Genomic DNA, 72089 nt, shown 5'->3' on the forward strand with positions numbered 1-72089 from the left:
ATGTGAATGCTCTTTTTTCAAACCAACTTATTAAATTTGTATTGATGCAGCTGTACATCTCTTAGGAGACCAAAGGTCAAACTCACACAAGGGATTTTCTCATTTGGGAAGTCCAGAAATCTCCCCTGTCCTTATTTAGTCTTATGCATCTTTATCACTCATTCGTGCCGACCTCAGGGGTCAAACCTCCGGCCTACGCACTTTTACATCAACTACAGTACGTGCAACTTCATTTGAGATGGGCAAAACATTAGTGTTAAAGTGTGTGTGGGTGCATTATTCTGTGTGATTCACATGATTTGTACTGACTGCTGAAATGTGTGTAATTGTGGAAAAGCCTCATGGCTTAAAACCATCATCTTGAGGGTTTCCTGTCTGTTAATCCCAAGGGATGATTAATTTTGAACTGGAATTGGAATACTGTAATGCATACTGGATAAAATCATTTGTATTTTGTACACTGTGTGTACTGTATGAGAAATTACCATGATATATTGGGAACAGAACGGAAATCTTATTCAATTAACGCTTGTTTTTAGTTTACTTTATTTGTTAAAATTTGTCAGTTACCTCTAACACAACTGTTACCATCTGGTGGGGTTCATAGACACATGAAGCCAGATGCCAGATTTTTCACTCTGCTGCTCATGCTGCTGTATATCACAAGAGCAGCTGTATAATATTTTGTACATGGTTAACTGCCCTCTTCCACATACCCAAGCTGACTGACATCGACATTTGTTTAGCATTGCTCTAGCTCACAAAAGAAGAGAGTAATACAGCACCATCAAGCCAGATGTGTAGAGCCAGTTAAGCTCTTATATCCTGATGATAGGGTAAACATTTTTCAGCTGCACCTCTCAGGAGTCCCTTAAATCTCACTTATAATACAAGCTTAAGGGCATTTGTTTGGGACATTAATAAATATTTCTAAAAGACATTTTTGTTAAAATGCTTTTATTAATTGTAAATCTGTATTTGTTTTCTCACTTTCTAAGACCTTTATTGACAGTGTAATGGTTCTACTTTTGAATAATGTAGTTAAAAGAGTTAAAAGTTGCTTTATTGATCTTTTTTCTGTAGAGAAAATACATTGAAATCATTGTTCATGACAGAGATTGTAGATATTATTGAGTCGAGAAAATCTCTCTCAATCTGATGTACACTGAAAATGCTTAAAAGCAGGAAAGTGTGAAGTTTACAGGGTAAAATTGCTTTAGTGTGTCAATCAATGAACCATTCCACTCAAATGCTAAACCATAAGACATGCACTCTGTCTGCCGTCCGCTGAAAACAGAACCCATGCATTATCTGAGAAAGCTCCCTGGGGCTCTATAGCGAGCTTGTATTGAATGTCACATTAATAATGCTTAATATATAGCGTGACTTTAACAAAGGCCCCTTTGACTAGAGGAGAGTCCATGTGGGAGTCCTAAATGGTACATTAATATGTTGGATTTGAGGGAGCATCCAGAAGCTAATTTGTCACATCAGCATGCTGACCTTTTGCTCAATGCACACCAAGGGGGATATGAAACAGGGTGCACTAAAAGAAATGGAAAGCATGAATGATAATATTTTGCAAGGCACTGTCTTCATCCTGTTATAATATGCAGTTGAGTTCTTCTGATGTGGTGTGGTTTTGAGATAAGCTCAATTATATCTATTACATTGCATGTGGCTTCCTGTGCAGGATATAGGGGTAGTGTGCAAATGTTTCCTTTAGCTGCTGCCCTCAGAAGTCCCCTCCTCCACCATAATACATTCAACACTGGGACTGGGGAACTCTGCTGGCTTTAGGGAGCATGCTCAGTTGGCCTTAAACCAGCTAAAGGTGTTTAGGCATTTCCTAATTAGCTGTAAACGTATATGATAATAAGCACATGAAGCAGCAATCTTGGCAAAAGATAGCCTGCTGGTTCATGGATAGTAAATCATATTTAAAGGTTTCTTTGATCAGAAAACTCTGTTGCTCGTCTAGGCTGGAAAGCCAATTTTATGATTTTCTACTGTTTAGAAATCCATTACATACTACAAAACCATAAAAAAAACTGTTGTCAGTATCCTTTTATAAAAACAGCATATAAACCTGTTTAAATGGATCCTTTCTCAACTTCAAGGTTAACTTTTTTAGGCTAGTAGTAATTAGACTGAGATTAGACTGTAAATCAGCTGGGTTTGTTTATACCTACAGGAATTGCTCAAGCAGATAAAGTGGGGCAGGAAATCCCTGTGGCCTTTGATGAAGCAGATTCTCCCTCCAGAGTTTTCTCACTGTTCTCGAGCACTACAGAGGCAGCCATGGCAGCAACTTTGTCTATGTGGTGGTGAATGTGGATGTGCCGAAAATGGCTAGCAGGCCCCAGGGGTTGGGAATCAGACAGGGTTTCCTGTTCTTATCACCAACCACGGAAAAGATATGCATGTAAGAACAAGAAGGATTCTACTGAATCACCATTAAGACATTAAGACCATGGCATGCAAGTCTAAAAGACTGCAGTGGGCTCACTCAGTTCAGCTGAACTCAAACACAGAGCTGATACATGGCTAAATATATGACATACAGTTGTGCTCAAAAGTTTGCATACCCTGAAAGAAATGGTTAACCTTTGCTATATATTTGGAAAATATGACTGAAAATGCAAAATAATTTTAAGGATAGTGGTCAAGTGAAGAAAATGAAAAAAAAAAAAAAAGGAAAGGAAAAAGAAAATTTGACATAATTTCACACAAAACTCCAAAAATGGGCCAGACAAAATTATTGGCACAATTGTGGATAAATAAGTTTGTTTCAAGCATGTGATGTTCCTTTAAAATCACCTGTGGCAAGTAACAGGAGTGGGCAATATAAAAATCACACCTGAAAGCAGATAAAAAGGAGAGAAGTCTACTCAGTCTTTGCATGGAGAACAGAAAGAGTAGAAGAAAACTGTCTGAGGACTTGAGAACCAAATTTGTGAAAATATATCAACAATCTCAAGGTTACAATCCATCTCCAGGATTCTAGATGTTCCTTTGTCCACAGTGCGCAACATGATTAAGAAGGTTGCAACCCATGGAACTGTAGATATCTCCCTGGACATGGACGGAAGAGAAAAAGTGATGAAAGGTAGCAACGCAGGATAGTACTTGAAAGGCCCGCCTTCAGTATGGCAGACAGCACTGAAACAAGCCTCATAGCTTTTTCAACAATGTCTATGGTGAAAAGTACACCATCCAAAATTTAAAGCATGGTGGTGGACCTTTTATGTTTTGAGACTGTGTGAGCTCCAGTTGCACAGGAAAGTTAGTAAAAACTGATGGCAAGATGTTATCAGAAAATCCTGGCAGATAATTTGTATTCTACAGCATGAAAGCTGTGCATGAGATGCTCTTGGATGTTCCAGCATTACAATGATTCAAAGCACAAGGCACAAGGCAAGATTGACACTCCAGTGACTACAGCAGAAAAAGGTGAAGGTTCTGGAGGCCATCACTGTCTCCTGACCTCAATATCATTGAGCCAATTTAAGGACATCTCAAACGTGCAGTTTGTGCAAGACAACCAAAAGATTTACAGTATCTGGAGGTATTTTGCCAAGAAGAATGGGTAGCTATGCCACCTGAGAGAATTAAGGACCTCGTGCACAATTATTATAAGACTTCATGCCATCATTGATGCTAAAGGGGGCAATACACCATATTAAAAGATAACAGTATGCAAACTTTGGAACAGGGATTATTTCCTTATTTTCTTTTTTGTCATGTCTTGTTTGATTCTGCCATTATGTTATGTTTTACATATAACATTGAGTCCTATATGAAATAAAATACATTTGTTTTGGCTTCTCATTCATGCTTTCTTTAAAAAATGGTACACATCTTAAACATTCTCCAAAGGTAAACAAACTTTTGAGCACAACAGTATATGAATATATCCTGCAGGATGGGGCATAAATATTCAGATGTGTTAACATTTAATTCATGGACATACAGTTGATAAATGAAATGAAGATTAATACCACTAGATTTCCCTTTTAAAGCTACATCACTTACACAAACCTTATACCTTTCAACAAACATATTGTTTTAGATTGTAAATCTATAATTGCCTTTCACAGATCAACACAGTACCCAATCATACTCTTTTTCAGTTCAGTTCTAACCATTGGCCCGTCTTTATTGCTGGCATGGTTGTCCCCTTAGAGAAAAGAATCACTTAGAAATACAAAGTTGGAAAGACTTCCAGAATGGCGCAGGTTTCATTTGGATGAAAATGAAGCAAGGCCGTGGGTTTCACAGTAAAGGGATTTTAACCCAACCGAATACATATGGGAGAATTTACACTAATATGTGATACAGTGCTTTATGATGCCATCATCAAAATACTAACTTATGGAGAATCTGTTGGGAAAATGGTGTTTATCCCTTCACTGCATTTCCAGAGCTTTCTAGGATTAGTGCTATGGTTCAGCGAATCTTCTCTGTCAGCTTTGGGTGGCCCAAATGTTATGCTAATAAACAAAAAATGTTGCATAACCTTGCATGATGTTGCACAGTTTAAAGATTAGATAGATATGTTTTTAAAAAAAATTAAAAATAAATAAATAAATAAATTCAAGTCTTGCAAAGTCATGGCTGAATTATTGGGAAACTACACCATCTGGATTACTTGCCCAAGACCCGTTTATCCAAGCTTATCTTGGTGTTTCTCAACAAAGCTTTTTTTTTTAAATAAATGTTTTTTTTAAATAACCCCAACAGTTATACACACCCAATAACCATAATAAACACTTATGCCACATTCCATCACACTATACATGTGCACAAAGAACTGGTTACTTTAAGGTGTACATTATGTAAACTTTACAAACTGAATAAACACATAATTTCTCAATGCATTGCAGACTAAGGAATGATGAGATCCTATGAGTAAAAGACTGGTTTGGATTGTTTTATACAATTTATATTATCCACAGTTTATCATTAGTCTGGATTTATCTGATATATCTCCCCTGAATGTTTTAACATTTTGCTCAAGTAATGATTTAAACTATACAAAAGTGCCTTTTATTTCAGAGAATTTCATCTCTTTCAGTGAGATTCCTCTTCAACAATAGTACACATTGTCACAGAACTGTGTTGTATAAATGGAATGGCTGCTTTAATGTCTGGATTACAGTCCTTATTGGATTAGTGTGATGTGGCAGGAATGCAGAGACACAAAGTCTTCTTCAGCTTCTTCATCAAACCTGCTATATTCTCATACTTAACAATGTGATGGCATAATAGGAGGTTATTTGATATGTTATGGTTTATTCAAGGTACTATAATCATCCATTAAGTCATTTCAGTGCTCAGATTATAACAAATATTGGAAGAGTTGAACTTAAAGCCACGTGACACATGCATTTGACCAGTAAATGAACTGGCTTTTATAGGAACAAATGTAGTCTTATTCGAGATATTACTAGACATACAGGGGAAATACAGGGGTCAGGTAATAAACTTACACCACAGCTCTTTTGAATGCTTTGAATAATAATAGAAATTTAAACTGGTCACTTGGTTGTGTAGATGATGGATAGAGTGGATAAATTGGAGGACAGTTCTCTACCTTTATTAGTCATTATGTGAATAATAACACATGAAAGACTAGTGCTCCTTACCTCCTAAACGCCAATTTAACCCCCAACCGGGTTCCCTTTAATTGCGTGGTGATAAAAACACATACACTCCACATGGTGCAAGATTTAAAAAAAAGACCTGTTTTTGCTGACACCCAATAAAGGGTCCACATTAAAGAGGAATGTGATTTTAATAGGGCTTACCATGCAAGCACGTGTGTAGGAAAATTTTAGACAAGTTGGATCTGGTTCTGAAGCTTTCACACAAACATAGCGGAGGAAATCTGGCTAAATTCTTGTCTCTTTCCCCAGAATCATCTTGATTATAATGTAGCCACTGCCAAGTAACTCACTGACTATCCATTCACATAAAACTGAGCTCTGTGCACTTACATTCCACTTGTTTTTATAAATAAGCATTTGTCTTAGATTTTTCCAAACTAGTGAGATTCCTTTGAGCTTATACAAACCATAGAAGTACGTTATGTGGCATTATTTGTCATTTTCCTGACATCTTTTACACACTAATCCTTCTTAGAAGAGCTGGATTATATAAAATAGAATTACACAAACCAAAATAAATCCTTATAACCAAACTTCTGCCAGTTTTCTCAGTCTTTTCATTAGTCAGTACAAAAAAAATAGTCTGTCCATGTTGTACTGCTGAAGGGGGGTAGCAGTGATGGAAAAAAATGGAGCTGTGTGAATAGGGTGAGCAGGGTGGGAACACAAAAATGCATTTCCCTGTTTTCCTTTTTGCCTAGTCATGTTAGTGTGCACTGATGTGACTTTATAAGCCACAAACATTCTGGAAAAGATGTGTCCATCCTGGAATGGAGACAGTGACCAATGGTGTGGTTGTAAGAGTACATTTATTGTGTTCTTTTTAGCTGCTGTTTTGAGGTTGCTGGAGTGAAGAATGAATCAATGAGTATTTTCTCATACTTTATGCCCTTGGGTATTAGAGAGAAAATGAAGCAATATTGGATATTAATCAGAAAAAAGTTGGGTTGTGGATAAAAAAGACAAAAAGAAGTCTTTATTTGTTATATGATGACTTTCGATATCTCCTATTGATAATCTTCAAAAATGGCAAAGCATCAAAAGAAGATCTGTGGACATTTCCAATGAAAAATAATATATTCTAGCATTAAAAATATTCATTCATCACTCATGTTCAGCAACTGCTTTATTCTGGTCAGGGACATGGTTGATATGGAGCTTATACTGGGTCACCTTATTTGGTACACTAGTCCATCATAGGGCAGCATGCCTTTTCACACTAAGAACAAAAGAATTATGCTTTTAATTTGTCACACATACACTACAAAACAGTGAGTACAGTACACCGGGGGATTTTATATTGTCAGTCAACATCCCAGCATGTTTTTGGTTGTAAGGAAACTGAATAACTCGGAAGAAACCCATACAGACACAAGGAGAACATGAAAAATTCCATGCTATCAGTAACCTGAGATCATGATCAAACTGGGGACCATGGAGCTGTGAGGTGGAAATGCTACCCATTGCTCCACCGTACTGACCACAAGCAAAAACCTGTCTGAAATTTTATCTAAAAACTGAAAACTAAAACTAAGCTGAAAACTAACATGTTTAAAGTATAAAGCTAAAAGTATAATTATTTATCAGTGGTTATTTCTGTGTAACAAAATATATGATGCTTTCCAGGGTAAAGTAGCTTCTAGCTTTCTTCTCTAATTTGCTGTAATTTGGGAAGAAAATAAACTCTAAATATATGCATTTAAGTGTAGACACTTAAAATATATATACTTTTAATCTTCGGTTATTTGGATATACCATCAATCTGAATTCCTGTTAAAAAATAAAACCACTGCATACTACTTTGACATTAACACAAATCATCCATAGTGTATGTCTATGAAGGCCCAAATCAGCGCTGCACAGTGTGCTGAATATTTCTAAACCCCTGACATCCTCCACTAGTAATCTGATTCTCAGACTGCAAGATGTTCAAGTAAATTAAATGATCATCTCTGATCATTATATGACTTACACACTATATGCCAACCATCATACCCATATGTGCATGGCTATTAATAGAGAGTTGCTGGCAGCCCCTTTGGTGCTATAACTGCCTGTACTCTGCAAAGGCTTTCCACTACATTTTGGAACATAGCTAATTTGTATTTTTCGCGACACAAGAGAATTAATGAGTTTGAGCACTGATGAGAAGGCTTGGGGTACCATCAGCATTTAAATTCATCACCAAAGGTGTTCAGTTGTGGTCAGGGATGTTTTCAGACAACTCAAGTCCTTCCACTCCAATTTTGGCAAACCATGTTATCATGGGCCTTGTTTTGTGCTGGAACATGTTTGGTGTCTTAATTCCAGTGAAGGAAAGTCATAATTAAATAAGACTTCAAGAGAATTCTCCCTTGTTGCAAGGCCCACAAATGGGTGTGATGTCCAGGTTTTACATACTTTTAGCTTCCTAATGTATTTATAAGACTCTCAATATGATTTGATTTGTTACCTTGGCAGATATCTCCAGAAGTATGCTCGTTTGGAACAAAATGCGGATGAAGTCATTTTCCATGTCTCCCCATCCATGTTGTGATCTAAAAATAAATTAGGATCAGAAAAGTTTGACCATGCAGCTCTAGATCTGACATCATGCCGTGTTTAGAAACTGTTGCTTAGGAGCACATCTGATTGTTTATCAATTCTTGTGAATTTTATGTTTCTGAAGCAAAAAAGTCCCTTTCAACGTAGGAAAACTCCATATGGAAAAATGTGTGAGGATGTGTCTGTATCAGTTTTCCAAAAAAACATTTTACTAGCAGGATTCAATGACATTAGACAGTAATATAACAGTATTCATAATGCTGGAACTAGTGATTGGTGCTGTGTTTGTTTTTATGAGTGTGATGCATATACACTTCAATTTCATGAGACCATTGTTTGTGGTTTGTACATTTGTTCAGCGCAAACGTGTCTTAGTCATTCAGCCATTAAAGAGAAGGAATGAGCAGCATGTATTTAAAATGTCTAAGAAAAAGAAACTTTAAATTAAGAAAATCTCCAGAGAGAATGCCAGGAAACAAATAGACTTCTCGACTTCATGAAGCCACTTCACTTTATGAAGATGAGACAAACATGTACTTATTCTACTTTTAGAATTCTAAAGGCTATTGTAATTAAAGGCTATTAATTCTGAGTTATTCCACATTGGATACGGTATGGATACACGTAGATAATAATCCCTCTCCGGCTGTACAGGGCACAGATTTTTGTTTTATACACCAGAGTTATTTTGATCAGTCGCAGAAAAGACTGGGAGAAATGGAATGTAAAATGATTTTATAGTTAGATATCACATTACTCACAGAAATGATTTTACTACCTTTTTCCTCTTGGCTTCTTACTTTGAAAATGGTTATGGCAAAGATATCACCCTCGTACTTACAGAGACTGTTTGTACAATATCATAAATACAAAACTCCTTTTTAAGGAAACGAAATAAAAGAACGGATTAAATAAATTTGATTATGTCTGATAACCTCTGACTCATATTTAGTTACAGACAAGAAAAATCGCTGCTCTTACCATAATGGTATCAATGCCGTGTTAAGATGTATCCCGTTATATCATTTTCTAAGGACGTATTGGACTAATCTGAGGAATCTAATATAAGGAAAGAACTGACATCAGTCCAGTATCAAATGAATAGATCCAGATTAATATTAGTCTGAATTGTTCATTTTGCCAATGTGTTTTAAACATTATAAAAAAAACATCAACTATATTCTCCATGCTAGCTTTGAAAATGAGTTGTCTTTTAAAAAAACCTGCGTAATTGTATTTGTATTCATGCAGCCATTAAAAGACTTTATACTCAGGTCAAATAGGGTTTTGGTAAAAACCCTTAACTAATGGAAAAGAAAGAAAAGCCATCCGACTGAACATCTCTAAGGGGCGGATGTGGGGTGGGTGGGTGTTGGGGGCATTATCTAGATAGCGATCAGCAGTGAGAGCCCCTCTCTCCACAGTGATAATCGCTCCTCTTATCACCTCAGGAGGGGATCGGCTGGATTAACTTAGCTGCAGTTGCACTGTTTTTGTGCCTCCACCCAGTCCCTGTCCATAGCACACATTTCCACTGTTGCAACACACGTTTGTTCACACCACCCATAAATTGATGTTAGCAATACTGTGATGTCAGTTTTAAGAAATGCACATAACTTCATTACAGGCGTGGAAAGACCAAATGATTTTTCAGTATAGTTCATCCTTCACTGAATCAACCGTTTTCTTCCAAATGTAGACTGCCTCATTAGCCGTTCTATATATTAGACAGTAAGAGTACAGTACTGCAAACTGTCAAGTGGTTCCTGTGCAGTGTAGCATGTGCTTGGGAATGTATGTATGAAGGAAAATGCATGCTAGTCACTCGTGCAATCGATTTCTTGCACACAATTTCTCAACCACAAATGAAGAACTACTTTTGTGACTCAACACTTTCATACTGATTGCTGCATACTCACATCCCAGGAATTCTCTTCATGTGTTTTGGGGTAACTATGGATACAATCCTCCCCCATTCAAAGCAGTCATCACATGGAAATAGTAATTCTCAGGGATAATTTATAGCACTGCCAAAGGGAATGAAGGCAGAATGAATTACCATACTGATGAAGTTAGGAGCCCCAGTTAGCATGCTTTGACTTTTGAGCATGGAACTGGTGGTTTGTTCTTATTTGATATTAATAAGATTAATTCTGATTGACTTTTAATCCATTTTAACTGAGATTCTCTTTAACTGTATTTCTAATGTGTACACGTTCAAGGTTTTATCCTCTTCTGGATGTACTAGGAAAAAGATGTCTTTGGCTTCAGCTTCCTTGATAAGCTGCAGATCTTCTACAATGGTTTGTGCTTCCGCCACCTCCTGACCTCTCTCTCTCTCTCTCTCTCTCTCTCTCACACACACACACACAGACACACACACATACACACACAGACACACACAAAATCTGTCTCTCTCTCTCACACACAGGCTTCTAGTTATACATACAAATAAATAATGCCACGTCAGGGTGGATTTTTGGATGATTTGTTTATACAAACTCACTCCAAACACAAAAACTGACCTTGAGTAAACATTATTATAATCTCAATTTAAAAACTTATGGCTTTTTAGAGAAATAGAATACCAAAGGAAGTTGCACTAAATCTGAGAACATTGCATGACAGCAACATGACCCGCACATCCAAACACAACCATCTCTTTTAATAATGCATGTGCACTTATAACAATAACAGTAAACATTGTTGGTATGTAGGCTATAATAATGGTTCACAAACATTTCACAATGATAACACTCACTCACTCACTCACTCAATTTATCAACTGCTTTATCCAATTTAGGGTTCTGGTGTAGATCTTGGGATCTTGGGAACACTGGTCATGAGGTGGAAACTGAGAGGAAACCAGCATGAATTAAAGGCGAACACTACACAGTCAGTATCCCGGGTTGTGCCATCCAGTCAAATCAGTCAGACACTTAGAATCCTAGTGCTGCTGTTTTATTTCTCATATATTAAGCAAATCACACAGAATGCTATCACATAACACAGCTAAAAATGCAGTCATGGTATGTAACTTAACCAGCTTAGTGTTGAGTAGTTTTTCCCACACATATTCCATGGCTTTATTCATTAAAAGATAATTATCTTATTTTGTAAAAGTAAGACCAGTTCTTCATTTCTGGCTAATAACATTAACAGACTAGAATGCTACTGAGGATTTATTCCCACTTTCAACCCAAGACTAGGTTCCAAATCATCCACAACTCTACGAATCGGTTACTGAAGATAGAAAAATGAATGAATGAATGAATGAATGAATGAATGAAGGAAGGAAGGAAGGAAGGAAGGAAGGAAGTTTCCCCAATAATATAAAAGTTTAGAAGTTATTTTACAGTACAAAAATATATATATACTGACATGATTATATGTTCTTTTACCTTCAGATACACAAAGCTAATTTAGTGGGCATTGGAGAGAAGCGGTTATGGTGTGTGGACACTTGTCTAAGTTTGATTTCCAGGACAAAGGACTGCAGGATGATTTCGTGCTGAGTTTGATATTCTGTACAGTCTGGTCTAAAACTGATGGGGGTTGCAGCTGCACCCCTTCCCTCTCCTCTGGGATGATGATGTCATGGTCTGGAAGAGTGGAGAGATTATTACAAACTGTGGCCAGAAGTCACTCACTTCTTTGTGTTCATAAGATTTCACATATAAAATATTTTGTTCTTTCCAGGTTTGTTGTAGTTTTCTGTCAAGTTGAGCAGCAGAACTGATTAATTATGGTTCTTTGAACGTTCTACCTCAATCCTATATATCTTTTGCTACTCTTTATAATGTGTTAAGACTGTTGTACATAAAAAAAATAAATAAAGTTGATTTTATCTATCAGAGTGACTCATGGTGAGTTAGAGCACCAGACTCCATATGGAGCTCTTTGCCACAAAGCTCAGATTTTTTTTTTCCATTTCCAGGAAACACTCACAGCTTCGGCTTCTTCTCTGACTAAGTATACCATACTGAGAATGGTTATTCCATGTCTTTCCTTCTAGCACCAAATTTTCCCCTATGGGAAAAGTGGTAATGAGTGTAAAAGCCACCCACTTCCTTTGGTTATTTAGCCAAAAGTGCAATGACTGAGAAACAGATAGCTTAGCTCTTACCAAGTGCTTTAGATAAAGCACCCTGGTTTAAGAAAAACAAAACTGATTCATTAAAAGAACATAGACTGTGGCAGGAATAACATGCTGAAAAAACACTAAGATACACACGAATCATTACATCTTGAAAGGATAGCCATGAGGACAGAATGAGAGAATGGCTGAATTAATCACTGGGTTAATTATATTGTTTAGAAACAAGACCAAATGTTGGATTCATTCAAACTGCCATGGATTATATACATGGCTAAACTAAAAAAATATATCCTGAAGAACCAACACCAAGGCAATAAAACAGGACTTTTTGTGTATTAGCACCTAAATGCATTAACACAACACTTTAGAAAAGGTGAAGAAAAAGGGGGTGGGAGTGTGTGTGTTTATGTGGGGGGTGAGGGGGTGGGGAAGGCTCTGACTGAAATTCAACAGCTGGTCATGAGACAGTGGATTTCTGAATCATGTGTTGTAGAAAGATCAGTGTGATGTCATCATGTATACGGTGCCTAAGGACAGCGTGGGCTGTGATGTGTGTTTTCAATATGTCAGAATGTAAATGGTAAAACTTTCCATGTCATTTTAATCAAATACAAGGTGAATCACCTAGAGCACTCACACTCATTAAGAGACAGAGCGGCTCAGTTTTCAAATGAAAGGGTGCTGATAACAGGAGTGGCCTCTACTGGATGCCCTGGAGATAAACTCAGAGATAAGAGACAGACGCAGACACAGACGTACTCAACCAAGAAGCATCCAGCTGGGAGGCTCTGTAGGACATCAACTGTCTTTCACGCAATCTACTAGAGAACATTTTAAAGAAAGAACGACATTTCAAGTTTAAGTTTAACTGCACACGATATTCTTTACTTCTGCTGAATTTTCCACTTGGATAATACTTTTTCTGTGAAACTCTCTCTCTCTCTCTCTCTCTCTCTCTCTCTCTCTCTCTCTAATTATGACAGATTTACTTTATCTAGCCACTTCCAGATGCAATTCCAGGTCTTGCTTTACCTAATTAGTTTCAGATGAGTGTAAGAAAGAGAGGCCTCAACATCAGGGCACAGTCTATCTAACACAAGTCTACGTCCTCAATCTCTCATAAAGTGTGTTCTATTCAGAATAAGTCTTGCTTAAGGCTACAACATCTACAGTTTCAAGAATAAAAATCGGGAAGCTCTTCCAAGGAGCCACCTTTCAACCATTGCATAATAGATGACACTTATAATAACTGCAGTCCAACTGGCATGACGCAGGCTGATTATTTCCTATTTCAAGTTTCATATCAATGCTGCCTTAGGAGATGTAATGTACAAATGTTGCTGCTGTCAGCATTATGTCCTCAAAATTCCCCTCATAGCCTTTAGTCGGATTGCAGTCAAGATGTCTGATTTAAACTTGTACAAGTTTTTTTGCTTTAATTATTTTTTTGTAAGACTTGATAGATTGTATGCTGGAAAGGATACTGGATCCTAACATGTGTTAAGATACAACGAAGGATAATAAATTATGGACTGAGGCAGTTTTTTGGGACTGTAAGATATACAGTTCTCAAGAAAAGTTTTTCTTTCTTCTATTCTTTCTTTTCAAAGTAATTACCGTTGATGTAAAAAAAAATCCAATCTAAGACAAGGGTAGATTCCATAAACTTGCATAAACACTCATGTTAATCTTATCTTATCTAACCGTATCTTATTGCTTTTTGCCCGTTAGCAGTGTGCTGTTAGAACAATGCAGTAGACACCAGTCATAGCATGTCTAAATGCAGTATATTCACAATGGTTTAATTACCAAAAATCACAGATAAGTTCAACTTTACGTTACTTCACAATCGATGTCTTTATATTATTTTAATAATAAATCAGGTGAGATTATATGTACTTGCATGCCCAGAGACAGACCAGTGCCAAGCTCAATCCCTGAAATTTTGTCTTCCAAATTGCCACTCTGATCTCATATCACATTGAAACCACAGAAAGGTGAATTATTTCGAATAATTTAATCATATTTCAATTATTGTCATGTAATGTGATGTAGGTATTTTGACTATGCCTGTATTTTTGCCCTTGAGTGAATTTCAGTAGCCTTCTTTTATATGAACGTGATTCATCTCTTAGATTAATATGAACTGTTCTGCATGAATCATTGAAGCTGTTTATAAACCTACGTTTTATTTGGAAGGTGTAACTCAAAATCCTTGACTGCCTGAGAGAGAGAGAGAGAGAGAGAGAGAGAGAGAGAGAGAGAGAGAGAGAGAGAGAGAGAGAGAGAGAGAGAGAGCTGGCTCCTCCCGCGGAATGTGGAGCGCAAATAAATCCGCACTCAGCTGAAGGTTCGCCGCAGAGGTGCGCCAGCAGGAGGACAAGGATACTTGAATAGCATTTTGGAGTCAGCTGCCGATCTCCACCTCTCCAAAGTCTCATCCAAATAAGTTTTTTGCTAGTATTTGTGTCATCTATACGTGTGAATATGTCCGGTGGCTGTCTGGCCACGGTGCTGGTGGTGTTGTTGTTTTCCGGCGATGTGCTCTGCATGCCCAAAAGCGCACGGAAAAGCAGGAGGCAGGCGCACGAGCGCTCCGTATCATCTGTATCTCAAGGTGGGCATGTCCTTTTAATAGTTTCATGGCTAAAGTATGAAATCTCTGCTAAATAAGTGCTAGATTAATGTCAGACTCATTCTCTTTGATAAGACTTGTGCATGTATTTCGGTGTTGTGGTGGTGGTAGGGGGTGGGGTTTGTTCAGGTTATTCATTCGTCTGGAAAGGATGGGGGGGCAGTTTTACTAAATCTTAATGCTTCTGTATTACTTTCAGCATATACATGTTTTATTTTATTTAAACCTTCCTTTATATTTAAACCTCGTGGTTCTCATCTTTAAATAAATTAATTTCACATAAAAAAATATTTGCACTTCACTAAATATTGTTTGAGACTTTTGCTTATAGTCAATCACTTTAACTGTGTGTTCTTTAGAGAAAGTGACGCCTGACCATCTTGTGAATGGGTGCCAGGAGTGATAATTAAGACATCACTGTCTCACTGGCAACAAGCTGTAACAAGATCTTTTGATTAAGATTTAGTTTTTATGAGGCTTTGATGTCTCAAATTCCTTTTCTAAGTTACTATTAGGTACTGAGAGAGAGAGAGAGAGACAGAGAGAGAGAGAGAGAGAGAGAGAGAGAGAGAGAGAGAGAGAGAGAGAGAGAGAGAGAGTCAAACGTGAACTTGGCAGACTTTTGAAAAAAGTTTAAAAGGTAGTTTATATTCAGCAGCACTGTTAAAATCACACAGAAAAATTGATAGCACTAGGATTACCCTTAATTGTTACTCATAAACTAATTGGCAGAGGATCTGACATGATATGGAAGAGCAGGGCTTTGTTTCCGATGCACTTTATGTGTGTGTGTGTGTGTGTGTGTGTGTGTGTGTGTGTGTGTGTGTGTGTGTGTGTGTGTGTGTGTGTGTGTGTGTGTGTAACCTGGGGGTTAACAAAGGTTTTTTTTTGTTTTGTTTTGTTTTTTTGCTGGTTAATTTTTTGCCCACATTTTCCACCCAGATGGATGTGTAGAGTATGGAAAATATTATGGAGTTGGTGAGCAGTGGGAACGCACCTATCTGAGCACTGTGCTGCTCTGCACTTGCCATGGAGTGGCTGGTATTAAGTGTAAAACGAAGCCTGAGGGTAAGTTATTTTATATCGTGCAGTAGAATACAACGAATGTTTGTATGACAAGTCAGTGCCTATTAAATGATGCTGTGATTCATGTTTATTTTAGAAGAGGAGACTTGTTTTGACAAAGTAAATGCTCGCTCCTATCGGGTGGGAGAGACTTATGAACGACCAAAAGATGGAATGATCTGGGACTGCACATGCATTGGCTCTGGCCGAGGGAAAATCAGTTGCACTATTGCAAGTGAGCAGAACCTTTAATTTTCACCACATGAAATATCGAATTTTCTCAGTGCCTTATTTCCTGATGTCCTTTTTATGTACTTGTAGACCGCTGCCATGAAGGGGGACACTCATATAAGATTGGAGACACTTGGATGAGACCTCATGACACTGGAGATTACATGTTGGAATGTGTCTGTTTGGGCAATGGCAAAGGGGAATGGACCTGCAAACCTGTTTGTAAGATATCACAGAAACAAGACTTAAATGTTGATTGTAGTATGACAAATGTTAAATCAATCTCTTCCTTTCTTTCCTTGTTAGCTGAGCGCTGTTATGATAACACAGCTGGCACCTCTTACACAGTGGGGGAAATCTGGGAGAAACCCTACCAGGGCTGGATGATTATTGACTGCACCTGTTTAGGGGAGGGAAATGGACGCATCACTTGCACATCTAGAAGTAAGAAAACCTCTGTATTGCAAAAATCGGCCTTAAAATTGGTTTAACACTCTAAACCACACATACGTTTCTCTCAGTCTTACTGCATAATTAACTAATTAAATCCATTACAGTTAAACCCACTGGAGTTAGGGGTTAGCAACTTAATGATGCAGGAAAACAATAATCTTGATTTATGAGAAAAGGTTTTTTATTTTATTATTGAATTTTATGGTCTAAATGATGTGAAATCTCTTACTGTTTGTTTGGTATTCTTAGACCGCTGCAATGACCAGGACATACAAATGTCTTACCGTATTGGGGATACTTGGACTAAGACAGATGCCCATGGACACATCTTGCAGTGTTTGTGCACTGGTAATGGACGTGGAGAGTGGAAATGCGAGAGGCATGCTTCCTTGCACACTACTGGCCTCGGTAAGATCTTGGACTATTAGACTGTCTTCCTATTTTTTGACTATACAAAGCTATAAAATATTGAGCATACTGGAACAAATTAGTTCAAAAGTGTAATTTTTGCACTCATCCAAAACAGCAAGAAAAGATTGGCAACTCATGTTAATCAGATGTGTTTGGCTATTCCAGGCACTGGTTCTCGTGTGATCACCAATGTACAGCCAGCTGTGTTTCAACCAGTGCCCCTTCCCATAACCCCTATTGAGGGCACTTGTGTAACAGACTCAGGAGTGTCCTATGTTCAGGGAATGCGCTGGATCAAGACTCAAGGCAACAAGCAGATGTTGTGTACCTGCCTGGGAAATGGCATCAGCTGTACAGAGTGGGGTTAGTTTTATCACTTAATAGTTCACCTTATAATAGTTTCACTAGGTGATTTAGCATTGTATTGTTGAATTTGTTTTCATTCTGTGATAATATTTGTATTTTTATGCATAGAGGGGCATTCTCAAGTTTATGGTGGCAATTCAAATGGCCAGCCATGTGTTTTCCCATTTGTGTCAATGGGCAAGACTTTCTACTCATGCACCTCAGAGGGACGTGATGATGGACAGCTTTGGTGCAGTACCACTTCTGACTTTGAAAAAGATCATAACTACTCTTTCTGCACAGAAAAGAACGGTGGGTGAATATTCACAAGGAACCTCTAAAGTCATTAGTTAAATTTTGGCGTTTTAATTGCACTATCATCAAGTACTAATCTTGTGGTCTCTTGCTTGTTTTGCAGTTTTGGTCACAACTAGGGGAGGAAACTCTAATGGTGCCCTGTGCCACTTCCCTTTCCTCTATAACGGCCATAACTACACAGACTGCACAGCTGACGGACGCAGGGATGGCATGAAATGGTGTGGCACCACATATAATTTTGATGGAGAGAACAAGTTTGGCTTCTGCCCCATGGCTGGTGAGTGCAAATAAATATTACTTGAAGCTTCCATGGGAGACAATGTTAAGATGTTTTAGGGAGGTATATTAAGAATCTGGGTACTGTATTAAAGTCTCATATACCTTTTTAGTGTATAGTGTATAGATGTGCTGCTCAAAACTTATCTTTGTCTTTGGAAGAAGATCTACTTATTTTTTTAAGAGATTGGAGAGATAAGGTAAATTGCATAATGTTTTCTATCTGATAATGGAAAGCTTAATCTCTGCTGGGAGGAGGCCAAATAACAGATAAATGGGTCCCACCAGCAGGGAACAAAGGCTCAGTCAACACCTATCGAGCCACATTTACATACACACTCTGTTCTGACTGGGAGTTGGGACTTTGATGGGTGTCTACAGCTTCTAAGGGCTAATTAAGAGGAGCCAGGCAGGATCTCACAGACTTTTGCTAAAAGTTAGATTTATTGATAGGGTTTGGTGCTTTAGATCATTATGCATTTTGAAGTATCCAGGATAAAGCAGGCTTTTTTTCTTTATGAGGTACAGCACAGACTTTTGTCAACATTGTTTGCAAAACACTGAGAACTAAGTTGAACTAAGTTTTCTTTTTTCTTTTCTTGATACTGTGCTGTAGCTCTGTGCACCATATGAGAACAATTAAAATGAGTGGCAAGTTAACAAGCCACTCATGTCACTATTTAAGAGTGCAAAAGTCACTTTAAAAGTAATTAAGCCGGTGAGTAAATGAGAGCGACTCTCTGGCAGGAGTAGCTTAAGCATACGTCCAGGATAGTGGTGGCCGTGCAGATGCCCTTGTGTGCTGATGGACGGGGCCCGGCTGTCAGTGAAGCATTAAGAAGTTGGCTGAGCTCCAGGGCAGCTGGTTTCTAATTTGTAAACTCCTCCATGAACTCCCTTTCCATCTCAACCTTGGTGTTCTTATCCAACGCTCTCCCCATTTCATCTCCCTAACAGGTCAATCTGCTCTATTCTAACTCTCAACAATGATCTTATTTTGCAACACTGCATCAGGACATTTTTCAAAGCAACCGCAATCGTTTTTGGTGGTAGATTGTAGGTAGTTATCCAGTGGTATTTGATGCATTAAACAGTTTGATGTCCTGTGAACAAATGGCCAAAGACTGTATGTTTCACATTATGTCCTTTAAATGTGCCTAGGGTTAATGATTGTTTTTTCATGTCCTTAAATGTTAAGTCTCTGTATAGGTCATTATCTTGAGAAAGTAATCGCCCAAATAATCTCTTGCCCTTTTAGCCCATGAGGAGGTTTGCACTACCAGTGAGGGGGTAATGTACCGTGTGGGAGATCAGTGGGATAAACGCCATGATGTTTTGGGTCACATGATGCGCTGCACTTGTGTAGGCAATGGACGTGGGGAGTGGAGCTGCATCGCCTACTCACAGCTCAAAGGTGAGTTCTCCATTGGGAATTAAAAATAGAGGCAGTACTGAGTATTGAGCAAGTGATTTTTTCCATAAATCCATGTAAAGTATATCTAAAAAATGAAACACCAGTTTTAGAACATTAGTTTCTTTTGAGTAACAGAGTGCTATTTATGCTACTGTCTCTCTCAGACCAGTGCATTGTGGATAGTCTGACTTATGAGGTGAATCAAACCTTCACCAAACGTCATGAAGAGGGCTACATGATGAACTGCACCTGCTACGGACAGGGTCGTGGACGTTGGAAGTGTGACGCCATTGGTGAGTTTACATCAACACAATGATCTGGAGTTATTTTTACTCATTACCAGAGATAACACAGTTACCCAAAGTGAAAACAAAATGATGTAAATGTTGCTGGAAAAATCATAGGTTTGGATTGAATATCATAAAATCTAAGGGACAGTCACATTTCAATATGTGAATATTTTCTGTTATCTATTACATATTACATAGGAAAGGGCAGGCATGAGAAGGTTAGGGGAGATTCTGGATTTTTTTTTTGTGATGTTTAAATCTTCTCTGCTTGTTATATGTAGAACTATCTCATCAGGTAGGTTGTTGAGAAAAAAGGTCTAGTCCTTAAAACCTAAGTTGTTGATTTGTAAGAAGTCAACTGGGACAATTTATATCCCTTTTTATTTTTAATTTTTTAACTGTAGGACTCTCACTCTAGATTTACACAAACTTATCTAAGGCTTTCTAAGTACTTCTCTATGTATATCTGGTTAATAACCCAGTACCTATTTCCTCTTACAGACCAGTGCCAGGAGCCAGACACCAAAGTTTTTTATCAGATTGGAGAGTCATGGGACAAGGTCATCCACGGACTGCGCTACAAGTGTTACTGTAATGGTAATGGGCTTGGAGAGGTGAGCTGTGAGCCACAGCACTCTTTCCATGGTGAGTAAAGCAGATCTTGGTGAGGGATACTTAAAGCATGTGTATCTACTCACACAGACACGGGTCATGCTGAGCAGTACTGTGAGTGATCCTCTGAGGTTGGGTTGAGGGTGGGTTGGAAGTCAACGAGCTCCAGATGTTTACAGAGACAGAGGCACTGCTTCTTATTTCCTTTCTCAGGTGTTTGAGAGACTTTCTGCATGTGTTAGATGAAGCAATTGCACTGCTTTGAACAAATGCTTGTCCCCTTCAAAGGTGTTGTTTGAAACCAACACTTTGTGCTCTAGTTTGTTCATGGCTTTGAAGTTGGTAGATGGAGAAAGACTTTTCACATATTGTTCTTTTATTCTTTGTTTGCCTGGCAGTGGTACAGCCTTTAGAAATTCTTTGTCACGTTTTTGTCGAGAACGTGTCAGAACTAATTTACATTTGTCTGCCGGTTACACCACTACAGCATCTGTAAAGTCGTTCACTGGCTTATGTAATTTCCATTGATGACAGCTAACTTAAATTTCTGAAATTTTATAGCTAAAATAGCTGCAAAATGACAACTGTTATTTATGTCAACCCTAATCAATTCAGAGCCATTTTTATAGACTTGACATACATCTGTATCTCTAGTGTAAAGAGATATGGATATTAAACATTGAAAAAATATACAATGAAGGCTTGGCAACAAAAATGATGTTTAATTACGACAGGAATTTTCCCTCTCTGTGTGGCAAGCATGGGGTCAGTAGAGAGCTTTTAGTGCTAGGGACCTGAGAACAATAGCTCTGTATAATGACATACAGCTGTGAGAATGCTGGGAACACTACAGACCAGACTGCTGGTAGAACATAGCACAGACTGAAGGGGATTTAAATGCTGCTATATACACACAAGGTAGTTATTGGACTTTCATAGAAGTAATTGGGAGAAATGGAGACCAGGTTCCTCAAACTCCAATGAGGCAATGATGCCACGTAGACTATGTGTTTAATGCTTGTTAAGAGTGTTGGGATTAAACTGCATCAGGAAATTAACTTCAACAAAAGGAGCATGTTTTAGGTCATATAAGGAAAATTGCAACATATGCATAAAGGTAAATAATTATCTCTTTAAATAAAGAAGGCTGTGTATTTAGATTTATTCCTTCAGGTTGAGAAAATGTGAAATAGCTATTTGTTTCGTTGGGTTTGAAAACCTCAGAAAGAAATAGTAGCATTACACCAGCATCAACCATGTGTGAGTGCTGAAAACCTCAAGAAGAATTTTACAGAGCTGTGTCAAATTTCCCATTTCGGTTTCTCTTTAAAATCAGGTAGCAGAAGTGCACAGACATGCTTTGACCTGTGGTTCGTCTCCTTTAAAATAAACATTTCTGTGTTTTTGTTGCCAGTTTTTGCTGTGTGTTTTATACCATTCATTCCCTTGATATAGACTATATAAAGTAAATGACCTGATGACTGCTTCATTATTCCATAGCAGTTATAAATTAATAATTTTTTTTTACTCTGAAGTTGAATGTTTGTTCTGTGTGTCTTAAAAGTCATCTTAAAAACTGAAAGGAAAAACTGAAGGCTTGACTTCTTTTTTCTTTTTTCTCAGGTGGTACTCGTCCAGTACAGGTGATCATTACAGAAGCTGGCAACCAGCCCGATTCACACCCAATCCAGTGGAACGCTGCTCCTTCTGCTCATATCGTCCAGTATGTCCTGAAGTGGAGAGAGGTCAGTCTTTTATCAATTTAGAAATGTCTACAGCCCATTTCTAGAGGGTCAGCATGCTTATTATGATACGTCTACGCTATTAGGAGGTGTGCTAAAGTTTTCATATTTTTTTCAATAGAAAAACACTCGTTTTCCATGGAGGGAAGTTACCCTTCCAGGCCATCTCACTTCTTACACCATTGCTGGACTGAAGCCAGGCATCACCTATGAGGGTCAGCTCATCAGCATTTTAAGACTTGGTCGCAGAGAGGTCACTCGTTTTGACTTCACAACCAATTATGGCTCCTGTGAGTATCCTGTTTGTCAGTCAAACATAAAATTGCATTCCTTCATTCCTTAATCATAACATTTCCTCTGTGTCCCTTCTTTTCACAGTGACTCCAACTGAAGGAGACACGACTTCTCCACCTCACGTGGTGGACACCTCAGAGTCTGTGACAGAGATCACATCCAGTAGCTTTGTCATATCCTGGGTGTCGGCCTCTGACACTGTGTCTGGTTTCAGAGTGGAGTATGAGCTCTCTGAGGAAGGAGGACAGCAAGGGCAACCCGTGGTTTTGGGTCAGTTACAATTTCTCATCAGTGGATTCTAAATGTTAAAGCAATGATGTTAAATCTGCTCAAATACGACTAAATGTAAAGATGTCAGCAGGAAGAATTGGGATTTGTGGCATTTTGGAATTTTTCCTTAGGTATCTTGTTTGAGCAACAAATACATAATTTTGAGAAAAGCTTGATGTAGATCAAAGATTTACCTAGGATTAGTATGTCCAAGCTTAGTATTAGAAGGAAAGATGCTGCATATTGTGGACATAAATCTAGGCAGCAAAACAAGCAGAGCAAATTAAAAGGTGTTTTCTGATTTGAGGCCCCTGGGACTTTGTGCTGTATATTGTATAAAAAACAGTGTTTCAGATGTCATGGTAAGATTCTGTTTACAGATCTTCCACGTACGGCTACTTCTGTGAATCTCAGTGAGCTTTTGCCTGGCAGAAAGTACACCGTTACTGTGTATGAACTTACTGATGAGGGAGCCTCCAATGTGATCCTCACCACCTCCCAGACTACAGGTAAATACATAGAGAAAATACTTTTCCTGCGTAAACAAATGGTAAAAAATAATGCCCACTGTATTATGTCCAGGTTAATTTCATATCCCCTTCCTCCACAGCTCCTGATGCTCCTACAGGTCATGAAGTGGGGGATGTAGATGAGACGTCCATCACAGTCAGATGGTCTAAACCTCTGGCTCCTATCACAGGTCTGCTCTGTCTTTCTTTGATGTAAATCATGTTTAATATACTATATATGAAGGATGGAAATGTGCTGACCTTTCTATTCTATGCCCATAGGCTACCGTGTGGTTTACACTCCGTCTGTTGAAGGGAGCTCTGGAAGCACAGAGCTGACCCTGCCCAACACTGAGACCTCTGTAACTCTGAGTGACCTTCGACCTGGCCAGCTGTATAACATCAGCATCTATGCTGTTGAAGAAAATCTGGAGAGTGAGCCTGTGTTCGTTCAGGTCAACACTGCTGGAGAACCAGACATAGGTACACAGACACTAAAAAATAAGGAAAACATAAATTTTAATGAAGCAAAGGATGACTTGAATAACAGGGTAAAGAACATCTGCTTGTTGACTAGATTTGGATTCTGTTTTAAGCAGAAATTTTTATTTCTATAAAAATCCAGGGTGTCAATGCTTGTGAATTTATTCTATCATGCAATTATTTTGCAAAGTTTTTAGGATCTTTAACTTTTAACTGTTGCCTGTTCTTTAATTTAATACATCTATGTGGATGTAATAGAACAAGGCTGGCATTTTTTATTGAAAGCATTCTAATGTCAAATATCAGTTTTCAGTCTTAGTCTTGGTTAAAGTTACAGGCAAAATCAAAGTTTACTCAAGTGCTAATATATAAACTATAAGAGCCTCTCCTTTGGAATTGTCATATGGCAATGGAGGTCAGGTCAAACATTTAGCTGGACTAAAACAAACCATCTGTGGTCTCTCCATTGTTAGATCATTGTTAAACCTGTACGACAGTAGGTTGTCTGAATTCTTCTCTTCAGATGGAAGAGTTTTATACGATGGTAAATACAGCTTGCCACAGCTTGGAAATTACAGGTTGAAATGAGTTAAGACCTTGTTTGGATGAAGTGTAATGTAGGTTAAAATTGGTACATGGAAGAACATCCTGGAAGGGTCAAAGCAGTGTTTAAAAGATGAAGATTTGCTTTTGAAAATCCTCCTTTATAAGTTGTTTAAAAAGGAAAAGTCTTGTTTGGTTCTGTTTTGTAGCTGGAAAATTACCCGTTGCGGCATGATTACGTTGTCCTTTAGAGTTTTTAATCCAAAGTCACTGTATTTATCTGACAGACGAGATTCCATCCCCAACTGACCTGCAGTTCTTTGAGGTGTCAGACTCGAAGATCACTATCACTTGGGCCGCTTCTCCTGATGTCTCTGTGTACCGCGTGTCACTTGGACAAGTCGGTGCTGATGGACTGGTTGAGCAACAGACAACACTACCCATCATGCACAATACTTATGCAGAGGTCACCCCACTGGAGCCTGGAACCCTCTACCGCTTCTTTATCTTTGCCATCAAAGACAGAGAAGAAAGCGAACCACTGGTTGGAGAGCATGCCACTAGTAAGTACTGCAAAGTGCAAAGTAGTAGGCTAGCAAAGTGTATTCATTGCTGGTGTCAACCTTGTAGACAAAAAGCAAACACAGCGGAGGTTTTGACACTTCCAGGCAAAGATGTGTGAGGTCTGTTGTTAAAACTGATTTATAATTCGTCGCAGTAGTTGTAAAATGAAATGGTCCCACATACATAATGCATACATAATATATGCTTTTCACAACCTGAAGCGCATTTGTTATTAAGTTCACTTTAAAAAGTGACTCCTATTACATTGTAGGCAGTAATTATGCTGGTTGCATGTGGATATCCTGAAAGTTTTGCTTTTCCTCAAAACATTTTTTGCCCAAGACCTAACTATTATTCAGTAAACAATCTAGAACTGCTGCTGTAATTATGAAGACTGTCCTATACTCATTCCAGGACAAATATTCACAATATGCTCATATGGGGCAGTGTTAACTTCAGTAGTTAAGGCTCTGGCTTCTTTATTGGAAGGTCAGGGTTCAAGTCCCTGCACTGTCAATCTGCCAACGTTGGGCCTATGCCAAGGACCATACCCCACTATTTTACAGCACCCCTAGTTGGGGTCAGAGCACAGAAAAGGCTTCCAGTGTGCTGTAATGTATGAGTGGAAATAAAGGCTTCTTTTTCTTCTGAATATCCAACATGCAAAGATCTGTTAAGTCCATCTTTCAATGCACTTTACATTGTTCTTTTCTTTCTTGTTTTTTCTGAATAGAGCCAGATACCCCCACTAACCTCCACATGTCTAATGTGACTGAAGACAGTGCTGTTATTATCTGGTCAGCTCCCAGAGCTCAGATCAATGGTTACAGAATGTTCTTGACTGTAGAAGGCTCAAACCCTAAACAGCTGCGCCTTCCAAGCCGCCTCACACAGTACACACTTCTGAACCTTCAGCCAGACACGCCATACACAGCCACACTGCATTCTGAGAAGGGCAACGTACTCAGTGAGGGAGTCACAGTGACCTTTAGCACCTGTGAGTTTCAGCTTAAACACTTCTAATCTCTAGTAGTGATGCAGGGAGAATTTCATTTATACTGACTGATTTCTGCTCTTTGTCTTGTAGCCTCACCAATGAAAAATGCCCCTCGTTTCACAACTGATGTCACAGACACCTCTATTGTAATTTCCTGGAATCCTGTACCTAGAGTTGGATATAAGGTATAGACTGCCATATCTTTTACCTTACAGTGTGCATGCATATAGAGGATGTACATGCTAACCTGATAAATGCAAAAAATATATATATTTGCCAAAATTGCAGTTAAATGATGCAAAAAACTGGAAAATTACATGTTTTGGCAGGCTGTAGTAGAATTTACTCCATATGAATACATGACATTTGGAAGTTTATAGGGGGTTTGAAAAGCAGATGCAGATGTGCATGAGGAAAACATTCACTTTATGGTTAAATCATTTTTTGGACTCTTTTATGTTTGCAAATTTTACTCAAAGCCCCAGATGTAGTGTTTAATTAATCATGCATTTAATTATGTTTGTGAACATCTGTAAATGTCAAAACAAGGATTAAATAATGACGTATACCGCGAATGTATTATCATTAATCGGCTAAAATTCTGCTGATTCTGCTGATATCGTGATCGGTTCACACGCAATATATTTTAGTGTCTGTACATTCGAGTCAAGCAAACAGACATGCAGCCTTCCTCCCGTTCACACACCCTACTTCCTTTCATCAGCTAACTGTGAAGCCAAGCCAAGGTGGAGAAGCCCCCAGGGAAGTGACCTCTGAATCAGGAAGCGTTTACATCTCAGGCCTGAACCCTGGAGTGGAGTACACCTACAGTGTGCAGCCGGTCATCAACGGACAAGGGCAAGGCAACCCCATCACACGTCGTGTTATCACACGTAAGACAGCATAGACCTTGTTCTGCTTTTGTTCTCTGTGAAAGGGTCGTACAGCATATTGAAATCAGCTGAAGTGAAGCTATTTCCCAGGACTCCGATGCAGTCATATCTTAATAATTATCTCTGTCTTCAGCTCTGTCTCCACCCACTGATCTCAACTTGGAGACCAACCCAAACACTGGAGAGATAACTGTCCAATGGAATGAAGCCAGAACTCCAGGTCAGCATTTGGAACTTCTTATATCCTAATAAAAGCTTACAAATCATTGTTAAGAGAACACAAAAGGGAACAATTTCTCAGGAATGTCACAGATGGTCATGAAATTTAGGAACAAACATTATGCTGTCAAATTAACTTGCCAGCAAAAAAGGGTTTGTTTTATCTTGTTCATTTTACTACTGTAAATAAACTTAGCTATTAAAATTATTAATCATGCTTATATTCATGGTATCATTTTTTTCCCCCATCCTTTGTCTATAGATATCACAGGCTACAGAGTGACTTGCAGTCCCATTAATGGCCAGCAAGGTAACTCTGTGGAGGAGTTTGTGCGAGCAGGTCAAACCTCATGCACTCTGGATAAACTGAGCCCTGGAGTGGAGTACAACGTCAGCGTGTTTACGGTGAAGGACGAAATGGAAAGCGCACCTATCTCCAGCAGAATCACTCCGGGTGTGTATTACATCTGCCTTTGTACATAAAAGACGTCCTTTCCGAAGCTAATATGGCCAATTTCACATATTGTTGGATTGGTTGCTCCATCCCATAACTGTAATCTAACATTAATCACAATTTTATAAACAAAACTGCTTTGTTAGACATTGTCTAACTAAATTACATTCTTGGTACATAGTAAAGTGCACTAAGTAAATGGTACTTGGGTTATTCCCTTGAAAGAAGTTGACTTGCTTTTGAGGAAGTCACACCACTAGAGGTTGACTCCATTAACATAAATGCCTCATACTAAGTTTACTTTTTTACTCTGAAATAAGTGATATGATGTGACCACTATAATACATTTATACATACTGTTTGTGTATGAATGGCATTCCTTTAATGATCACTAGCACTGAATTATTAGTCTTGGTTTTAAAAAAAAGTCAAATCAGGGAAAAGAACTTGAGAATTATTTTTTGACTTGCATCAGATTTACATATTAATCACATCTTCATATCACTTAATATTCTATTGTACCATGGTTCACTGTTATTAAACACATACTGAACCATGAGGGCTGTGTATGTATTAACTCCGTACTCTCGCCTGCTCCTCCTCTAATTAATCTCATAGAGGTGCCCCAGCTAACAGACCTCCATTTTGTCAATATCACCGACTCCACCATTGGCCTCACATGGAGTCCGATTAACTCCACTGCTATAACTGGTTACCGCATCACTGTGGTGGCTGCGGGCGACAGTGTGCCCATCTTTGAGGACTTTGTTGAGTCTACCAGAGACACCTACACTGTATATGGTCTGGAGCCTGGCATCGACTACGACATCAGCCTCATCACAGTAACTGAGAATGGTGTGAGCGTGCCCACCACCATCACACAGCAAACAGGTAAGAGTTCAAAACTGCACTTCCAATCACACTTCTTTAAATATAACAAGCTGATCTGTTGACTGAATGTACTATATGGATAATAATATGACAATTCCTTACATGTTAAACATCTGTATTTTTGTGTTGGCTACATGTGGTTGCCACATTTTCTTAAGGGTCTGGAGAGAAGTGTGTTATTAAAGAGCAGGGAAGCATCTGTATTTTGACTGCAATTCTAGCTCTCTCATCCAATCTCAGTCTAAAGTTATTGAGACCCATGTGGCAGCAGTCTGTGTGAAGGTTTTCAGATCCTCAGTCACTCTCAAGCTGGTGCTCATTTTCTGACCCCTTTTTCCGTTAGTGGCTTGAGCTCCTTAACTTTTAAAAGATGTAATAGGTCTAGACAGACTGTCTGCTTTGTTCCAGTAACACAGAGCAATGTGTGTACGATACTCATTATTTGTTTTTGTTTTTTTAAATAATTACTATCCTCTCTTCTTTTCCTCAGCTGTGCCAGCCCCAACTGGCCTAAAGTTCAGTGATATCAGTGCTGACAACATGACCGTGATCTGGACAGCCCCCACTGTCCCCAATCCTAACAAGATTGACCGCTACATTATCCACTATCACCCAGTCGATGATGAAAATGACAACACTGAGCGGGTTGTGGATGGAAACATGCACAGGGTTGTTCTTCGCCGTACGTGAACCATTTCTTCCAGATTTAGCAGTGTTGTTTCACGGCTCTCTGGGATCACTAATTATGCTTTCTGTGTGTTCTCTATCTGTAGATCTTATACCCAACACTGAATACATGGTGAGTGTCTTCTGTGTTTATGAAGAGAGGCAGAGCTCACCTGTGATCAGTACTCAGAGAACCAGTAAGTTAAATCACCTCTCATTATATCAATAGCAGTGGAATTATTTTCTTTACATATTTCTTTATATTGGGTCACAAGGTGTGATTTTGGTGTCTTTTCTGCACTACAGTACTGGATTCCCCTGTTAAACTGGCTTTCTCTGATATCGGTACAAACTCCTTCACCATACACTGGCTGCCTCCTAAAGCCGCAATCTCTGGCTACCGTTTTCGCTATCAGATGACCAGTGGTGGACGCTCCAAGGAGGAGAGACTTCCACCTTCCAGGAGCCACTTCACACTGACAGGACTGACTCCTGAGACCGAGTACAGTGTCAGCATCTTTGCTGTGAGCGGCACACGCGAGAGTCAGCCTCTCACCGGAACTCAAGCCACCAGTAAGCTAGTTCAGTATTAATGACTAAGATAATTAATCTTAACAGCCTCTTGAGGTATTTGACTTAATATATTTCAGATATCACAGGGATCTTGCAAAGCCATATATAAAATTCTAGCAAATGTAAAAAAGTTTGTTCTGGATTCTTTTCACAAGAAACACAAGGAAAGGAAAAGAACACTGCATGACATTGCTCAGTTCAGACCCAGTGAATTAAACTGAATTATAATATGATGTGGTGATTATTCTTGTTGCTAGTCTCTGATGCTCCTACTGACCTGGAGGTCACTTCTTCAACACCGACCAGCATCATTGTTCGCTGGGACGCCCCCTCTGTCAGCGTGAGGTACTACCGGATCACACATGGAGAGTCAGGTAGATGAATGCGAATCCTAATGCCAATAAAAAGCCCTTTTTTAATCCATGTGCAGCAACTTTAATTATATTTTTATTATTGTGCTAATGTCTTACTATTGGTCTATAACATGCCAACAGACAAAAGGCTTAAATTTAATTGAAATAAATTGTTAGTGCCGTAGTGTAACAGCTGAATCTTGTACTTCCTCAGGTGGTCACAGCTCTCCTAAAGAGTTCACCGTTCCTGGCTCTCAGACCACTGCCACTATTGAGGGTCTGCGCCCAGGCACTGACTACACCATCACTGTGTATGCTGTGACAGGCAGAGGAGACAGTCCTGCCTCCAGCACACCTATCTATGTCACACACAAAACAGGTACACCTGCATACCTTAGTACCTAAGTATAATGTAGGGATTGTTCTGATATAATGGAAGCACATAATGATACTTAGATAGAGAGAGCGGAACTATTTTATGAACTACAGTGATATGGTAGAGAGCAAGAGAATGTGGAATGATAAAATGTTTCTGTAGATATTGAGTCACCAACTGAGATGGAAGTGACTGATGTAAAGGACAGCACCATTACTGTACGCTGGACACCAGCAGCCGGTCCTGTCTCTGGATATCGCATCACTGGAACCCCCCGAAATGGCAGCGGACCCTCGTTCTCTGAAGTGGTTGCTCCAGGTAACATGGAGTTTGAAACACTATTTTTCTATACATAGATAAAGTCAAAAAGCTTTATTTACATTGCTCTATAGATGTCTTATATCTCATCACCGACTATAATTTTGATTCATAATTGTGTTTATTCATTAAGTTGTTTTGTTATTTTGCAGACCAGACAGAGATGACATTCTCCGGACTGATGCCCACAGCTGAGTATACTGTCAGCGTCTATGCTTTGGGACAGGATGGAGAGAGCCCTCCTCTTGTAGAGACTGTAATTACTAGTAAGTCAATCCAGTGAAATATATACAAAATAAATATAACAAGTCTTAAGGTTTTACCTTGTGATGATTAAACCTAACATGGCAGTATATAGAAAAAAGTTTTGTATCTCACTATATTCATCTCTGATATTTCTTAGCTGTGGACAAACCGAAGGACTTGGGTTTCTCCGAAGTGGACTCAACTTCCTTGCGGATTTCCTGGGAGAGTCCTGATGGAGATGTGACCTCATACAGAGTGCTGTACTCCAGCTCAGAAGAGGGTGAGAGAGAACTGTTCCCTGCTCCCCATGGTGCAGATGAATCTGCAGTGCTGCATGGGCTCCGTCCTGGTACTGAGTACACTGTTAAAGTCATCGCCCTTCATGACCGCACTCCTAGTCCTCCATTAGTTGGCACCCAGTCCACAGGTACATATGTTTTATATTTCCGATGTAAAATATGAACGCATCACCGAACACATCTCCAATAAGCATGCCAAATATTCTAAATGGTCTGAATACATTTTTTTGTGCTTTATCTCTGCAGCTATTCCTGGCCCTACCAATCTCCAGTTCTCTCAGGTTGGCGCCACTTCCTTTACTGTGTCCTGGTATTCAGGACCTAATGTCCAACTGACTGGCTACCGTGTTGCCATCACTCCCAAGAACAAGAATGGGCCTACTAAAGAGGTTAACATTGCTCCTGACTCCACCCAGTACCACGCCACTGGACTCATGGTAACTATCTTGGCTTTTGGGTTGTAATCTATGAATGTCACATCTGTGATCTTTGGAAAGTCAATTATTGCTCAAATACTTAAGCATGTGTGTTGTATGTCAGAATATAGTGACATACAGCACAAAGATACCGATTTGTACATTAGCAGGTAGCAATTTTCTGCTAAAATCTGTTTTTGTAAGCATTGAGAATCTGTAGCATTGACCTGAAGTGTAATGAGAGCCTTAGTGCTTAAAGTGGTTGTGGCCTGCACTTGGTTTGAGACCAGTAATGTGCTCATCTAGTTAAACCACATACACACTGCTATCCATGCTATTTAAGCTTGTGGGTACATCAAAGACAGATGCCTAAGCCAGACTGCAGATTGTAGGGGTTAAGGAGGATTGTATGAGGAGTGTATGATTTCAAATCTGGTGTAAGAAAAATACAAAGTGAAAACATGCATCAGGGTGTGTGTGTGTGTGTGTGTGTGTGTGTGTGTGTGTGTGTGTGTGTGTGTGTGTGTGTGTGTGTGTGTGTGTGTGTGTGTGTGTGTGTGTGTGTGTGTGTGTGTGTGTGTGTGTGTGAATTTCTTAACTACAGTATAAGTCAAAAGGGTGTGTTTTTGGCAATCAACAAGTCTACCTTTGTGCTTTAATGTTGTCGAAAGAATTGAATTATTTTTCTGTCTTCTAGCCTGCCACAGAGTATGAAGTGGAGCTTTATGCTGTGAAGAATTCACTTACCAGCCGTCCAGTCAAAGGAGACATCACAACTCCAGACAGTAAGCTATAACCCTGTGACTCTTTTTCATTATACCTTTATTGTAAGAGTGGCAGATGTGCAGAGATCTAATACTCTTGTTTCTGCCTCCGTTTTGCAGACATCAGCCCCCCTCGTCGTGTTCGGATCTCCAACTTGAAGGATACTTCCATCACTCTGACCTGGCGCTCCAAGACTGATGCTATTTCTGGTTTCCTAGTAGAGCTCACACCCACTGTTGGTGGTCACAACCCCATCCTGAAGACCATTCCACCCGAATCCCGCACCTACACCATCACTGGTACTTAAATAAATCAAACTATGTTAATCTGTATTTATAAATTTTAGCCATCTGTTCATTAGGTCTGTCTGTTTAGCAAAAATTGTGTTTTTTTTAATTCAGTCATTAAAGCATTGATTTAATGTTTTAATTCCTGTTATGTATAGGTCTACAGCCAGGTACCTCCTACAAGATCAATATTTACACTCTTAATGGGAATGCCCGCAGTGAACCATTCACCATTGCTGCCACCACAGGTAAACATTCTGCAACAAAATGGTTCATTTAAAACTGCTATCTTCTTAAAGTATTTAAAATTATGCATTTACTTCAGGTCTTCAGTCACAAAGTTACAAAGTTTTTAATATGTTTGTTTATCCTTAGCTAAACCTGTGATCAGCCCTCCAGCAAATATCCGCTTTACCTCCTTGACCCCCAGCACCATCTCCTTCTCCTGGGAACCTCCCAAAAGCATCATCACAGGATATTACATCACCTATGAGGAAGCTGAAGGCATCCCAAGAGAGCTTGTCCCAAGACCCCTTGCTGGCAGAACATCTGCCACTATTTCCGGTATTTGTCTTCTGTGAACTTTTGCTAGTACTTACTGTCGAGTTGCTATTTTATTCTTATCTTTGTCAAGTTTGCATTTTTCTGTTTTGGCCATCCATCCATCCATCCATCCATCCATCCATCCATCCATCCATCCATCCATCTATCTATCTATCTATCTATCTATCTATCTATCTATCTATCTATCTATCTATCTGTCTGTATTTTTTATTTTGATTGTGATAGCAGTAATAGATTCATCTTTCACAGCTGTTTTCCATCACATCTAAACTAAAGGGCTGTATGTTTTTGCATACAGGTTTGAAGCCAAACACTGAATACATCATTAAAATTGTTGCTCTTAACAATGCACAAAGAAGCACTGCACTTGTGGGCAAAGCCAGAACCCGTAAGAATCTTATCTTTTTCATCAATTCTCAAATTGTTATAATGTAGATCTAAAAGACATTAGTGTATCTTTGATTCTAGCTTGATTTAAGGACACAATTATTTGTGCACTGTTATTACATGGCTACAACAAGGCTTATGGCTTGTATACTCTGATTTCTATACAGTTCAAATGTTTCACTTCAACAATAATTTAGTATTAGATTATGAGGCCCTCTGCAGTATATGACATGCTACAGCACCTCTGTTCTGACTTCTGTCTCTTCTCCTGCTAGAAGTGGAAGAGTTTTCCCCTCAGCTTCCAGTGTCTCACCGACCCAGACCTGGTATACTGGATGTTCCCAATGAAGAGAACTTGAACAGCAATCATGTGCACCTGGTTGGCCCAAACAGACATAACACACTTGGGCAGCAGGGTCAACACGTCTATACAGAATATCAAAGCCTGGGCCTGGCCAACCGTGGCCAGCATGAGCCCCTGGCTCCACACCATGGTGAGCCACTGGTTTATATTCCTCTGCCAGGGCCAGACGGTCACAGGGTGCCAGTGGTGAGGGTGAGTGAGGGCACATTGCCGGGGATCTCCTTTGAAAATCCTTTCAATGAGACCGAGCTACCCCAGGAAGCCCAGACACAGACCACCATCACATGGCAAGGAGTGCCACACAGTTCAGAGTATGTGGTGTCCTGCAGTCCCATTACAGAGATTGATGAGCAGAGCTTACAGGTGAGCATAAATAAATAAAACAATCTAAAAAAAATGTATATCCAACATGTAGGATTAAAATTGTAATTCATTTCTGTAACAAACAAAAATTCCACTTCAATTCACCACCTTAACCTTTGTAAGCCTTTTTGGATTTGATGTGGCCATAAATTGGCTCTATAAAAATGTGTGTGTCTCTTTCAGATGCATCTTCCTGGCACCTCTACTAGTGCTACATTGATTGGCCTTACTTCAGGAGCCTCCTATAAAATTGTTGTTGAATCTGTCAATGGAGAGAACAAGGAGAAAGTTCTGGAAGATGTTGTGACCGTTGGCAACACTGGTAAAGCCTGTTTTGTTAAACAACCTATTAAAAAGATCATGGCTCTATTTCTGAGTTTGTCTTAATCTAAATATGTCACATGTAGTTCCAGGAAAAGGACCAGGAGCTGGAGAAGTGCCTATAGGCAGGGATGTGTGCTATGACACATTCACTGCAACCTACCATGAGGTGGGCGCTGAGTGGGAGCGCATGTCCGAGACTGGCTTTAAGCTTTGGTGCAGGTGTCTGGGCCTTGGCAGTGGCCATTTCAGATGTGATTCATCCAGTGAGTGACTGAGCCAGTGCTACTACATTACAAACCCTACACCTCACACTAGCATGGGCAACTAAAATCCACTGGTTAAGCCATATCTATTGCTGTCCTTCAAAGCACATTAATGCAATGTATTTTTTGATAGAAAAATGTGACTTAACCATATACATCATATAAAGCATGAAAGATGTTTCACTTTGCCCATGCTAGGCCCTACTGTCATGTTTGTATCTATTCTTAAACATGATAGTCAATGAGGAGGTGAATTCTGTCTCAGGTTTGTATTGTCAACCTGTAACCAGATGATGCGAAACTCTGAGACCAGCTGCGCCAACAGCGTATGAATGCCGAGGTCATGTACTGATCGATCTAATGACTGTGTGTGATGGATGAATTCACTCTACAAGGAATCTAAAATCTAACTGAGCGTAAGGGATGTTTGAAAAGTGAAGCACAATTGTCTTTTCTTATGCCTGTTCTATCCATTAAACAGAGTGGTGTCATGATAATGGTCATAACTATCGGATTGGGGAGAAATGGGATCGTCAAGCAGAGAACGGCCACATGATGAGCTGCACCTGCCTGGGCAACGGGAAAGGAGAGTTCAAGTGCGAGCCACGTAAGTGGATTTACCTCGGGCAGTGGCTTCTCACCATCCTGCCAATACAATTTATTATGCAGCTGGATTGGGATGGTAGTGAGAAATCGGAGTGCCAGCTGTTCACTTCAGGACAGAACCTGTTGTTTTCTGTCCTTTCAGTCGTTCCCTTAGCAATGCAAAATACCAGGAACATGTAAATTGCTTTCCGTGGTGGTGTAATTAACAGATGTGTGTTTTGAATTTAGCTATAATTTGTTCAAAATGGTCTCAAAATTGTGTTTGTAGATGAAGCTACATGTTACGACGAAGGAAAGATGTACAAGGTTGGAGATGAGTGGCAGAAAGAGTACCTTGGCAGCATCTGTACTTGCATGTGCTACGGTGGACAGCAGGTGAGCTGTGCCTCCTATTACCATTTTCATATTAATGTGCTTATGAGATTCTAGAAAAAAAGTTCAGCTATTGCTATGAATGTAAAGTAGGATCGGCTCTTTCCTGGTACAGAGCAGCATCGATTGCCCTTTATTTACTGACTTAATAGTTTCATCTTAGAGCAGTAGAGTGTAGATTTTCTATGTAACTAAATTCTGTCTCCACAGGGCTGGCGTTGTGAGAACTGCCATCGGCCAGATGCAGAGGTCAACATTGACCTTGTGCAGCCTCCAGTCCACACAGATGTCTATGACCGCTACAGAGAGAATGCCCTACGCAAACTGGTAGGCCTTACTGAATCACCACTTGATAACCACTAATTATCCATAGTTCTTGCTCATCACAGCACTGTTTATGAACAGTGAAGCATTAAACCTTGATGCTGTGGATTTGTCTTACATTCTAATTCATCCCTTCTACACTTTGTTCCTGTTTTACAGAACATCCAGTGTCCCATCGAGTGCCTAAGACCTGACCTGCTAGCAGATGCCCAGAGCCATTCAAAATAATTTGCAGTGTTTAAGAGAAGCGCCCCCTAGAGACCGTCCTTATTGTATTATGCCTCAGTGCCTTATTTTTCTCCCCTGTCCTGCTGCCTCCACACTGCTCACTCAGTCCTGATACACCTCACTGTTCCCTCACTAACCAGGACGGGCCCTACTTATCCTCCTCCCATTCCCCACACAATTGAGATGCTTTAGCACCTCTTAGAGACTCCTTCAGTCTGGACAGATTCATTTTAGTCCTGGAGAGATATGGAGTTCTCAATTTCTTTTGTTTGTTTGTTTGTTTGTTTATATTCTTTTCAACCACTGAATCAGCCAAGACCAAAGACTGTATGCCTTTAACTTTTTTTTGCCATTGTTGCTATTTGTCAGTAAGACATTGAAAAATGGATGTAGGCCATAAACTTTGATGACAACATCAATATAAACTCGGTGGTTCTTTAAAAAATTTAGAGACCAATCATTAAAAAAATCAAGCACTGTCTTACAATGGAAGTCTCTGTGCCTTGTGGGCATTTAATTAATGTAGTATTGACCCTGTTTTTAATTGGTTGGTTTGAATCTGTGTCCTCTGCTTCCTTAAGGAAAGCACTGTATTCATGATGACATACACATTTTAATGTTTTTCATTTGTTATTTATCCCTTTTATCAATGCATTTTATAGAATGCAATTTTGGATGTACACTTTTTTATTTTTTGTGATTTAGGTGCCAGTCTTAACTACTGTGGACAAAATACCTTTTTAATAAACTTTTTATATAAATAAATGTTTGTTGTATATTTTATGCATGTGCTGTAACAGTGGTGCTGAGAAGTAGCTTTTTTTGTAAACTATTCTCATTTCCTTCATTATAAATTATTACAAAGTCTCCACTGTCTTCTCTACATTTTACATGAGTGTGGCATTGCATACAAACAAAGCAAGATAAAAGTTTTCTCTTCTACTTCTTCTTTTCATCATCCGTTTCCAGGCTCAAAGGAAATTGATCTTGTTAACATAAATCCCACCTTTATCTATATATTGAGCAACACTTTAAATTTGCTTCCCATGGACTGATTGTCTATTTGGTTTTACAATCAAAATGGCATCTACTGAGGACATCATAGAAATAAACTGATAACTATCTAATGACGGAGTAAATAGCATCCTGAAGCACCAAAGGGCCCATTGTGTCCTAATGAATAGTTGTTACAGAAATGTTCCATACAGGTCTGGGACTTGAGTTGGACATTGTACACAACATCAGGAAACCAATCCTGCCTTACAGGAGCCCATCCAAAAAAACAGGTGAGGTTAAGACAGAGGACATACTTGCTTTTTTAGTTTGGGCCCCCCACAGAGCACAATCAGTTTTGCTCTCTTGAACTCCTGGCCATGAATGGCTGTGGCATTGTCAGGAATAGTCAGAACTTTTCTGTTGCAGGAGTTTAGGAGTTGCAGAGCCCATAATTTTTATGCGCAAACCCAAACCTTTACTCTTGGGTCAGAGGGCCTACAGTGGTATTATAGACTTATTTCTGACATGTCTCAGGATACACTTGGTGCCAGAAACATTATTTTCCGAACATACCACAGACTTCAAACATGGCTGCTATGTACTAAAATCCCCAGCACAACATTCCAACGTTTACACCTGTTTTCAGTCACACACACAGTCTTTATAAACAGACGTTGAATACTTACTCAGTTGTGAAAGAAACCTCATTGTGCCTCTGCCTGAATTTACCAAACCTTGTATTCTCTGCCTTGATATCTGGTTTTTGATCTTGCCCTGCTAGCTGGTTTTTGGATTTGTTAGCAATCTTGTTTGCTGATTGCCTATTAACAAGGAAATTAGTTTGCAGAAGAAAAGATGCAGCCAGCATATCTTGATGATGATGTAGGACCATTACACATAATCACTTACATCCAACAGTGGTAAAAGTAAGTATACATCTATGGTTCCAGCGTTATTTTACAAGCATTGAACGCATTTATAATTAATGTTCTTATAGACTGAGAAATGTTAATAAAAATATAGAGTGAAAAAAACAAGAGAATGAATTCATGATAAGCTTTGTAAGCTCTGTTTGTGACCTATTTTCATGATTCAAAGAATCAAGAAGCTTTTAGGGTCATTTCAACCATATATAGCTGACAGGGTACATAGTGAAATGAGACGATGTTTCTCCAGGACCATGGTGCTACATAGAACCAAATCAGAGCTACATAGAACAACACAGAGCTAAGGACTTCAATTAAGTTAGTCCTAGCCACATAAAGTGCCTCTGCGCAAAGTAGAGCAAACAGTACGATATAAAAACAGTGCAAACAAACAATACAAAACACCACAAGACACTAAAAGTGCATGTAAGTGTACTGTACATTGTGCAAAAATATAGGAATCTGAAGAAGAAGGATTTATTTAAATATATCTACACAATGTAATATATTTGTCTAAGATTAATCAGTTCATTATTACTTCTGTTTCTTATTTAACTATAAAATTCTATTTCTGTCAGATTGCTTTTGAAAAAAAAAATAACGAAGCCAAAGTGATATGCAATATTTTATATAATTCTTGCCAATGTCTGTGGGGATATTTGGAGTCTGTATATCACAATTGAACAACAGGGGGCAGAATTGCCTTTCACTTGCTTTGCTTTTTTGTCAAAAACAATATTTATTCTAAAGTATTTACAGTATTTATGCTTGTCAAAATACAGTATTCACAGTATATACAGAATATATATACAATATGTTAGTTTGTAAATTGTAATTTAATAATGTAAATTGTCTAGTAAGACTACCACTAATAAAACACTGAACTTCAAGAGACATTAGAGAAAGAGACAAAGAGACAAAGAGTAAAATATGGCATTTTAATATTCATAAATGTATATTAATAAATCATGTACAATGTGATACATAGGCTTCTTCCATCATATGTCTTATACATGGTTTCGATCAACTGTTGCATTCTGTGGTTTCTAAATGAACAATATTGCTACTGCAGCTTTGACCCCTGAGCTTTTATCTCCTGGTACAATCTATTTCCTCATTGTTTTAGTCCTATGTGTCCTGAAATCTCTAACTTTTCTTATTACCTCTCTTTGCTTGTAGATTACAAGTACAACCTTCAGGTTCGCCTACCTGACCTCTGTTTACCAGGAAAGTCAGAATGTCATCATCAGTTGTTTCTCATTTTATTTCTCATCTTGTGCCCTTTCAAAACAACAGTACTTACTAGGGTGATATCCTCGAAGGGTATCTTTTACCTGCAACTATAGATACTGTGCCTTTAAAGCATGAGACCTGCTGAACATTTATTGCTAGTTTCACTGTATCAATTTCTTTTTTGAGTAGTAAGTGTTATTTCTTGATAGTTTATATAACAAAGAATAGAAATATGTGAGAATAACAGAATTCCAGAATTTTCAGTGCTATTCTGAATGAATTTATATACAAATGTTATTATTATTATTATTATTATTATTATTATTATTATTATTATTATTATGGGTGAATTTGTATTTTGTTTTAATCAGTCAGAAAAAAGTCAGAAAAAAATATTTTTAAATGTATCTTTATTATATTTTTTTAAGTTTATTTGAATGTAAACAGGGGGGGGGGGGGCACAGTGGCTTAGTGGTTAGCACGTTCGTCTCACACCTCCAGGGTTGGGGGTTCGATTCCCGCCTCCGCCTTGTGTGTGTGGAGTTTGCATGTTCTCCCCGTGCCTCGGGGGTTTCCTCCGGGTACTCCGGTTTCCTCCCCCGGTCCAAAGACATGCATGGTAGGTTGATTGGCATCTCTTGAAAATTGTCCATAGTGTGCGAGTGTGTGAGTGAATGAGAGTATGTGCGCTTTGTGATGGGTTGGCACTCCGTCCAGGGTGTATCCTGCCTTGATGCCCGATGACGCCGGAGCACAGGCTCCCCGTGACCCGAGAAGTTCGGATAAGCAGTAGAAGATGAATGAATGAATGTAAAGATGCAAATATGTACATTTTTATGCTGAAAATAGATTAATTTCAAAATACCAATGTCCTGGTTACAAATACAAAGTCCAGGAATTTTCTTTACTTTTCAGTCATAAGCAACACAACACTTACTACCCAGGAACATAAACTGTGACACAATGTAATTTACCTAAAAATTAAGCTTAATAATTTTAAGGACCTTAAGGTGTTAACTCAAAAATCCTTAAAATGCACAGAAAGAAAATAATGTGCATTTTTAACAAAAAATAGATTTTTTTAATGACGCCACCAGCCTCTTGGTCATGAACCCTTTCATTTATTTCTATGGAAATAATCAGCCGACTAACACTTGCATTCTGGTATTGTTTTTCTCACCTTGATAGCACATAATTGCCTCATTCAGAGAACATTTCAAATACACACTTCCCACTGTGCATGAGTGGAGCATTTCTTTTTGGAGAATTTCTTATAATTTCCTGTGCTTTTGCTGAGATTCAGGCATTGTAAAGAAAATATGGTGTATGTGAATGGCTTTGGGTCTGCTGTGTGTTAGCAGTCCTGGTCCAGTTTATCTATTTGGCTCAAATTTACCTTGGCTGCATGGGGTGGAATGAGCTGGAGCCTCAGTCTGGAAATAACAGGTCCCTTATACACATCTGAATGTAAATCACAGTAGGTAGAACACAAGAGTACTATAAAAAAAAAATGCTATTTCAAGTTAATTGGAGAAAGTTATTTCTTTGGCAAACCCTAATTTAAGTATATTCAATTTGTCCCTGGTAAAAATTCTCTGATTATAATTACAGAAATATTCTTGCTCACATTTGGTTATACTTTGATTTTAAGTTGAAAATGTGCTGTATGAAAATATATATGATTTAATAAAAAAAAAATCCTAATATAAAAGGCCAACATTGTGTCAGATTTTGGATTATCATCTAACTAAGGGATGACACAAAATCTAAGGGAGTGACACAAAGACTAAGGGACTTTTGAAAAGTTCTGCACTAGGGTCTTGTTTAAGACACACTTGATAAAACATGTAAAGCTTTACCATTTCTTTTCAGCACTAGAGTAATGCAGGCTACTGTTAATATATTAGTCAATACTACAATAACATAATATTTGTCATACTTTTACCAAAACAATTGTGCATTTCTCTTAGGTTACGATTTACCCTTTTGTTTTAGACCAACGTTAAACTGAGTCCTGCTCTCTGACAAAAGAGGTTTTTGCCCTGCAGTGTCTCAGTGTAAAGGAGTTCTAATAAATTACACATGGAGCAGTCTGGAGGTTGGCAGGTTCTCTCCCTTGGCTGGCGAATTACTGCCTTCTGCCTGTGTAAATCAATCTGTGTAGCATCAGCAGGACCACACTCTCCCCCACTGTGACACACACAGCTACTTACTGTCAAATGCTCGCTGATATATAGGAGACCAAATATTTAATTTGGAAAAGCATTCTAAAACCAGAAAAGAAGGGTTTTGTAAATAAACAAATAAATACAATGCAGAAGTAATCATCTACTGGGTCATGCTTTTGTTAAGTGATTTACAGTAGAATCTAATTGTACAATTTAACTAGTTAGAAGATAGAAATATAAAGTAGTATTATTTCAGTACATTAACACTTAGTTTTGGTTTGATATACTGAACCGAGAAACATTTTTTGCATATTATCATGTTTATTTGTTTGGTCTTGTATCACCACTAGATGGTAATGTTATCCAGAGAGAGAGGGAGAGAGAGAGAGAGAGAGAGAGAGAGAGAGAGAGAGAGAGAGAGAATACGTGAATGAGTGTGTGTGTGTGTGTGTGTGTGTGTGTGTGTGTGTGTGTGTGTGTGTGTGTGTGTGTGTGTGTGTGTGTGTGTTTTGTTTTGGCTGGGGAGTTACCAAATGTCTAGTATATGAATATAGGTAACACTTTGCAACAATATATGACTAATCAATGCACTAATACTTGATTTACTCAAATATGAACTACTGATGAGTTAAGACCTGTAATAATCATGAAAAAATGAAGAGCTCAGAATGAAAGAGCTACCATATGCATGTACAGTATAACAACCACCTTAACCCATGTTTATTAGTTAATATATGAATTAACATACAGGGGTAAACTAAATCACACATGCTAAAACAGAAACACCAGAAACTAATCTTATAGAACACTCGCTTCATATGTTAATAGATAATAATTGCTAAATAAACACATTTTACTGTATTCATTTCACTCTTGTGGGTTAAGAGTCCTGGTCCTGAGCCACCCAGAGCACAATAGTACTACATTGGGATTTGTAGAAAAATGGATGGAGAATGATTCAATACATGTTGAGATAAAATTACTGTTTCACTAATTAGTACATTCCTTAACTCATCATTAGTTCATATTTAAGTAAGTAACAATTCAGGGATTCATGAAGGATTATTCTTGTACTGTTATTGTCAGATGTCAGCAGTTTATTTGACAGTACCTTATGAAGACATTTGTTGGTCCCCATGAGAAAAATTGCTTTAGCTTTTATTTTTTCAATTTTCCATTTGGTTTCTGATGTTTAGGTTATGGTTAGAATTAATTAGCCACATTAATATTAAGACCAATGGATGATCCTCACAATAACATGACAAGATGACATACACTTTCACTGGTTGACACAACCATACCGTTTCAACACTATAAGTTATACATCAAGACAACTACAAACACATTCCAAGCTGTTTAAAACATAAGTATTGCATCAGTCCACTGATCTCTACTTACCCGTGATGTCATACGGTAAAAGACTGAAGCCCTGCGTGTTGTTTTTTAAAGTGGTTTTAATTGCTTTCATCCATCTTCTGTGCTGAGAGGAAAGGTTCAGAATGGACTCCATTTCACACCGTGTGCACTTCTTGTAATAAGCCAGAGCCAGCAGGTGTGAAATATTTCTGTTTGACCATGTTTTATTTTATGATTATTGCATTGTGCATTCATTCAACAATCTCTCCGTGCTGTTGATGAAACTTATAAGCGAATTCACTTGAACTCCTTTTTCTTTTAGAAGCCAAATGGACTTGTGTTAAGGCAGAATTATGTGACATTTCTTGCATCAAGTATTATATGAGATCATCTGGCTTATACAGAAGGTTAACAACTCAAATAAGCTCCGGTAGAAGATGGACTTTTTTTCTTTTATGAGAGCTGTGGAACAGAAAGGTTCCATTACATTACCCGGCTCATGCAGCGCTACCCATCTGCACAAGATTGTTCCACAGGAAAGTCTTATTTAATTTTAGATTTCTTTTTTTTTCTAGCCTAGCCATATACTGAGATTTATGCTGTAGAATATGGACTGCTAAAGTTTCATCTGGCACCGTGTGAATTTATTCAGTGCTCACTGCTATCTTTCTCACCATGCGCAATGCACAGACACGACTCATATAGTCATATAGCAAAGTAAGGAAGCCATTTTTTCCACAACATGAATGTGAAGTGTTTTGTGTGTGTGTGTGTGTGTGTGTGTGTGTGTGTGTGTGTGTCTGCAAGTTCTGGCCATCTGAGAAATGTGTCAGTTGGACTCTCTTGACTCTCTCTCCTATCTCCCCAGATTGCAGCACAGACTGTTAGACATTAACATATTCATGCAACGTTTCCATTCCTCTTCACAAAGTCATAATGAGACATAGTACTAAGCGATTATCTGAAGGAATCTCCCTTATAATGAAAAGAAGCACCATGAAAATGGGGTCTTTTTTCCTTTCTAACATTTTGGTTGGATCCATCTCTTTGTTGATTCTGCTTTTGTGTATTACAATGAGCGATGTGCTGATCTCATGGCTATAGCCCCTGTTTCAATCTCTCTTTAGCACGCAGACGGGATGACAGGAAATGAAGGAAGCGCTTCGACTCTCACACACTCAAACTCTTTCTGACCTCTGTTCAGATGGAACTCCGTATTTATTTTGCTGTGAGGAAGGGAGGTGGTGTATAAGTACAGACTGAGAAAACTCTCCTGCGCATTTAATAGGTTAATGTGTTGAAAGAGGAAAGCAAGCACAGACATCCTATGGACAAACATACACCCAAAACAGAGCTTCATCAATCACACTCCTTAGATAATCAGCACAGAAAGCTACAGCCTGAAGACTAAAATGAAATGGCTGTGCTTGTTGAGCTTTTAGTAAAACTATTGAAACATGAAAACTTTTTAACCTGCTAAATAAAACACCACATAGATTGAAGAACTATGTTCACGATGATCATAAAATAAATGTTTAAATAATATTGATGTGGACTTTAGGATCTGTGAATATGTAAATGAAAGATCCCTGCAAGAAACCTCTGTCAGAAATGCTATTAATATTAATCAACAATAGCTGACCAATCAGAATCAAGAATTCAACTATGTATAATTATACATAGAATTACATACAGATACCATGCTCACTCAGTTTATCAGTCTAATGCTAAAGAAGAAGAAGAAGAAGAAGAAGAAGAAGAAGACACATATGCAACCTTATTGTCCCACTATTCTAGAAAAGCTCTAGTTTTATATATATATATATCATAGGATTAGCATAACAATATTGTAAAACATGGGATGGCAGATATCCTACGCTGTCATGATTTGTTATGATGTTGTAGGTCCACTTGTACAGCAGTGTCGTTTTACTATTACCCGTAATTGTCATTCAAGCTGCTGTGATATTTCACATTGCCCATGACAGCTCAGTTTTGATAAGTGTGCTCTAGTTAACATTATTTATTATGTCCCATTTATTGCTTGAGGATTTATTACATCAGCGTTATTGTGCTGTGTGCCTCATGAGAAATACAAAATGTCATCATGAGTGACAAAATACGTATTATATTCTCTCTCACCTTATCAGTTACTTATTAGGTGATGTCTTTTATATAAAAAGTTAAATCTAAGGCAGTATCCTAAACAGTCGTCTTGCTCTTTTCTTCTCATATTCAATTAAAACATTTCCATACTGTTGCCTATAAATAGTTCCTTTCTTTGTAAATACATGTAATTTAGGCCCCTTATTTTCATCTTTTATGCTTGTTGTCATGGTTACTCTCCAAGTAGTCATGTTTCTGTCAGTCTTATGTTGCACAGTTCAAATAAAGTGTTGCCAAAAGCTCTACAGTGATATGGTCAGAGCCTAATAAAAATATAAATAAATAAATAAATAAATAAATAAATAAATAAATAAATAAACAAACAAACAAACAAATAAATAAATAAATAAATAAATAAAACAGGTTGTTAATATACATGAAGAATATCATATTTTATAAAAAAAAAAAAAAAAAAGGTTACATCTAAAAGGTTCTTTTGCTGTCACTCTCAGAAACCATTTTTTAAATGTTTTATGTTTATCTTTAGTGTTATCAAGCTAAAATCCTGTAAATATCCAACTATTCCCTAAAGAACCCATTAAGGTTTTTTTTCGCCCTAAATTCTGAACTCGACACAGTAGTGAACATGTTGTTCCTGTTGCATCTGAAAGTGGCTCATAAAAGTGACAGTAGACTCTATTCTGTGTTTCTGTTTCACATTTCCAGTGTCTTGTCCTTATTATGACAAAAGTGTCAAATAAATTCTTATAAATTACAGAAATATCCTATAATTTTATTACCAAAACATTCCGACCCTGACTATGAGAGTAATGAGCAAAATATTAGATTTTCTTATTTATATTAAAATCTAATCACACTTTCACCTTAGGGGGAAAAAACCCTGCTCTCCCTCCCAAATCTGTGCACTCTGACACTGAAAGAGCAGCTTGATCGCTCTTATACCATCAGACCCTTAAACTACTGATGAGCATTGAAGGTAAATTAGCATTTAGACAAACCAGTGGCCCCAGACAGAGCTGTCTCTCTCATTAACCTGCATCTAAATAGCTGTTTGGCTCATGTGTGGACTTGCTATAAAGCAGACTGTTGGCGTATAATTTGGTGTGGGGGACAGTGCAGCATCTTTAGCCCTTTCACTACTCTAACTTTTTCTCTCCATCTGACATTGATCTCCCTCCTGTGCCTGAATACAAATAGAGAAATCAGTCTACTTTATGGATGAAGGCTCTGACATTCCTAACACCACGCACAATCTTATTAAACAGCTTTCCTCCGTGCCGAGAAATGAGCCGGGTTAAACAAATGGTCACATTGTTGTTGTAGCTCCTCTGCCAAATTATTAATCCAAAGCCGCTGTGTAAGGCAGAACCTGGCTGTGATGCTAATGACGGGTACTAAGAATGATCTCTCACCATGTCACTCAGTATTACAGGGATAAATCATTATTACTATGTTTTACAGCCCCTTTCCCTTCACTCAGCCTACGCAACTAGAAGAGTGAGGAGCACACCGGCTGTCTGCTGTTAGGATAACATCTCGTTATGCATTTTTAATTTAGTTCTGCTCATTCATTAAAACCAGAGAAGAGCGAACAAAGACAGGCAATTAAAACCAGCATGGTGGATGTAGTCCTTATTCTGCTCATCTTTAATTCACCTGGAACAAAAATAATTAGAATGTGATATTAAAAATGAAAAGATAAATAACAATGTGCACACTGATAGGCAGGGAAGTTTGTTTTCCTCTCTCCAGGGAGAAAAAAAACTTTCACTGATACAGGTGTCAATGGCGCATCACAGGTGTCTGAAGAATTTGCTGTATTAGATAAACACAACCTAACTTATAGAAATGGCCATGACCCTCTCCCTGTTTCTTCTACTAAGGTTTCATTCAGTTTTCATTCATTTGGGACTTTTGTAGGACCAAGTGCAACAGTACTGTAAATAAATGGAAGAAAAACACAGAATGGTATGAGAAAGCAAGGTGAGGGCTGATTTCTTACTAGCCCAGACTGTACATTCATGCAGATTATCTTATTACACAGAGTAAAACACTCCCTAGCTTTGAGCTCCATTTGAGCAGATTTTTTTTCACTCACTTCATATCCAGGGCACATCTTTAGAACTGACTAAGAAGGTATTTGTGAATTACAATCCTGCATGTAATAAACATAAAGAAGCTTAATTGCTCTATCATGCTTTTTTCCCCTCAAAATGGCTTTTGAGGAGACACTAAAAGCTTTCCAATTTAATTGTCCAATCAAAATGCAGTTTGTTTGAATGAAAGGGTTCCAAGTAAACTTGAACATTAGCTTTTAAACAGTTTTTAAATTACACAATGAAAACAGTATGTCAACATTAGATCTGAATTTGTTATTGGCTGATACAAAGAGCTCTGTAGAGAGTGCTGCACTTAAGCTGAGCACATCCCAAAGTTGGTTCTTCCCTCTGTACATGACATCTACACCAGGCGATGCAGTACCACAGCTGCAAACATCATTAAGGACTCCACCCTTGCCGGTAGATGTCTGTTCAGATCAGGCAAATGCTTCTGTAGACTAATGGCTAAAACTGAGAGGCTAGGAAAAAGGTTCTTCCCTCCGGTCATGTCCACATATCCTTTAGTTCTCCATAAGTCTTTGGTCACTCCACTGATCATCAGAACACTACACCTTTTACTGTTATTACATGTAACCCATATCTACACTTTGTACATAACTTTTTCCCCTCCTGTATTGTGTGCACATTCTGTACTGTTACTACAGGTAACATGATTGCACATCAATATTTTATTTCTTTCATATTAATTCTGTTTCTTATTATTATACTTAGTGTATTCACTTTTAGTATTACTTTAGTTATTAGTTTATTTATATACACATTATAGGAGTGACCTGGTTTTCTTTGCACATAAAGTATACTGTGAAACTGTATATATGACAAACAAAATCTTGAATCTTGGCATCAGTATCATATCCAAAATAATGGACATATTACTGACTCACTAAAGTATTTTTTATTATTTACCACTAATATAAACATTATAAGTGGTCTAGCTAGGCTAGTGACCAAAAGGTGGACACAGTGGGATGGTTTGGTATAATCATCTCCCTTTGGGATTTGCTTGTTTTCCCCTGTTTATCTTTTCATCCTTCTCTCAGTGTAGTGATTTTATAGGTTGTGTGTGTGCTTTCTGTTCACTAGAGTAAAAGACTTCAGGTGGAGAATTAAAGGAAAGAGTGGATTCTTTATAAAGCCCACAGAAGCCCTCAACAGGTTTCTTCAGTCAAGCGGAGTTCTTCTCCCATAAGGCATGCACACTGTGTGGCAGTTCTCTCTCTCTCTCTCTTGCTGTCTCTCTTTCTCTGTGAAGACTGAAAACAAAATGAGGCTACCTTATTCTTCACTTTCTGCTCCTATATTCTCTGGCTTCCTCACTCACTACAGTAAGCTAGTTAAAAATCCATTTGAGCACAGCATTCTTGTGTGTGTGTGTGTGTGTGTGTGTGTGTGTGTGTGTGTGTGTGTGTGTGTGTGTGTGTGTGTGTGTGTGTGTGTGGTATGGGTCTTCACATCTGGAAGTGATTCTTTCTGCATTGCACAAAAAGACTATTTATCTGTTGCGCTCACCACAAAAAAACAGACCTAGAAATTTGTAGCCATTTTCTGTCCATTTTACCATTAACAATTTTTTACTCATCACAATGATGCCAGACAGATTTCTGCAACAGTACAGCTGAGTTTTTCATTGCCATGAATTTACTCTATGGACAGTCTTTGACAGTGTTAGTGTCAGAACCCATTCTAGCATGAGCAACATGTGGCAGGCTGTCTTTTAAAAAGAAATGCGACAACCGTCAACTGCACGCTTGTTGCTCAGTCCCATCTGTAGAGCACTAGCATATGTTACTCCCCTAGTTCTGGAGTCACTATTTTACTATGTGCCCTCAAACTGTCCCTCTATAGCACGCCTCAGTGGAGAGTGAGTATAGTGTTCAAGTGCTTCTAATGGAGCAAAGAAATGGACAAGATTTCCTCTTGAACTCTAGGCCAGGGTGGAAATACAGCAGGGTTTTGACATGTCTATGGAGGCCTGGCTGTGTGACGGGGCTGTGGAGGGGAAAAAAAATCACACAGTGGGCTTTCAGACCCTGCGGCCCAGCCTGTCACTCACACTGATGCCTCACAAAGCCAATAATTACTTTTTCAAGCCCACAGGGACACTGTCTTCCTGCCCCCCACACACACACACACACACACACACACACACACACACACACACACACACAATAAAATACACCCACCTTATTGGTGCACGTTGTAGGTATACAATTATTCACTGTATCCCATCTGTTGGAATGCACCATTTATGAGACCCCTCTATCCCATCCATCAATGAAAAGTGACCACTGACGGACTGCCAGATATTATTTGCTTGCAGGACCATTATCACATTATCAGTACAGCAGTAACCCTGACATTACAGTGTGTATGTTATGATATGAGTGTGTCTCTGTAATGAGTCTGTCTGTGTTTTCCTTTGTTTCTGTCTGCTGTCATTCCCTGCTGTTAATTGTTGGCCACGCCCACTTACTTGTTACCATGGACATTAATTGCACTCAATCTCTTCCCCAGGTGTTTTGTCCTAGTCTTTGATTGTCTCCGCCTTGTGATTGGTTCTTGTTCACTATATCTACTCTGTTTGTTCACTTCCCTGGTGTTAGTCGTTGTTTGGTGTAGTATGTTGTCTGTTCCTGTTCTGCTCAGTGTTCTGCCCTGTTTTGCCTGCCTGTCTCTTGTTTTGTTTGTTAAGTAGTTAAAAAAAAAAAATCTGTCACGATGAGACAAAGGCAAGTGAGGATACAAATGCAGTTTACTATTTAACAAGCAGAACAAGAACCAATCACAAGGCGGAGACAATCAAATACTAGGACAAAACACCTGGGGAAGAAATTGAGTGCAATTAATGTCCATGGTAACAAATAAGTGGGCGTGGCCAACAATTAACAGCAGGGAATGACAGCAGACAAACAAAGGAAAACACAGACAGACTCATTACAGTCGTGAGCAGTGGCATTACTGAGGATTTAAAAAATCTACTTACTGGTTAGGTTTCACTAACTGTTGCTATAGTCGGAAACTGACACCTGGGATGGGATAAAGAAGAAAGTACATAATACAATTATTAGCTATAGCATCTAACTTTACACCTTTATACATTGTGGACCAACATGATGTGGTCTGCCTTACACATTTATTCTGGCACCACATACAATCATGTAAGTGCCATTACTGTGCTCAAAAATAGTTCTACATCCAAATATGTGCTCAGTGCTGGTCCTGTGGCGCTCCCTTTCTCTTAACAGTTGCCCAAACCTACAGAGCATGGACTACAACCTAACGGATTCTTCATTTAAATTTATTTCTCACCTACATGCAGTACATGCTCTATTTCTGGCTTTCTTGCATGTGTGCATGCTCTATTACACCTTCACAGACAAATACAACCTCCTCTCTGTGGCTTTGTTGAAATCATAAATCCTTCACAATTCTAATTCAAACCACATTCGACATTTCAGCACATTTCCACATTATGCTGAAAACTCAAGAGGTGTTATTGGGTGTTATTTTTTTGTGAGCCTTTGAAGAGCTATAATGTTTTTGTTAATGTAATAATGCAATATATAGACTTACTGACCAGCTTCTGGGTAGCAATCCAATAAGATTTCAAGATTTTGCAGAATGGTTGTAGGGATTTGAGCTCCACGAGCATTAATAAGGTCAGACTCGATGTGAGATGAGGAGGCTTGGGGTGCAATCAGTGTTCCAGTTCATCCCAAAGGTGGTCAGTGGGCCTGATATCAAGGCTCTGTGCAGGACACTATGCAGGTCACTTAACTTTAATTTGGCAAACAATTTAAATGGACCTTACGTTTACTGGGGCACCGTCATGCTCTAACAGGTTTAGACCCTTTATTCCTAATACAGGGAAATCTTTGAAGCTACAGCATACAAAGAGATTTTCATAGGCATACGAGTGCCTCCGACTTTGTGGCAACAGTTTGGGTAAGGAACACATACGGGTGTAATGGGCAGGTGTCTACAAACATTTGGCCATAGAGTGTACATGTAATAAGTCTGTCTGTGTTTTTGCCCTGTTTCTGTCTGCTGTCTTGCCCTGCTGTTAATTGTTGGCCCCGCCCACTCATTTGTTACCATGGACACTAATTGCACTCAATCTCTTCCCCAGGTGTTTTGTCTTTGTCTCTGATTGTCTCCGCTTTGTGATTGGTTCCTGTTTACTAAATCTACTCTGTTTGTTCACTTCCTTGGTGTTAGTCGTTGTTGGTATGTGGTGTGTTCTGCCTTGTGTTGCCTGCCTGTTCATTTGTGTTTTGGATTAAAACTTTAAACTGCATTTGGATCCTTACTCGCCTTTGTCTCACCGTGCCTAACCGCGACAGTATGGAAAAAAATGATCACAGAGCTGGAAGCATGCATTTCCATTGTCTTCTTTCTCTTTTATTTTTGCACTGCACTTTTATTCTTTCCACACCTTTGTCGTTCTCTACACTGGTTGATTACATTTGGGTTTGAAATCAATCAATGAAAAGTTTTTACACAATTCAGACACATCAAACACAGCAGGGACTGATTTTGCAGAGATTAAGCATATACATTTAAGTTTAATGTCATCTGCCATTACTTACTGCCATTTCAATACTGATCTTAGTCTGTAATCTGCCTCCGTTACCCAGAAAACCAAAGTTCTCAGCGGAACATCTTTGAGCTTTTTGTCTCTGATGTATACTAGTTTCACTGCAAGCTCAGCAGCCACGTTAGCCTGAGATTGTATTAGTTAGCTGATGCTCATGTCAGCAATCTGACAGCTTTTGAGACCTGCAGTCCGATGACATAGCTCACACAGAAGAAGCCCTGCAGCTATGTGTGTCTTGCTCTATTAGTCCTGCTTTCCTCAAAGCCTATCCTTAAGCAAAGAATCTCATCTGTAGAATTCTTGAGTTCTGAATGCCTTTTTGGTTTGACACGCATGCCTTGTTCAAACTGCTTGTGAAATCTCAGCAAACACATTGATTTCTAGCAGTTGGCAACCTGGCCTATGAGAGTGAGATTAGGTTTGTGGTGTGTGTGTGTGTGTGTGTGTGTGTGTTTAAGCATGTGCATACCAGGGTTATAAAGGGGTAGCAGTGTGTGGTTTTTATACAGAGGGAGCCTATATTATTGTGTTAAGAAGATATATAGATTTTGTTGACCAGTATGACCAGTTTGTGTGTGTGTGTGTGTCTGTGTTGAATGAATGCTAAATTTGTGCTGCAGTGGTATTACAATAGAACATAGCCGTGTATGTGATTTAGTTTAACCTCACATGCTGCAGTAAGGCTATGGAAGAATACACTTTAGTGAAAATAAAACACAGCACACACATTCCTCCACACATATCTATCAAGTCAGACCCTCTTTTGTGCTTCTCTTACACTCTGCTTCTGCTTAAACTCATACACACAATCCATCAACAGCTGGAGAAAGACTTAGTCATAAAAAAAAGCCACACTGTTCCTCTGTTGTTTTAATGGAGGTTCACTGAGGAGGAAATGCTGTGAAGTAGGTGACTGCAGTATTCAATGACTATACCATTGTTACTGAATAAAGGAGAAAAGATCTCACCAAAGAATGACAGTGAATCAAAATCTGACCTTACCAGAGCTATGCCATTTCCACTGTCACAGAAAAAAGTCCTGAAAGCTAATGATAGGGGAACATTTTTACCTTTTTTGACAACCCTTACCGAGCATCAGGGATGTGCGATAAGCTACAAGGGAATGAGCCATATGTTTTGGATTTCTTTATTATGTCCCTGCTTATCTTTTTTAACTGATTTTGCTCAGTGTCTGAGTTCAACTAAAGGTATATTAAAACCTGAAGCACTTTAGAGTAAGCAAACTTAGCTCACGTCATGGATATAGCCATAGAAGGTAGTATGGCTTAGAAAAATTATGGTATTGAGGAAGGCTGAAAGGAAGGAAAAAAGGAAGGAAGGAAGGCTGGCTGGAAGGAAGGAAGGAAGGATGGATGGATGGAAGGATGGAAGAAAGGATGGAAGGATGGAAGAAAGGAAAGAGAGAAGGAAGAAAGAAAGGAAGGAAGGAAGGAAGGGTTTATAAAAGAGTTAAGAGCCTGTCCTTTAATTGAGCATGCTTTCTATATAGCACAGGTCTGCTACAAAGCTGCTGTAAAAGAAAAAGTTTTGTGTCACTGTCATTCATCTGAGGTGAATGAAGTCTTGGTTTTGAAAGTGCCTGAGATTTGATTCAGTTTAGTTGATTTGATTTAGGTTTTATAACAGTATGCATTGTCACAATGCAGCTTTGCCGTGGATGTACATCTCTGGATGTGGATGGAGTTCTCTGTTGAGTGGATTACATTTAGATTTAGCTCACTAACGAGCAAACCAGTGTCAATACAAAACTCTCTGAGACAACACATGCAGGAAACAAACAGAATAAAAAAGAAACCAATCCTCTTCTGTATGACCGGATAGTGAAATTATAAATTATTACTCTTATATAAATGTATATTCTACTTTAGATATTTTGTCCTGGACTCCTGGATCAAGATCAATGATTACAAAAGCTGTGGGACAAGTTTACAGTATCCACATGAGATTATCCACAAAATACAAAAGTACAAATCCTTTGTCAGCGATGCGGGGATAAAAACAGACCCAAATGCAGGATAATAATTTGATTTATTAATTAAAACAAACAAAACTAGAACACAGACACAACAAAAGACATGACAAGAGGCGAGGATTCCGCACTGCCATAGTCAGCGCAGCACGACTAAATACTAAAGACAATAAGACACATCAGGGACAGGTGTGCAGAGGCGGGAAGGAATAGACAAGGGTGGGGCAGGCACGTGTACACGAACGTAAACAAAAATGCACATGGCCAAAGTCTGGGCTAAATCCTGACATCCTTAGGGTATCTATGTGTATCAGTAGATAGTAGAAAAATAGTAGAAAATGTGTCAGAAGTAGAACATCAACAGGAATCAGGCACATTCAGAAGGTGAGAAAAGCCACACCAATAAAAGTGTGTCAGAATCTAATATAACTGTGCTTGCACACCAATGTTGTTGTCAGAAATGGGGTATCAAAGGTAGAAAATGACAATGATCATTAATGTAGCTCTCTTTTAAAGTATGGGCTCACTGCTGTGACTAATAACACTCTAACCCCAAAGATACCTCAGTCATCGACTTGTATCAGTCTTCCAGAGCTAGATCTAGATATTCATATCTTATAGCATAGGAAAGGTAGTTTGAGATTTCATCTCTTGGGCTATTTGATCCAGTGGACCTGAATGGATAGTTTCTGTCCTACCTTTTCTTATTCAGGAGCAGTTACTTTTTATTTTATTTGCACCAGATATACAAAGATGTTAGATATAAAGTAAGATCCATGAACCAACACAAACTCCATTTGCTGAATCCTCAGAGAAAACATGTACTAAAACCCAGTCACATGACCTGTCAGATGATCCTCTACCTTCTTCTTGTTCCTAGAATTTCTAAATAGAGCCACATGGTACCAGTAAGGACACTCCCCAAAAACAACCCAGACTTTGAGTGTAGCTTTGTAGTGTTACACTAGTGACATTTCTTTCTTAAACTTTTCTTATATAGTTCTATACATTTTGGCTAGAGGTAATTCATGACTGAATCGTCAGGCTATTACTCAAGATTCAGTAACGTCAGTTAAATTTCTCACTCCTCACTGACACATTTCATATACCAGTCCCATTTCTTACCCCCCCAACCTCCACCCCCCCCCCCTCTCTCTCCTCTGATCTAGCTCTCACAGCAAAAAGCCATTTCAGAGCATTGCCTTTTTGTCTTTGAGTGTATATTTCATGGCAAGCCTCCTCACATATGGAAGTGATTTTGAAGAACAGGAGGCAGGCCTTGATTACTTATGTTGATATTTTTGGAGCTCGCCTTTTTTATTTGAGAGATGCATGTTTATCAGACCCTGCAATTCCACTCTGTCATCTCAAAGAACAGACATCAATCTCATGGCTATGAAGGGACATTTTAACAGGGATCAAAGCAGACTAATGCTCAACTCTTGACTAGCCGCTCTTAAAGCAGCGTCCTCTTCTGTAAATTCTATAAATTCTGTGTTCCTAAAGCACTCAAAGTGCTGCACAAGATCACAGGTATAGCCACTTTTGAGCATTGATAACCTCCTTCCCTGTGCGCAATAGTCAAGCAAGTCAGACATCCTTGAAGATGAGTGGTAGCATGACCCATAAATCTTAACATCAGTCAAAGAAGCTTCTCAAGAGCTCTCTATTTATCACTAGATGACACCAAAACACTTGTGATGCCATTTGCATACTCCCTTACACATTGAATGTTGATGCCATGCTGCTACATTAAGAATACTATACGGATACAATTCTTAAGTTTAATACATAGTGATAAATTTTCTAAAGTTCACAATGTTAGGTTTTACATTTTGTTTTCACATCTTTTTTTTTAAGTAAAATGATTTAAAACATAAAATGCTAATTAATCCATTATACAGGATATGTGCTGCCTTACCCATGGGAGTGATTGTGTTCTAAAGGCTTCTTAGTACAAGGTGTGATTCGACTAGTAATATCCAGATTAATTCAAGTTCATTTGCATGGACTTCACCTCCCAGACAGGTGCCAAACCAGTTCTCAGGCTCATGTGAAGGCCTGTATCAATTCTTCAGCTTCCCTCAAACGTTCCCAGGGGACTGTAGATAAAAGCTGTAGATGTAAACTTACTGACTGAGGTTATTAAATGCGTGTCAGGGTGCAGACTCAGAGTTATTGATAGTGCTTCATTAGTCATTGCGTGCGCGTACTGAGTGTCCATAACAGACGATGCCAACTTTGATGAATCTGTAATGCTGACGTGGTTAAGTGTGAAATTTTATGACTGACAGATTAAAGCCTGTTTGGTGCTTACGTGAGAGGTGTAGAGAACATAAGTGTGAGGGGGGAACAGAGTATAGATTTTCACTAGGAGCCTGAAGGTAAATTTTCTGAAACATGGCAAATAAAGTCTATTTTGAGGTGTTTGTTTAGTAGAATACCATGGAATAAAATTTGAAATGTCATGGTGGTGGGGGGGGCACGGTGGCTTAGTGGTTAGCATGTTCGCCTCACACCTCCAAGGTTGGGGGTTCGATTCCTACCTCCGCCTTGTGTGTGTGGAGTTTGCATGTTCTCCCCGTGTCTCGGCAGTTTCCTCCGGGTACTCGGGGGTTTCCTACATGCATGGTAGGTTGATTGGCATCTCTGGAAAATTGTCCGAGTGAATGAGAGTGTGTGTGTGTGCCCTGCGGTGGGTTGGCACTCCGTCCAGGGTGTATCCTGCCTTGATGCCTGATGAAGCCTGAGATAGGCACAGGCTCCCCGTGACCCGAGAAGTTTGGATAAATCGGTAGAAAATGAATGAATGAATGTCATGGTTTACTTAAAAAACCTGTGTGCAAGTATGTTTTTTATTTAGAACACAGTGCTGTATTTCTGATTGAATGCTCAATTCTGATTGTTTAGAAAGTGATGATTAATAATTCTTCTTCTCCTACTTTCAGCTTTTTCCCATTAGGGGTCACCAAAGAGAATCATCTGTTTCCACCTAACTCTAACCTTGGCGTTCTCTACTCTCGCACCAATTACCTTTATATCCTCTTTCAACACATCCATATATCTCCTTTTTGGCCTTCCTCTTGACCTCTTACCTGGCAGCTCCATCTCCAACATCCTTCTACCAATATAACCATCTCCCTTCTCTGTACATGTCCAAACCATCTCAATCTAGCCTCTCTGTCCACAAAACAGCCAGAGCTGACCCTCTGATGCGCTCGTTCCTAATCCTGTCCATCCTCGTCACTCCTAAAGAGAACCACATCTCATCCTCCTAACATCCTCATCTCTGCTACCTCCATCTCTGCCTCATGTCGTTTCGTCACTGCTACAGTCTCTATCCCATACAGCAGAGCTGGTGTCACTACTGTCTTGTACACCTTTCCTTTGATTCTTGCTGACCCTCTTCTGTCACACAACACTCCGGACACTTTTCCCCACCCACTCCAACCCGTCTGAACCGCTTCACCTCTTTTCCTCATTCCCAATCTCACTGGATGGTTGACCTCAAATACTTAAACTCCTGCACCTTCTTGAGCTCAACCCCCTGTAAAATTTCTCTAAATCCACAAAGATACACTGCAGCTCTTTTTCTGACGATCTCTGTACTTCTCCATGATGATTAATAAATATATTACAGTATATAAAATGTTTTTCCAGATCTAAGCCATTAATTTATAGTAATGTCCTCATGGGGGAGTTTTTATTTAGTATGTTTGTAAGGACTGTCAAAAATTTGCAACTTAGATTTCATGAAAAATTACATTGAATTTCTTCAATTTTCTAAAGTAAAATTTAATTTGTGTTGTATTTCATTCCTGAAAAAAGGCTGCACTTTACACCTGTAATTAGCCTCTGTGTGTGTGTGTGTGTGTGTGTGTGTGTGTGTGTGTGTGTGTGTGTGTGTGTGTGTGTGTGTGTGTGTGTGTGTGTGTGTTTGTGAGTGTGTGTGTGTGTGTGTGTGTGTGTGTGTGTGTGTGTGTGTGTGTGTGTGTGTGTGTGTGTGTGTGTGTGTGTGTGTGTGTGTGCTCTGTAGAATACACAGTATGGGGAGTAATAATTACATAAACATTACTGCATACTGGGGTAACACTGAATACTGAGACATCACACACCAAACGGTTCAATTGGCTATTAAACCTTACACACTATAACAAACAGCACAAATGGCCTGTTAAAGTTAAACAAATGAGATATTAAGCTGTCTTGAATGTGTCTATGCTGGAAACTGGATAAGAATCAGGTGGTTAATTATAATTTTTGGAGGAACACAGATTGGGAAACCTGATGGTTTAGTTGTAAAACTGTCCTTTAAGCAGTGAGTATTGGACTAGTTTCTCTTGTATAATTTGCCAGATGGCAGCAATGTGACCAAGTCTCTTTCAACCCTACCATGATCCTGCATGCCTCATAGCATTTCTTAAAGATGTCAGAGATGATGGTGATCCTGTACTTTGCCTTTGGATAGATAACTTTTCTGAGCTTGCATGGAAAAAGGATGCTGTGTTGTACCTTTTGTGCTAGGCAATTTCTACTAAGATGACCCTCCTGATCTCTGCCCTATCGATTCAAACACAGGCATTAGCAGCCATAGGTCATAGGTTTTATTGTGCAATTTTATCAACATTTTTGGTTCTTTATGTGAGATGAATCAAAATGTGATAGAACCAGCCTGAGTTACTGATGCAGGACGAGTTTATCTGTTTTATGTGTGCCATAGAATACATTTTTTCTATACAATTTTTACCATAAATGTTGCCATTATGTGTAAGCATCTCAGAATAGGATACCATTTAGTTTATTGTGCTAATAACAAAAATGAAGAAAAAGAAATCAGGTAAAGAATTATGGCAAAAGGTTGATGCTACTGTATAGATTACTTTTGTTCTCTAAGGAACCTTGGATCAATGACTATTTAACAAATTTTGTTGTTGCCTCAATAAATTAATTCATTCAGTAATCCTCAAGAAGCACCATACTAGTCAGGGTGGTGGTGGATCCAGAAACATATCCTGGGAAAATTGGACATGAGTTTGTACTACACAATATGTTGTAAGTCTTTGTAAATCTACTGTATTGTCAGGAAGCAGACGCTGACCTGAGAACATATCCAAGAGATTTGTGGAATATGATACTATTAGACAGCGGCTGCTTGGTATTTTACTGCTCACAAAGCATGCTGTCAAATGATATAAAAATGCACAGGACACATCTGTTAGCTTGGCTCAGGTGGTCTCACCAGGATCTCAAACACATCTGGAATATGTGGAAGACAAGGTTAGTGCACAGCAGACGGCAAACACATTTCTCTCCATCACTATATTGGAACTCATCTTTTCTCTGAACTCCAAATCAACCTTTACCTGGATAATGTCTGATGGATTGTCAGCTGAAAATAAGTAGTTAAGATCTAATTACACATGCAGAGTACCATTCACAGTTCCAGTTATTATGATGCTTACATGACATTTATGCACTTGGAGGTTGGAGGAAAGTAGGAAAAACTCAGCAAGGCAAAACCAAGTAAGCAAAAGTATATCTGAAATAAACATTTAGTTTACTAATGCTGTAGCGAATCCTGAGACATCTCCAGTTAGACTCTGTGATACTAAGGAGATTCGAAGTCCATGATCCTTACACCAATACAACATTTAACTGACTGTATATTACAATCACACCCCAGTGTCACCCATATGAGGATGGGTTCCCCCTTGAGTCCGGTTCCTCTCAAGGTTTCTTCCTTTACCAATTTAAGGGAGTTTTTCCTTGCCACTGCTGCCTGAGTCACCTCAGACTTGCTCATAGGGGAATAAATACATACACATTGCGAACTATATATATCTAATAATAATCTAGAATTTTTTATTCTGTCAATTCTTTTACTTCTATTATTTGTTATTTCCTTTATCATTAATTATGTTTACCTTCTGCTCTATGTTTATGTTCTGTAAAGCTGCTTTGAGACCATGTCTATTGTAAAAAGCGCTATACAAATAAACTTGAATTGAATTGAATTGAACAAACTGCTCCAGGAGATGCTTAGCAAATGTTCTCTAACTAAGTGTCAAATTACAGTTTAAAGCTGATGTGTAGTGGTGGAGATCAGAGGTGTGAAGTAACAGAGTAAAAATACTTCGTTACTGTACTTCAGTAAATTTTTCTGGTATCAGTACTTTACTCCACTATTTATTTTTCGGACAACTTTTTACTTTTACTCATTACATTTTTACACAAATATCTGTACTTTTTACCTATTACATTTACAAAACGGACTCGTTACTTTTAGTATTATTTCTTCTCATTGAGCGCTGTTTCCAGCCTATCATCCTATCATTGTGCGGCTTTTCCCCAGGCCCGGCTCCACGGGGCCACCAGAGTCCACCCAATCAGAGGATTGGCCCACCCTGGCCCCACACCACATAACAGCCAATCACAAAATTGGTGCGATATTCAATTCAACTCGAGATACATTATTTTCTCATTTCTGCCCAACCCCCTTTTTCCCCCTCCTAGACAGACAGACAGACTTAGCTCATTCATTCACATTCACGCAACCTTTGAGGTAAACGGACGTGCTTAAAAAGCAATAAACGACAGTCACAGTAACGTTATTAGAACTGTTAGTGAACTTTATTAGCACTTGGTATCAGTCACGGCCGTGGCTTGAATATTCTGTAGATAGCGATGCCACCCTAAAACTATAAGGATCATTTTTACTTTCATAAATAAACAATAATATTATGTTAAAATGCAGGACATGTCGTCGATGGGAAAGAAAATTATTTATCAGTTTGATCCAAAAGCTATTTTTATACCTTTGCTTTTATCACATACTTTTACACGCGTGTGTTGTAGTCTTTCAAAAGTGCGTCTTCAGCTGTTTATTTGAACGGAAAAGCACAGGAACGCGCAGCGTGCACGCGCAGTCAGAGCTGGAGGCGTTTATCTATAACGTTAATCGGCGGAAAGACGGCAACCAAAAGCAGTGAAATTTCACTATTCTTATTACCAGAGTTGTCATATAATATATAATATAGAACTCTTCTTGTTTTAAATTCTCACTGAGGGCTAAACCCCCTAAAGATGAAATCCTAGAACCGCCCCTGGTGTCAACCCAAAAAAACATGAAGTGCTTAATTTAATTAACATTAATTTTGTCATTTGTAAAACATCACAATAATTTTGAGTTGTTTTCAAGGACAGAGCTGGAATCTCCCTACAGTTTGGGATATGGCCTTGGTGATACATTATATATGTAACGGGATAAATATTACAGAGGGTTCTTTAAATAAATCCTGCTGTAATGTAATCGCGCACCCTATTGGCCGCGCCGGTGGCGCTATTGCGCGCTGAGTTCGAAATATCTGCAGCAGAGTTAGAGAGAACTGCTGTGGGTGAGCCGCTTCTTTTGCAGCTCTGTGCTAAGAGTTATAAAATATTGGTTTAATATTCGAATATTAGACAATGCATGTAAGAGATTGCACACAGTGGGCACTGGTTGATTTTTGGGGTGTTTTCTGTATATATTTCTCATACTTTTATTTTCGTTTGCATGAATGCTCTAATGTGCGCCATTTTCCCAAGTGCTCTAACTGCGTGAAATGTTTTCTTGAGTAGACGGAGCTGCATCCCGGCTGAAAAGACTCACTATTCTCTCCTTTTTACTGCTCTGTGTGCAGAAAATAAACGATAATATCATCCACATTGTGTGTGTGCTGTTGAGGAGTGGATCGGATTGGGCCAGTTTAGACCAAAGGTCACACACACACACATATATATCCAGTTGTGGTAGTAGTCAGTGGTGTAGTCCACGTGATACGCAGGTATACGCCGTATACCCACTAGAAAATGCCAAGGATTTCCGTATACCCACTTAAAAAGCGTGAGGATACGTAACAATATCGTTTTGTGACAGAAATTTCATTCATAAATTCACCCCGTCTGTGTTGCGAACACAGACTGTGGTTGCAATTGCGAATCACTAACGTTTTTGGACCATTGGGGCTTCCGTGGCCTGTGACCTGATCTGACGTACCTACCAAGGAGGAAAATTAGTTGCTTGGCGGTGTTTTGTGGCGCAAATTAGAAATTAACTAACTAATGTAAAAGAAGATATGAAACGAAAGCAGACTCAAACTACACTCTGAGTGTTTTCGGAAGCCTGCGCCTAAAGCTACAGCAGCTTCGGGGGACATTTCACCCACAGCCCGAGTACAAATGTATTTGGAAAGCTTTGTAAACTACCAGTTATCATAATATTCTGCAATGAACAAATGTTTTTTGTTCACCATGAAATGTACATTGAAAATGTACAGCTGATAAAACCTGTGCTCCAGGTCCCATATTCATATAATATTTAAGGCTAAATGTAGCTCTTAAAGGTACAGTTCACCCAAAAATGATAATTGTGTTATTTCCTCACCCTCAATTTGTTCCAAAACTGTATGAGTTTCTTTCTTCTGTTTAACACAAAAGATGATATTTTGAAAAATGTTGGTAATCAGACAGTTGGCAGCACCCACTGACTTTCATAGTCTATATTTTTTTCCTACTGTGAAAGTCAATGGGTGCTGCCAACTGTCTGATTACATTTAGCCTTAAATGTTATATGAATATGGGACCTGGTGCACAGGTTTTATCAGCTGACTGTCTTTTGTTGCTTATCATAAATTGGAATGTTGATAACACATAAGCAGTCTTTAATAATGCTCTCAATTACATGTAGATGCATATTTTATGCATTAGTGAGTGTGATGGTGCCTATGGGGTGTCGCTCTAGGATGGGTGCGTATGAGGCGGGGGGGGGGGGGAATCACAGTATACTCACTACAAAAACTAGACTACACCACTGGTAGTAGTATCGGCGACTTTTTACTTAAGTACATGTCAGAGCCCATATTTCTTTACTTTAACTTGAGTAAAAGAGTGTAGTCACTACTTCTACTTTTACTGGAGTCTTTTCAAAAATGAGTATCTGTACTTCTACTTGAGTAAAGGATGTGTGTACTTTTGCCACCTCTGGTGGAGATGGTCAACCACAGAGTTACCAAAAATAAGTGGATGTATTTAATACAATTACCAGGTCATACTTTATGCCATTTGATTTTTCACAATTCACAATTATTTTGCATAAAAGTGCTGTTCATCTATATTGTATTTTTCTTGACCTTTATACCATTTGGAAAATTAGCAATGTCACACAAGTCCTGTTTAAAGGTACATTGGTCAAGACTCTAGCTGGAGAAGCTTAATCATTAAAGTACAACAATGCAACAATTTTTAAATCCTTGGAACTCCCATTCAATTCATGGCACCAGAATCTGCAATAGCCAATGGAAGTTTCTTTTAAAGTTAGCATTACCAAAGATAATCATATTACTTTCAAGCACTGAGGTAGACTATTTATGATAGTATTAACTTACCTTCTTATTTAATTTATTTCTTTTTTTTTTGATGAAATTATCTAATATTGGTTTTAACACATTAGGATAGAAAGCTCACCTCACAGAAGATAAATATCTAGCTGGCGTTATGCTAATTTTGCTTGATTTGGTGACCCAAATACTTTAGCCTAATTCTCATTAGAGGAACTGACAACTGCTGTCTTAAAACAACTCCACGGGTTTTTAACATCAGTCAATCTTCTGACATATTACTACATTTTATTTGATGAGAAACTTATTTTGTTGTCTGAGTATAGTTTTGGTACAACTATGTTTTTGCGTGAGCAGACATCAAGCCTCTATTTCTTCTGGCTTCTGTGTTTTTGCTTCATGTTGTTTTGCTAGACCATTCAAATGCCTGACTGCAAAGTTACAGCACTATAAACATGTCATACTGTATTTGGCTGATATGCAAGAATGGTCAAGAATGATCTTCTGTCCTCTTTTGACTGTTACTTCTGTCCACATGTTAGCATTGTTACATTTTTGTGAACATGGTTTATCTTCACTTCTCGAAGCCATAAAAATGTATTTACTTAATTTGTTGTGTAAGGCCAGCATTTTAAACCAATCCATACTTAATGCACATTAAATTTAAATGCTTGTCTGAGAACAAAGTCAATAATTCAGAGTAATAAATAGCAACACTGCTCTTAAACAGATATCTCTAATTCAGCTGTAATAAATTTCTCCATTTAGGGAAAAACACTAAAAATTGTATTATTACTGCATTTTTTTTGTTGTGATATTCTTTTATATGACACAAAATTATATCAAGAAGTGGTAGGAATAAACTGAAGATTTACATCAATGAGAAATTATTATAGCTGTCTTGATATTTCTCTCATGTAATTCATAGCAACAGTAAACCCTTGTGTAATAGATATTTTTACAATATTTCACACCATATAAAAACTGGATATTATATTACTTCCTTTGTTCCTTGGAGATAGATGGATTTTTGCACAAGCTCTAAAAGTTTTCTTCAAAGCAGCATATTTACAGCTAACACTCATTAGTAATTGATGACTTTCTTGAGCGTTTATTTGTGGTATACTTACTTTGAAAACGTCAGCAGACATGAAGTAAAGAAATGCATTGCATATTTAGAACAAGCGAGGATTTTATTCGAACAGTTGCTTATTGAGCACAAATCTTCACAACTCTAATCTGCGTGACAGGAAAAGCATTAAGTGTGCCAAAAACATTCTTGTAAGAGGCTCCCGTTCTCCATTTTCAATTGGATTTTGCTTATGGTCTCTAATGTGGGCCCCCGGGGGGGCTTCAGATTGGCTTGATGGTCTCTCCAACTCGTCCCAATAATCAGCACCCATCTGGCCATGAGAATAACAGGCAAATACCCCCGAATGTTTCCCTCCACCCCCACCACATCACCAGCTGCTCTGGGTCTCTTTAATGAGAATGGAGGGAACTGATCATCACAGCCAATACACCGATGTACACACAGCTCTACAAGTGCTATCTCCTAAACGGCACAGTATAACTGAAACCGTTGTTTTTAGTCAAATTTGTCATCACAAAGATAGAGAATGTGACTTTTTTTTTTACTGTTCCAATGTGGCTTTCACTTAGAAAATAAAAAAAGTAATATTTTCTTCCGGTCACTAAACGTTTGTCTCATGTAGGCATCATTTTATTGCTATCATGCACAAAGCCAATTATTTAAAAATAAAATGGGAAGATAGAAATAAAAGAAGAAGTGCATGTGTGTGCATGTGCAATGGCTTTGATCGCTGCAGGCACTGACTACATAAAATTGGAAAAGGCTGATAAATGTTCTTAAAAAGGTCATGCCCATAAAAAGATGAGAAAATTGTCAGTGGTCAAGTCCATGTATGAGGGTAAAAGGCATTGTGCAGATGTTTTCTGTAATGAATAGGTTGAGGCCGGAAGCAGCAGAATTGTTCAAGTCCTCTCAGTTGTATTGTAAGTGCTGGATTTTGGTTTGACAGAATAGTGTATGTCAGCTTCACGGTAAAGCAATATTACTGTACTGTTCTTTTTAATCCATGCACAGGATTGTATAACTATAACTCAGTCTGTACTTACAAAAAAAAAGAAAGAAAAAAAGACAGCGCACTTATACTTGCATGAGATCTCACAAGAAATGAGTGCCAGTGATGAGTACCAGGTCGGATTTATATTTATTTCCTGCCAGCGGCGTCTCAGTGATGGATTGCCCAAAATTTAATACACTGTGATCAGTACGTGTTTTTAAAAAAGGTAACGATTTTTGGATCATTTGTCTGTTTAATAAATTTGCAATGGATGAATGGCTGCAAAAAAAATCCAAAAAAATCTTAAATGCTATTTTTCACTATGCATTCAAGCAAACAAACTACCACAAGTTATAATGCATTCTGTACCTTCAAGGCTGCATTATTTTTGTGGTGTATGAGCGCACTGGGTCAATTTAACATTTACACTGTAAAATCAAATGCAAATTCAAATGTATTTGTGTAGCGCTTTTAACAATTGACATTGTAGTTTTACAGAACATAAACATAAAACAAAAGGTTAATATAAAGATTAATATTATACAAAAATTCAAGATTAATATTAGATATATTTAAATGGATTTGTATTTATTTGCAATGAGGAAGTCTGAGGTGACTCAGGCGACACAGTCAAGATAAAACTCCCTTGAATGGTAGAGGAATTTCTTCCTTGAGAGGAACCAGACTCAAAGGGGAACCTCATCCTCATTTGAGTGACACTGGAGGGTGTGATTATATATACAGCCTGGGACTTGTATATTGAGTATAGGTTGTTTATAGGTTGTTGTCCTCAAAGACCACATGGAGTTGGCATCTCCTCTTAGTATGTCTGAATACTTCATGAAGCAGGGTCCAACTGGAGCTGTTACATCTCTAGATGCTTCGGGATCCTCACATGGTTGGCCTCATCTCAGTGAAGGTCCAAAATCTTCATGGCACGGAAAACAATCGGAACCTCGGAATGGGTAGAAAGAGAGAAGCTGTGGAGAGGAATTAGCGTAGCTTCTGTCCATAATATAAGCAAGCACCAGTCTATAACAGTGGTGGTGAAAATATTTGTCTGAGAAGCAAGATTGCTTGGTCTGAATAGTGAAAAACCTGCACTGTTTTTATAAGATTTATGGTACAGAAAGTTACTGCTGGAAGCTGAATCTTGTTAAAAAATCAGGTTGCAATTTAGCTAAATTGGCTTTATGTCATCTTTCCAATAGACAGCTTGAACATTAATGAACAGCATGAACAGTAATAGCTTGTCAGATGAGAATGAGTGTGATTTACTACAACACAATTTTATGATTTAGAAGAATTGCAGCAGAAGGAAACCTTGTAAGATTCTAACAAGGATGTGGTAAAATTATAAGCAATGAAATTACAAGTCTTTTGACATGAAACTTAAAAATGTGTCTGAAATAGTCATGACTTCAGCAGTACAGAAATAAGAGCACATGTCCAGACCTTGCTGAATGTGTGATAGTTAGTCAACAGGTAGAGTAAGATAGCTAATAACCTGTTTGATATCTCTTTTCTAGAGAGCGCAACCATTTTTTTTAATATAAAAGGATTTACAGAATCATATTAATGCCTGCAGATTTTCAATTCAACTTATAATTTTATATAATCTGTTTCTAGCCACTAACTCTCTCTGTTGCAAACTTCTACATTCTACTTTTGTTGAGGAACATGGCAAAAAGAACACCTTTATCTATTGTCTCTTCATATTTATTACGTTGCACTTATTGGACTTTCTTTAAATTAACTCTATAGAATTCTATAGAATTATATACAGAAATTTTATGTATAGAAATATATCAAATGTATGTGTATTCTATGACTAAAAGTAGGATAGGATCATTTGGTGACAGTAAGAATTCCCAATTGGCTGCAGTCATTTAATACTTTTTTTATTTTTTATAAATAAGCTCAGGGTCTATGGTTCGATCCTGAGCCCTGGTTACTGTCCGTATGAAGTTTCTATCCACGTTCACTTCATATTTACATAGGATTTCTCCCACCTGGTGCATGGTGCCTTGCAGTTGACATAATGGTAATAATGCCAGAAATGAATACAACAAAATCTCAAATGAAAGAAAAATGCAATACTGTGCAACAGAATACTACATACATGATGAATAATAAATAGACTGAATGCCTCTTTAACAAACAACAGAAACCTGTTGAGACAGACTCTCTTGTGTATCCAGGACAGTGCTGACCTGCAGTAATGAAGCGCAGCTCTAACTGCCCTGCTACTTTTATGTTTCACCTCATCTCCATATCTAAACGCTGAACACATAATGCTGCTACAGTGAAGTTGTTAGTGATCTTGTTTATTTTTACACCATCACTTTTAGAGTACTGCATCAACCACACATATAAAAGCCATGCATCAAATTACCCATAAACCTCAAGGCCCAAGGGGCTGTGCCTGCTTCTACACCACGGAGCCCAAATTAATCTCTGTCATTAATAATTCAATCGCAGCCTCTTTGTTTAATAAACAGTTTGTCAGTGATTTATTGTGGGGTGGCCGTAATTTGATTGCCAGAGGAGCAGGGCGGATATGCATATGGCAGCCAGTTCCGATAAACAGAATTATTATTGCCGGTTAGCACAGAGCAGAGATCACATACGCACTACACATTGCCAAGAGAGAGGAAGGACACTGAGAGGGAGGGGGGCAATTACCCCAAAATTACATAATCAGACCCTGATGGATGGCTCCCTCCTTTTTCCACTTCTATCAGAGTGCAACTACAGAAAAGGCAATAACATCAGGAAAGGCAAAGAATGCATAATTACTTTTGTTTGGCAATAGTGGCTTTCTCAGGTTCTATCAGCATCATTCATTCGCTCTCTTACTCTTTCTTTGGCACACAGACAGAAAAAGGAAAAAAGACAATCATTGTGTTTGCTGTGAATTATTTTATAGCTGGACCGAAGGCTGGGTAGCGGTGGCCAGTTCAGCTTGGGTTCTTTGGGCAGGAGTTTCACATATTCACATCTGATGGCCTGATGACCTATCCAAGGTGTATATTCGTCCAGTGTTCCTGAGAATCCACAACAGGCTTGACCAGGATAAAGCAATTAATAAAGATGAATGGATGAGAGCTACATGGTCTCATTAAATTGATAATCATAGCTTGTTTCAGGAAGTCTTGATCAACACGTTCTCGCACAAGTACAATTACCCACTTTGTTAATGAGATGGAACAGTTGTACTGCATTGTTTCAATATTTCTATGGAACAAAACACTGAAGCCTCACACATTCAGTTCATTAACACTTGTTACATGATGTTTTATTCAGTGAGGGAAACAGCTTCACCAAATACTACAAACCCAACCCCTGTGTTCTTGTAGGCATTTGTAAAGCATCTCGTAGTGAACAAACATTAGGGAACTGCTTTGTATGACAGTGTTTACATAGAGACAAGTGCTTGGCTGACTCTAACATCCTGTCTCGTATATAAAACTGAGCTGAAATCTACAGGATACATTAAAAAAATAAAAAAATAAATAAACTGGATTTGGGAAACACAGATATGCTGTTTTTGCCTCAACGTGACCACTAGATGGCACTGTGTAACAAAGGGGGCTCTTCTCATCCCTACCAGTGTGAACACATTTTCAAACTAGCTTTGTCTAGACCACAAATACACAACACTAAACCTGGAGGACCACTTTACCTGTAGCTTTGAGTGTTCTCCTTTAAACACTAAAATGTACAGAACATGAGGTACTCCAGTGCCGAGTTTGGAAACTAAGATGTAGCCCAAAGCGTCAATGCACAATGACATATCCTGAGTGTTGTCTCTGCCTCCAGTGGGTCCAGTCAGCTCTAATTCAGGAGCACTCATGGAATTCTAAAGCATGTAGTAGTAACTATTTTGAATTATAGAGGCAGGTCGTTGGATTATGAACAGTCTAACATCACCTCGATTACCATGCATGATCAGGAAACAACCAAAACAAAGGAGAATGTTTTGATCAAACGTTCATGAATAAACATTACAGAACTAGTGTACACATATAGTTACCTTCTAATTTCCCCATACAGATGCGTTTCATGGTTTGTTTATTTGAAGTGCACTAGGGGGTTGAGGACGCAGATATGAATTTCATCGGAGTGATTATTGCACTCCACTCTTGAACTCGCCTTCGAAACATAATATCTTCTCACATACTTATCTGAAGTGAGTTAAACCTACTTAGTCTAATTAAGCATGAATGAATGTATGCAGCAATGAAGTCTCTTCCTATTATGAACACTGATGCTGAACAAATTTAAGATGAATGTTACAGTTTAGGATTTAGGTTACATGAGGGATGGTCAGTGATTATCAGTCAGTATTCATTTAGATGTATAGTGTGTGTGTGTGTGTGTGTGTGTGTGTGTGTGTGTGTGTGTGTGTGTGTGTGTGTGTGTGTGTGTGTGTGTGTGTGAGGGATCATGCAAAGTGGGAAAAGTAATGAATCTAATCTTGTGCAGGTTTGGCAGGAAATCCTTTCTCATCTATCATACCTAGAAGTGAGAAGTAATAAAATGACCAGCTGAATAAAAAAGGAAAAGAAAAAAAAAACATTTCCAGCAAATCTATACTTCTGTTCTTGGTGTTATCTGTGCACATGCCAAGTACATTGTAATACTTTGTCTGATTTATTATACTGTATATTATAAGCAGGATGTTCTTGTGCTTTTCTACACACATAAAGATCAGTGATGTGAGAAGAAATGCTATACCTGGAGCTAAAACACTTGTGTAATTATTCCTGTAATGTAAAATCATCAAACCGAGGTAAATATGTACAGACTTCATTCTTCAATAGATTTATACATGAGAAAATTGTTGAATTGATTCTATTGATGAGTTACTATTAGGATCACCAAGTGACTTTGATTAAAAACCACATTCCCAACAGTCACTATTAGCAACACCTCCATGCCACCTCAAAACATGACACACTGACAAATATTTTCTCCAGAAATGATAATTAGCAGGAACAATAGTGTGAGCCCGTGGGGAAAAGCCTGCACTGAGAAGGAGCTGTTCTGGGAGACTGCGCAAAGGAAAAGATCTGCTCTGTCAGACTGATCACTAACTCGTTTCCGATTTTGATCTCCTTGTCTGATGTTCGGGCAATTGAATTTGTGATTAATTGTGCTAGGGTAGTGCAAGGCTAGTTCCTTTGCATCTCCCCCCGTCCAACTTTTCTACAGAACTCCCCCGGGTGAAGATGTTGCCTGTCAAACCACTCATTAAATAGCAAAGCTGTGCCGCCAACTCCTCTCCTGCCGGAGAAGCGCACAGCTGTTTGCTTAAGAAAAGTGCGGCGAGGATGAACGTCAGAGACGTTCTGAAAGAACACCCGCGTTCTGCTCTTTGGTTGCCATGGTTATGATGCTTTTCTTGGCAGCTGATGGCTCTGAGGTGCTAGTGCTGCCATGCAGTGCTAAAAACCCACCAACCCACTCCCATCCTCCCTTACTCTTTCCCTTTCAGCCTGCCAGAGACTTACAACCCAAATACATCTCCTGCTGGGCCAGACCGCCTGAACACACCTTCTGCCAATCCACTTAAACAAACTACACTTGCTGAAAGGCCCTGATTGGAGCTCCCGCTGCCAGCAATCATCCAATCAGGGTGTGGCGCAATCCCCTTCCCACTGTGCCCTTTTGCGCCTGAGATTCTGTCCCTTTGTCCCTGCAAATGCTCTGGCCTTGTGGTGAACAGGTAAACAGCTGCCCCGCTGCCTGAGCTACATTTTTCAGACTTCTCTCAGCTGGAAGGCTTGAATCATTTTGTCCCTCCCGGCAACATTCTGAATGTAACCAGACATGCGCAGGGACTTATCTCAGCCTCAGAAGTGGCTTACCGACCCCACTATTAGAGCAGCTGCCTTCCAGGTCATGAATGATGTGTGGAAAGAGGATGACAGCCAGAGGATGGCAAGCCTCTCTCTTAAACCTCTGCTGTGTTATCACAGCACAGCCTATTATGACAGCAGCCATGCAGAGTTCATTAGCCCCACTACTTTAACTAATCCAGCAGTGCTGAGCAGGATTATGGCAGCTTTATTCGGAGGGAGTTACAGATACTCTGACTTATTTAACATCCATAGTTTTTAAGGCCAGCTCAATCTTCAGGTGGTGTCATTGTACTGAATTGCATTAGACATTTCAGAATAGTAAGAAACCCCTGCATCTGCAGTTTAGAGGAAGTGTTTGGCACAAGAACACTCACTCTGTCACTCGGGTGTGTTGCATTATTAATGATTTCTGTGCAGTTCTGTTTGTCTTAAAATAATCATTAGTTGAAAGTGGGTCTGAATAAAATATGCAGATTATAGGATCTGTGCAAAACCTGCAAACTCAATCTGTATATCTAAGGTCTGATGTACATAATTGCATTGTAAAGATATGAGCTTGTGAATCTAATATATGGGATGTTTCCTCTTTCTTATACACAGTATGTGCAGAGTGTGTTGAGTAAGCATTCTCAGCTACTTTTCAACATCCTTCTTTGCTCAGCGCTGAGTCTTATCCATCCTTTTTTCACAAGACCTTGCACAAACTGAATTAAACTGCTCATTTAACATTGATGACAAAAATAATTCATTTAGATCTCTCTGTACTCCATGTCACTCAAGAAGGTAAAGGGGAATGTTTTTCTCCACAGCACAATGAAGAACTCGTCCTTGTGTGTCTCTGTTTGTCCCATGTGTTCTTCATGGGATAGGGTGCTCAGGTACAGTACCTATTATCAGCTGCCATTGGGCTTGATAAGAGGGATGAATGAAAAG

General features: G+C 38.7%; 1 protein-coding gene and 1 long non-coding RNA gene across 2 annotated transcripts; both read left to right on the forward strand.

Annotated features, from left to right (window-relative positions):
- Nucleotides 1-10287: 10287 nt before the first annotated feature.
- LOC113654231 lies at nt 10288-11985 on the forward strand. Its single transcript, XR_003443317.2, has 3 exons — nt 10288-10516; nt 11017-11108; nt 11621-11985. It is a non-coding gene; the product is annotated as an uncharacterized LOC113654231 (long non-coding RNA).
- Nucleotides 11986-14652: 2667 nt separating this feature from the next.
- On the forward strand, nt 14653-37080 carry fn1a (fibronectin 1a). Its single transcript, XM_027164441.2, has 46 exons — nt 14653-14929; nt 15890-16015; nt 16110-16247; nt 16334-16465; nt 16550-16687; nt 16946-17104; nt 17273-17470; nt 17582-17764; nt 17871-18047; nt 19305-19460; nt 19625-19753; nt 20252-20395; nt 21986-22107; nt 22226-22394; nt 22483-22668; nt 23049-23177; nt 23279-23368; nt 23460-23660; nt 24491-24766; nt 25501-25764; nt 25855-25949; nt 26489-26657; nt 26791-26877; nt 27139-27330; nt 27949-28221; nt 28712-28903; nt 28995-29084; nt 29194-29460; nt 29718-29834; nt 30028-30192; nt 30352-30507; nt 30660-30773; nt 30911-31180; nt 31299-31489; nt 32166-32253; nt 32353-32532; nt 32679-32768; nt 32896-33084; nt 33383-33472; nt 33747-34198; nt 34382-34520; nt 34606-34785; nt 35267-35392; nt 35660-35766; nt 35974-36090; nt 36247-37080. Exons 1-46 carry the CDS (start codon nt 14800-14802, stop codon nt 36313-36315), a joined length of 7452 nt encoding a protein of 2483 aa, XP_027020242.1. The 5' UTR covers nt 14653-14799; the 3' UTR covers nt 36316-37080.
- Nucleotides 37081-72089: the final 35009 nt, after the last annotated feature.

This window comes from Tachysurus fulvidraco, chromosome 6, assembly GCF_022655615.1.
Source record: "Tachysurus fulvidraco isolate hzauxx_2018 chromosome 6, HZAU_PFXX_2.0, whole genome shotgun sequence".
In the NCBI taxonomy this organism is placed as follows: Eukaryota; Metazoa; Chordata; class Actinopteri; order Siluriformes; family Bagridae; genus Tachysurus; species Tachysurus fulvidraco.

Coding starts and splice junctions, on each gene's coding strand:
- fn1a (XM_027164441.2), top strand. CDS start 14,800: ATGTCCGGTGGCTGTCTGGCCACGGTGCTGGTGGTGTTGTTGTTTTCC. Junction 31,181..31,298: donor AGTTGGCACCCAGTCCACAG/GTACATATGTTT, acceptor TTATCTCTGCAG/CTATTCCTGGCCCTACCAAT. Junction 32,769..32,895: donor CACCATTGCTGCCACCACAG/GTAAACATTCTG, acceptor GTTTATCCTTAG/CTAAACCTGTGATCAGCCCT.